The following is a 68,842-nucleotide window of genomic DNA, read 5'->3' as shown; positions in this document are numbered from 1 at the left end:
TCAGTAATGATTAAACAGTTTTGTATTTGAAGAATCTTGTCTAAAATTCAATTTTCATATATGGGGTATGTTCAGTAATGATTAAACAGTTTTGTATTTGAAGAATCTTGTCTAAAATTCAATTTTCATATATGGGGTATGTTCAGTAATGATTAAACAGTTTTGTATTTGAAGAATCTTATCTAAAATTCAATTTTCATATATGGGGTATGTTCAGTAATGATTAAATAGTTTTGTATTTGAAAAATCTTGGCTAAAATTCAATTTTCATATATGGAGTATGTTCAGTAATGATTAAACAGTTTTGTATTTGAAGAATCTTGTCTAAAATTCAATTTTTCATATATGGGGTATGTTCAGTAATGATTAAACAGTTTTGTATTTGAAGAATCTTGTCTAAAATTCAATTTTGATATATGGAGTATGTTCAGTAATGATTAAACAGTTTTGTATTTGAAGAATCTTGTCTAAAATTCAATTTTCATATATGGGGTATGTTGAGTAATGATTAAACAGTTTTGTATTTGAAGAATCTTGGCTAAAATTCAATTTTGATATATGGGGTATGTTCAGTAATGATTAAACAGTTTTGTATTTGAAGAATCTTGTCTAAAATTCAATTTTGATATATGGGGTATGTTCAGTAATGATTAAACAGTTTTGTATTTGAAGAATCTTGTCTAAAATTCAATTTTCATATATGGGGTATGTTCAGTAATGATTAAACAGTTCTGTATTTGAAGAATCTTGTCTAAAATTCAATTTTCATATATGGGGTATGTTCAGAAATGATTAAACAGTTTTGTATTTGAAGAATCTTGGCTAAAATTCAATTTTCATATATGGGGTATGTTCAGTAATGATTAAACAGTTTTGTATTTGAAGAATCTTGGCTAAAATTCAATTTTCATATATGGGGTATGTTCAGTAATGATTAAACAGTTTTGTATTTGAAGAATCTTGGCTAAAATTCAATTTTCATATATGGGGTATGTTCAGTAATGATTAAACAGTTTTGTATTTGAAGAATCTTGGCTAAAATTCAATTTTCATATATGGGGTATGTTCAGTAATGATTAAACAGTTTTGTATTTCAAGAATCTTGGCTAAAATTCAATTTTCATATATGGGGTATGTTCAGTAATGATTAAACAGTTTTGTATTTGAAGAATCTTGGCTAAAATTCAATTTTCATATATGGGGTATGTTCAGTAATGATTAAACAGTTTTGTATTTGAAGAATCTTGGCTAAAATTCAATTTTCATATATGGGGTATGTTCAGTAATGATTAAACAGTTTTGTATTTGAAGAATCTTGGCTAAAATTCAATTTTCATATATGGGGTATGTTCAGTAATGATTAAACAGTTTTGTATTTGAAGAATCTTGGCTAAAATTCAATTTTCATATATGGGGTATGTTCAGTAATGATTAAACAGTTTTGTATTTGAAGAATCTTGGCAAAATTCAATTTTCATATATGGGGTATGTTCAGTAATGATTAAACAGTTTTGTATTTGAAGAATCTTGTCTAAAATTCAATTTTCATATATGGGGTATGTTCAGTAATGATTAAACAGTTTTGTATTTGAAGAATCTTGTCTAAAATTCAATTTTGATATATGGGGTATGTTCTGTAATGATTAAACACTTTTGTATTTGAAGAATCTTGGCTAAAATTCAATTTTCATATATGGGGTATGTTCAGTAATGATTAAACAGTTTTGTATTTGAGGAATCTTGGCTAAAATTCAATTTTCATATATGGGGTATGTTCAGTAATGATTAAACAGTTTTGTATTTGAGGAATCTTGGCTAAAATTCAATTTTCATATATGGGGTATGTTCAGTAATGATTAAACAGTTTTGTATTTGAAGAATCTTGTCTAAAATTCAATTTTCATATATGGGGTATGTTCAGTAATGATTAAACAGTTTTGTATTTGAAGAATCTTGTCTAAAATTCAATTTTCATATATGGGGTATGTTCAGTAATGATTAAACAGTTTTGTATTTGAAGAATCTTGTCTAAAATTCAATTTTCATATATGGGGTATGTTCAGTAATGATTAAACAGTTTTGTATTTGAAGAATCTTGTCTAAAATTCAATTTTCATATATGGGGTATGTTCAGTAATGATTAAACAGTTTTGTATTTGAAGAATCTTGTCTAAAATTCAATTTTCATATATGGGGTATGTTCAGTAATGATTAAACAGTTTTGTATTTGAAGAATCTTGTCTAAAATTCAATTTTCATATATGGGGTATGTTCAGTAATGATTAAACAGTTTTGTATTTGAAGAATCTTGTCTAAAATTCAATTTTCATATTTGGGGTATGTTCAGTAATGATTAAACAGTTTTGTATTTGAAGAATCTTGGCTAAAATTCAATTTTCATATATGGGGTATGTTCAGTAATGATTAAACAGTTTTGTATTTGAAGAATCTTGGCTAAAATTCAATTTTCATATATGGGGTATGTTCAGTAATGATTAAACAGTTTTGTATTTGAAGAATCTTGGCTAAAATTCAATTTTGATATATGGAGTATGTTCAGTAATGATTAAACAGTTTTGTATTTGAAGAATCTTGTCTAAAATTCAATTTTCATATATGGGGTATGTTCAGTAATGATTAAATAGTTTTGTATTTGAAGAATCTTGTCTAAAATTCAATTTTCATATATGGGGTATGTTCAGTAATGATTAAACAGTTTTGTATTTGAAGAATCTTGTCTAAAATTCAATTTTGATATATGGGGTATGTTCTGTAATGATTAAACACTTTTGTATTTGAAGAATCTTGTCTAAAATTCAATTTTGATATATGGGGTATGTTCAGTAATGATTAAACAGTTTTGTATTTGAAGAATCTTGGCTAAAATTCAATTTTCATATATGGGGTATGTTCAGTAATGATTAAACAGTTTTGTATTTGAAGAATCTTGGCTAAAATTCAATTTTGATATATGGAGTATGTTCAGTAATGATTAAACAGTTTTGTATTTGAAGAATCTTGTCTAAAATTCAATTTTCATATATGGGGTATGTTCAGTAATGATTAAACAGTTTTGTATTTGAAGAATCTTGTCTAAAATTCAATTTTCATATATGGGGTATGTTCAGTAATGATTAAACAGTTTTGTATTTGAAGAATCTTGTCTAAAATTCAATTTTCATATATGGGGTATGTTCAGTAATGATTAAACAGTTTTGTATTTGAAGAATCTTGTCTAAAATTCAATTTTCATATATGGGGTATGTTCAGTAATGATTAAACAGTTTTGTATTTGAAGAATCTTGTCTAAAATTCAATTTTCATATATGGGGTATGTTCAGTAATGATTAAACAGTTTTGTATTTGAAGAATCTTGTCTAAAATTCAATTTTCATATATGGGGTATGTTCAGTAATGATTAAACAGTTTTGTATTTGAAGAATCTTGTCTAAAATTCAATTTTCATATATGGGGTATGTTCAGTAATGATTAAACAGTTTTGTATTTGAAGAATCTTGGCTAAAATTCAATTTTCATATATGGGGTATGTTCAGTAATGATTAAACAGTTTTGTATTTGAAGAATCTTGGCTAAAATTCAATTTTGATATATGGAGTATGTTCAGTAATGATTAAACAGTTTTGTATTTGAAGAATCTTGTCTAAAATTCAATTTTCATATATGGGGTATGTTCAGTAATGATTAAACAGTTTTGTATTTGAAGAATCTTGTCTAAAATTCAATTTTCATATATGGGGTATGTTCAGTAATGATTAAACAGTTTTGTATTTGAAGAATCTTGTCTAAAATTCAATTTTCATATATGGGGTATGTTCAGTAATGATTAAACAGTTTTGTATTTGAAGAATCTTGTCTAAAATTCAATTTTCATATATGGGGTATGTTCAGTAATGATTAAACAGTTTTGTATTTGAAGAATCTTGTCTAAAATTCAATTTTCATATATGGGGTATGTTCAGTAATGATTAAACAGTTTTGTATTTGAAGAATCTTATCTAAAATTCAATTTTCATATATGGGGTATGTTCAGTAATGATTAAATAGTTTTGTATTTGAAGAATCTTGGCTAAAATTCAATTTTCATATATGGAGTATGTTCAGTAATGATTAAACAGTTTTGTATTTGAAGAATCTTGTCTAAAATTCAATTTTTCATATATGGGGTATGTTCAGTAATGATTAAACAGTTTTGTATTTGAAGAATCTTGTCTAAAATTCAATTTTGATATATGGAGTATGTTCAGTAATGATTAAACAGTTTTGTATTTGAAGAATCTTGTCTAAAATTCAATTTTCATATATGGGGTATGTTCAGTAATGATTAAACAGTTTTGTATTTGAAGAATCTTGGCTAAAATTCAATTTTGATATATGGGGTATGTTCAGTAATGATTAAACAGTTCTGTATTTGAAGAATCTTGTCTAAAATTCAATTTTCATATATGGGGTATGTTCAGTAATGATTAAACAGTTCTGTATTTGAAGAATCTTGTCTAAAATTCAATTTTCATATATGGGGTATGTTCAGTAATGATTAAACAGTTTTGTATTTGAAGAATCTTGTCTAAAATTCAATTTTCATATATGGGGTATGTTCAGTAATGATTAAACAGTTTTGTATTTGAAGAATCTTGGCTAAAATTCAATTTTCATATATGGGGTATGTTCAGTAATGATTAAACAGTTTTGTATTTGAAGAATCTTGGCTAAAATTCAATTTTCATATATGGGGTATGTTCAGTAATGATTAAACAGTTTTGTATTTGAAGAATCTTGGCTAAAATTCAATTTTCATATATGGGGTATGTTCAGTAATGATTAAACAGTTTTGTATTTCAAGAATCTTGGCTAAAATTCAATTTTCATATATGGGGTATGTTCAGTAATGATTAAACAGTTTTGTATTTCAAGAATCTTGGCTAAAATTCAATTTTCATATATGGGGTATGTTCAGTAATGATTAAACAGTTTTGTATTTGAAGAATCTTGGCTAAAATTCAATTTTCATATATGGGGTATGTTCAGTAATGATTAAACAGTTTTGTATTTGAAGAATCTTGGCTAAAATTCAATTTTCATATATGGGGTATGTTCAGTAATGATTAAACAGTTTTGTATTTGAAGAATCTTGGCTAAAATTCAATTTTCATATATGGGGTATGTTCAGTAATGATTAAACAGTTTTGTATTTGAAGAATCTTGGCTAAAATTCAATTTTCATATATGGGGTATGTTCAGTAATGATTAAACAGTTTTGTATTTGAAGAATCTTGGCAAAATTCAATTTTCATATATAGGGTATGTTCAGTAATGATTAAACAGTTTTGTATTTGAAGAATCTTGTCTAAAATTCAATTTTGATATATGGGGTATGTTCTGTAATGATTAAACAGTTTTGTATTTGAAGAATCTTGGCTAAAATTCAATTTTCATATATGGGGTATGTTCAGTAATGATTAAACAGTTTTGTATTTGAAGAATCTTGGCAAAATTCAATTTTCATATATAGGGTATGTTCAGTAATGATTAAACAGTTTTGTATTTGAAGAATCTTGTCTAAAATTCAATTTTCATATATGGGGTATGTTCAGTAATGATTAAACAGTTTTGTATTTGAAGAATCTTGGCTAAAATTCAATTTTGATATATGGGGTATGTTCAGTAATGATTAAACAGTTCTGTATTTGAAGAATCTTGTCTAAAATTCAATTTTCATATATGGGGTATGTTCAGTAATGATTAAACAGTTCTGTATTTGAAGAATCTTGTCTAAAATTCAATTTTCATATATGGGGTATGTTCAGTAATGATTAAACAGTTTTGTATTTGAAGAATCTTGTCTAAAATTCAATTTTCATATATGGGGTATGTTCAGTAATGATTAAACAGTTTTGTATTTGAAGAATCTTGGCTAAAATTCAATTTTCATATATGGGGTATGTTCAGTAATGATTAAACAGTTTTGTATTTGAAGAATCTTGGCTAAAATTCAATTTTCATATATGGGGTATGTTCAGTAATGATTAAACAGTTTTGTATTTGAAGAATCTTGGCTAAAATTCAATTTTCATATATGGGGTATGTTCAGTAATGATTAAACAGTTTTGTATTTCAAGAATCTTGGCTAAAATTCAATTTTCATATATGGGGTATGTTCAGTAATGATTAAACAGTTTTGTATTTCAAGAATCTTGGCTAAAATTCAATTTTCATATATGGGGTATGTTCAGTAATGATTAAACAGTTTTGTATTTGAAGAATCTTGGCTAAAATTCAATTTTCATATATGGGGTATGTTCAGTAATGATTAAACAGTTTTGTATTTGAAGAATCTTGGCTAAAATTCAATTTTCATATATGGGGTATGTTCAGTAATGATTAAACAGTTTTGTATTTGAAGAATCTTGGCTAAAATTCAATTTTCATATATGGGGTATGTTCAGTAATGATTAAACAGTTTTGTATTTGAAGAATCTTGGCTAAAATTCAATTTTCATATATGGGGTATGTTCAGTAATGATTAAACAGTTTTGTATTTGAAGAATCTTGGCAAAATTCAATTTTCATATATAGGGTATGTTCAGTAATGATTAAACAGTTTTGTATTTGAAGAATCTTGTCTAAAATTCAATTTTGATATATGGGGTATGTTCTGTAATGATTAAACAGTTTTGTATTTGAAGAATCTTGGCTAAAATTCAATTTTGATATATGGGGTATGTTCTGTAATGATTAAACACTTTTGTATTTGAAGAATCTTGGCTAAAATTCAATTTTCATATATGGGGTATGTTCAGTAATGATTAAACAGTTTTGTATTTGAAGAATCTTGGCTAAAATTCAATTTTCATATATGGGGTATGTTCAGTAATGATTAAACAGTTTTGTATTTGAAGAATCTTGGCTAAAATTCAATTTTCATATATGGGGTATGTTCAGTAATGATTAAACAGTTTTGTATTTGAAGAATCTTGTCTAAAATTCAATTTTCATATATGGGGTATGTTCAGTAATGATTAAACAGTTTTGTATTTGAAGAATCTTGTCTAAAATTCAATTTTCATATATGGGGTATGTTCAGTAATGATTAAACAGTTTTGTATTTGAAGAATCTTGTCTAAAATTCAATTTTCATATATGGGGTATGTTCAGTAATGATTAAACAGTTTTGTATTTGAAGAATCTTGTCTAAAATTCAATTTTCATATATGGGGTATGTTCAGTAATGATTAAACAGTTTTGTATTTGAAGAATCTTGTCTAAAATTCAATTTTCATATATGGGGTATGTTCAGTAATGATTAAACAGTTTTGTATTTGAAGAATCTTGTCTAAAATTCAATTTTCATATATGGGGTATGTTCAGTAATGATTAAACAGTTTTGTATTTGAAGAATCTTGGTTAAAATTCAATTTTCATATATGGGGTATGTTCAGTAATGATTAAACAGTTTTGTATTTGAAGAATCTTGGCTAAAATTCAATTTTGATATATGGAGTATGTTCAGTAATGATTAAACAGTTTTGTATTTGAAGAATCTTGTCTAAAATTCAATTTTCATATATGGGGTATGTTCAGTAATGATTAAACAGTTTTGTATTTGAAGAATCTTGTCTAAAATTCAATTTTCATATATGGGGTATGTTCAGTAATGATTAAACAGTTTTGTATTTGAAGAATCTTGTCTAAAATTCAATTTTCATATATGGGGTATGTTCAGTAATGATTAAACAGTTTTGTATTTGAAGAATCTTGTCTAAAATTCAATTTTCATATATGGGGTATGTTCAGTAATGATTAAACAGTTTTGTATTTGAAGAATCTTGTCTAAAATTCAATTTTCATATATGGGGTATGTTCAGTAATGATTAAACAGTTTTGTATTTGAAGAATCTTATCTAAAATTCAATTTTCATATATGGGGTATGTTCAGTAATGATTAAACAGTTTTGTATTTGAAGAATCTTGGCTAAAATTCAATTTTCATATATGGAGTATGTTCAGTAATGATTAAACAGTTTTGTATTTGAAGAATCTTGTCTAAAATTCAATTTTTCATATATGGGGTATGTTCAGTAATGATTAAACAGTTTTGTATTTGAAGAATCTTGTCTAAAATTCAATTTTGATATATGGGGTATGTTCAGTAATGATTAAACAGTTTTGTATTTGAAGAATCTTGTCTAAAATTCAATTTTCATATATGGGGTATGTTCAGTAATGATTAAACAGTTTTGTATTTGAAGAATCTTGTCTAAAATTCAATTTTCATATATGGGGTATGTTCAGTAATGATTAAACAGTTTTGTATTTGAAGAATCTTGTCTAAAATTCAATTTTCATATATGGGGTATGTTCAGTAATGATTAAACAGTTTTGTATTTGAAGAATCTTGTCTAAAATTCAATTTTCATATATGGGGTATGTTCAGTAATGATTAAACAGTTTTGTATTTGAAGAATCTTGTCTAAAATTCAATTTTCATATATGGGGTATGTTCAGTAATGATTAAACAGTTTTGTATTTGAAGAATCTTGTCTAAAATTCAATTTTCATATATGGGGTATGTTCAGTAATGATTAAACAGTTTTGTATTTGAAGAATCTTGTCTAAAATTCAATTTTCATATATGGGGTATGTTCAGTAATGATTAAACAGTTTTGTATTTGAAGAATCTTGTCTAAAATTCAATTTTCATATATGGGGTATGTTCAGTAATGATTAAACAGTTTTGTATTTGAAGAATCTTGTCTAAAATTCAATTTTCATATATGGGGTATGTTCAGTAATGATTAAACAGTTTTGTATTTGAAGAATCTTGGCTAAAATTCAATTTTCATATATGGGGTATGTTCAGTAATGATTAAACAGTTTTGTATTTGAAGAATCTTGGTTAAAATTCAATTTTCATATATGGGGTATGTTCAGTAATGATTAAACAGTTTTGTATTTGAAGAATCTTGGCTAAAATTCAATTTTGATATATGGAGTATGTTCAGTAATGATTAAACAGTTTTGTATTTGAAGAATCTTGTCTAAAATTCAATTTTCATATATGGGGTATGTTCAGTAATGATTAAACAGTTTTGTATTTGAAGAATCTTGTCTAAAATTCAATTTTCATATATGGGGTATGTTCAGTAATGATTAAACAGTTTTGTATTTGAAGAATCTTGTCTAAAATTCAATTTTCATATATGGGGTATGTTCAGTAATGATTAAACAGTTTTGTATTTGAAGAATCTTGTCTAAAATTCAATTTTCATATATGGGGTATGTTCAGTAATGATTAAACAGTTTTGTATTTGAAGAATCTTGTCTAAAATTCAATTTTCATATATGGGGTATGTTCAGTAATGATTAAACAGTTTTGTATTTGAAGAATCTTGTCTAAAATTCAATTTTCATATATGGGGTATGTTCAGTAATGATTAAATAGTTTTGTATTTGAAGAATCTTGGCTAAAATTCAATTTTCATATATGGAGTATGTTCAGTAATGATTAAACAGTTTTGTATTTGAAGAATCTTGTCTAAAATTCAATTTTTCATATATGGGGTATGTTCAGTAATGATTAAACAGTTTTGTATTTGAAGAATCTTGTCTAAAATTCAATTTTGATATATGGGGTATGTTCAGTAATGATTAAACAGTTTTGTATTTGAAGAATCTTGGCTAAAATTCAATTTTCATATATGGGGTATGTTCAGTAATGATTAAACAGTTTTGTATTTGAAGAATCTTGTCTAAAATTCAATTTTCATATATGGGGTATGTTCAGTAATGATTAAACAGTTTTGTATTTGAAGAATCTTGTCTAAAATTCAATTTTCATATATGGGGTATGTTCAGTAATGATTAAACAGTTCTGTATTTGAAGAATCTTGTCTAAAATTCAATTTTGATATATGGGGTATGTTCAGTAATGATTAAACAGTTTTGTATTTGAAGAATCTTGTCTAAAATTCAATTTTCATATATGGGGTATGTTCAGTAATGATTAAACAGTTTTGTATTTGAAGAATCTTGTCTAAAATTCAATTTTCATATATGGGGTATGTTCAGTAATGATTAAACAGTTTTGTATTTGAAGAATCTTGGCTAAAATTCAATTTTCATATATGGGGTATGTTCAGTAATGATTAAACAGTTTTGTATTTGAAGAATCTTGGCTAAAATTCAATTTTCATATATGGGGTATGTTCAGTAATGATTAAACAGTTTTGTATTTCAAGAATCTTGGCTAAAATTCAATTTTCATATATGGGGTATGTTCAGTAATGATTAAACAGTTTTGTATTTGAAGAATCTTGTCTAAAATTCAATTTTCATATATGGGGTATGTTCAGTAATGATTAAACAGTTTTGTATTTGAAGAATCTTGTCTAAAATTCAATTTTCATATATGGGGTATGTTCAGTAATGATTAAACAGTTTTGTATTTGAAGAATCTTGGCTAAAATTCAATTTTCATATATGGGGTATGTTCAGTAATGATTAAACAGTTTTGTATTTGAAGAATCTTGGCAAAATTCAATTTTCATATATGGAGTATGTTCAGTAATGATTAAACAGTTTTGTATTTGAAGAATCTTGGCAAAATTCAATTTTCATATATGGGGTATGTTCTGTAATGATTAAACACTTTTGTATTTGAAGAATCTTGTCTAAAATTCAATTTTGATATATGGGGTATGTTCTGTAATGATTAAACACTTTTGTATTTGAAGAATCTTGGCTAAAATTCAATTTTGATATATGGGGTATGTTCAGTAATGATTAAACACTTTTGTATTTGAAGAATCTTGGCTAAAATTCAATTTTGATATATGGAGTATGTTCAGTAATGATTAAACAGTTTTGTATTTGAAGAATCTTGTCTAAAATTCAATTTTCATATATGGGGTATGTTCAGTAATGATTAAACAGTTTTGTATTTGAAGAATCTTGTCTAAAATTCAATTTTCATATATGGGGTATGTTCAGTAATGATTAAACAGTTTTGTATTTGAAGAATCTTGTCTAAAATTCAATTTTCATATATGGGGTATGTTCAGTAATGATTAAACAGTTTTGTATTTGAAGAATCTTGTCTAAAATTCAATTTTCATATATGGGGTATGTTCAGTAATGATTAAACAGTTTTGTATTTGAAGAATCTTGGCTAAAATTCAATTTTCATATATGGGGTATGTTCAGTAATGATTAAACAGTTTTGTATTTGAAGAATCTTGGCAAAATTCAATTTTCATATATGGAGTATGTTCAGTAATGATTAAACAGTTTTGTATTTGAAGAATCTTGGCAAAATTCAATTTTCATATATGGGGTATGTTCTGTAATGATTAAACACTTTTGTATTTGAAGAATCTTGTCTAAAATTCAATTTTGATATATGGGGTATGTTCTGTAATGATTAAACACTTTTGTATTTGAAGAATCTTGGCTAAAATTCAATTTTGATATATGGGGTATGTTCAGTAATGATTAAACACTTTTGTATTTGAAGAATCTTGGCTAAAATTCAATTTTGATATATGGAGTATGTTCAGTAATGATTAAACAGTTTTGTATTTGAAGAATCTTGTCTAAAATTCAATTTTCATATATGGGGTATGTTCAGTAATGATTAAACAGTTTTGTATTTGAAGAATCTTGTCTAAAATTCAATTTTCATATATGGGGTATGTTCAGTAATGATTAAACAGTTTTGTATTTGAAGAATCTTGTCTAAAATTCAATTTTCATATATGGGGTATGTTCAGTAATGATTAAACAGTTTTGTATTTGAAGAATCTTGTCTAAAATTCAATTTTCATATATGGGGTATGTTCAGTAATGATTAAACAGTTTTGTATTTGAAGAATCTTGTCTAAAATTCAATTTTCATATATGGGGTATGTTCAGTAATGATTAAACAGTTTTGTATTTGAAGAATCTTGTCTAAAATTCAATTTTCATATATGGGGTATGTTCAGTAATGATTAAACAGTTTTGTATTTGAAGAATCTTGTCTAAAATTCAATTTTCATATATGGGGTATGTTCAGTAATGATTAAACAGTTTTGTATTTGAAGAATCTTGTCTAAAATTCAATTTTCATATATGGGGTATGTTCAGTAATGATTAAACAGTTTTGTATTTGAAGAATCTTGGCTAAAATTCAATTTTCATATATGGGGTATGTTCAGTAATGATTAAACAGTTTTGTATTTGAAGAATCTTGGCTAAAATTCAATTTTCATATATGGGGTATGTTCAGTAATGATTAAACAGTTTTGTATTTCAAGAATCTTGGCTAAAATTCAATTTTCATATATGGGGTATGTTCAGTAATGATTAAACAGTTTTGTATTTGAAGAATCTTGTCTAAAATTCAATTTTCATATATGGGGTATGTTCAGTAATGATTAAACAGTTTTGTATTTGAAGAATCTTGTCTAAAATTCAATTTTCATATATGGGGTATGTTCAGTAATGATTAAACAGTTTTGTATTTGAAGAATCTTGGCTAAAATTCAATTTTCATATATGGGGTATGTTCAGTAATGATTAAACAGTTTTGTATTTGAAGAATCTTGGCTAAAATTCAATTTTCATATATGGAGTATGTTCAGTAATGATTAAACAGTTTTGTATTTGAAGAATCTTGGCAAAATTCAATTTTCATATATGGGGTATGTTCAGTAATGATTAAACAGTTTTGTATTTGAAGAATCTTGTCTAAAATTCAATTTTGATATATGGGGTATGTTCTGTAATGATTAAACACTTTTGTATTTGAAGAATCTTGTCTAAAATTCAATTTTGATATATGGGGTATGTTCAGTAATGATTAAACACTTTTGTATTTGAAGAATCTTGGCTAAAATTCAATTTTCATATATGGGGTATGTTCAGTAATGATTAAACAGTTTTGTATTTGAAGAATCTTGGCTAAAATTCAATTTTGATATATGGAGTATGTTCAGTAATGATTAAACAGTTTTGTATTTGAAGAATCTTGTCTAAAATTCAATTTTCATATATGGGGTATGTTCAGTAATGATTAAACAGTTTTGTATTTGAAGAATCTTGTCTAAAATTCAATTTTCATATATGGGGTATGTTCAGTAATGATTAAACAGTTTTGTATTTGAAGAATCTTGTCTAAAATTCAATTTTCATATATGGGGTATGTTCAGTAATGATTAAACAGTTTTGTATTTGAAGAATCTTGTCTAAAATTCAATTTTCATATATGGGGTATGTTCAGTAATGATTAAACAGTTTTGTATTTGAAGAATCTTGTCTAAAATTCAATTTTCATATATGGGGTATGTTCAGTAATGATTAAACAGTTTTGTATTTGAAGAATCTTGTCTAAAATTCAATTTTCATATATGGGGTATGTTCAGTAATGATTAAACAGTTTTGTATTTGAAGAATCTTGTCTAAAATTCAAATTTCATATATGGGGTATGTTCAGTAATGATTAAACAGTTTTGTATTTGAAGAATCTTGTCTAAAATTCAATTTTCATATATGGGGTATGTTCAGTAATGATTAAACAGTTTTGTATTTGAAGAATCTTGGCTAAAATTCAATTTTCATATATGGGGTATGTTCAGTAATGATTAAACAGTTTTGTATTTGAAGAATCTTGGCTAAAATTCAATTTTGATATATGGAGTATGTTCAGTAATGATTAAACAGTTTTGTATTTGAAGAATCTTGTCTAAAATTCAATTTTCATATATGGGGTATGTTCAGTAATGATTAAACAGTTTTGTATTTGAAGAATCTTGTCTAAAATTCAATTTTCATATATGGGGTATGTTCAGTAATGATTAAACAGTTTTGTATTTGAAGAATCTTGTCTAAAATTCAATTTTCATATATGGGGTATGTTCAGTAATGATTAAACAGTTTTGTATTTGAAGAATCTTGTCTAAAATTCAATTTTCATATATGGGGTATGTTCAGTAATGATTAAACAGTTTTGTATTTGAAGAATCTTGTCTAAAATTCAATTTTCATATATGGGGTATGTTCAGTAATGATTAAACAGTTTTGTATTTGAAGAATCTTATCTAAAATTCAATTTTCATATATGGGGTATGTTCAGTAATGATTAAATAGTTTTGTATTTGAAGAATCTTGGCTAAAATTCAATTTTCATATATGGAGTATGTTCAGTAATGATTAAACAGTTTTGTATTTGAAGAATCTTGTCTAAAATTCAATTTTTCATATATGGGGTATGTTCAGTAATGATTAAACAGTTTTGTATTTGAAGAATCTTGTCTAAAATTCAATTTTGATATATGGAGTATGTTCAGTAATGATTAAACAGTTTTGTATTTGAAGAATCTTGTCTAAAATTCAATTTTCATATATGGGGTATGTTCAGTAATGATTAAACAGTTTTGTATTTGAAGAATCTTGGCTAAAATTCAATTTTGATATATGGGGTATGTTCAGTAATGATTAAACAGTTTTGTATTTGAAGAATCTTGTCTAAAATTCAATTTTCATATATGGGGTATGTTCAGTAATGATTAAACAGTTCTGTATTTGAAGAATCTTGTCTAAAATTCAATTTTGATATATGGGGTATGTTCAGTAATGATTAAACAGTTTTGTATTTGAAGAATCTTGTCTAAAATTCAATTTTCATATATGGGGTATGTTCAGTAATGATTAAACAGTTTTGTATTTGAAGAATCTTGGCTAAAATTCAATTTTCATATATGGGGTATGTTCAGTAATGATTAAACAGTTTTGTATTTGAAGAATCTTGGCTAAAATTCAATTTTGATATATGGGGTATGTTCAGTAATGATTAAACAGTTTTGTATTTGAAGAATCTTGTCTAAAATTCAATTTTGATATATGGTGTATGTTCAGTAATGATTGAACAGTTTTGTATTTGAAGAATCTTGTCTAAAATTCAATTTTGATATATGGTGTATGTTCTGTAATGATTGAACAGTTTTGTATTTGAAGAATCTTGTCTAAAATTCACTTTTGATATATGGTGTGTGTTCAGTAATGATTAAACAGTTTTGTATTTGAAGAATCTTGGTTAAAATTCAATTTTGATATATGGAGTATGTTCAGTAATGATTAAACAGTTTTGTATTTGAAGAATCTTGTCTAAAATTCAATTTTGATATATGGTGTATGTTCTGTAATGATTGAACAGTTTTGTATTTGAAGAATCTTGTCTAAAATTCACTTTTGATATATGGTGTGTGTTCAGTAATGATTAAACAGTTTTGTATTTGAAGAATCTTGTCTAAAATTCAATTTTGATATATGGGGTATGTTCTGTAATGATTGAACAGTTTTGTATTTGAATTTTGTCTATGTTTTTTTGAAGATCTCGGCTAAGGGGAAGGTCTCGGCTAAGGGGGCTAAAGGCAAGATAGTGGCCAAAGGAAAAATTGTCACTAAGGGAAGACTTGTTACATTGAAGAATGATCTTCTCAGAAAATTGTCAAAGATTCTTAAAAAAGCTAAGATACACAAGAAGGTAAAGATTCTGTCAAAGCGAATTCGAAAATTGCAGAAACTTTTTCTTGCAAAGTTGAAGAAGGCTTTATGCAATGGGAGGAGGGGTCCCAGAAATCGTAATTTTCTGTTTCAAAAGTTGAAGAATATTTTGTTTCATAAATTGAAGAGCTTTATGAGTAAAAGTAAGATTCGGTTTTCTTCTTCATCTTCTTCATCACCAGTTTAGGTAAAGCTAATCAAATTTGTAATTTTGTAATCTAAGACTTATTTTTAATTAACACTATTGAATCTTTTGTTTTTTTTCCAGAGCTTTGTTGCAGTTGCGGGAAAGAATTCAATTCATCCTCACTCAAAAACTTTATTGGTATGTGGTGTGCAATCATATATATATATATATATATATATATATATATATATATATATATATATATATATATATATATATATATATATATATATATATATATTTCAATCATTTCAATCATTTCACCCTAAACATCCAGCAAAGAGAAACTATTATTTCCCATTTATCCTTTCCTGCTGAAACTGTTAACAGGGAATGTATATTTTGCCACAAATTTACAAACTCTGAGAAATCAAAGATACTTCAGAAAACTCCCGGTGTTGTTATTGCTCACTTCAATAGATTTTTGTGGAGTCACGGTGCAGAAAAGATTACATGCCATGTTGATTTTGAGACCGACTTCATTATGCCTGTTTTTAAAGAGCTTTACAAGCTTTATGCCATTATCGTGCATATAGGCCCTGAATTATCTAAGGGCCATTACATTGCATTCATTTGTTCTGATAATCAATGGTACATGATGAATGACGACTTGGTAATTACAAAATTTCACTTTACATTTTTTAAACCAATCATCAACAATTTTTATTAGTTTGTTATAGACTGATTTTGTTTTTTTTTTATTCTTCAGGTTGAACGAGTTTCACAGGATTTTGTTATGAAGCAGGAGGCGTACATGTTATTCTATTACAGAGAAACATCCGCTTAATGAATATATTCAGTCTATTTTTGTGCCGCACTTATTGTAAACAACCTTGATACTCCTAGGACAGTGTGATTTTTTAGGCATTTGAACAATTTGTATAATGACATGGCAGGAGTGAAAATATTTTGTTTTCCTTGTTCATTTTGCATATTGTTTTGATATTTTGTCATTCGATTTTGACAATGTTATGTGCGATAATTTGTTTTTATTTGTTATTCTGAACATTTTATGAAAATAAGCTGAAAACAACTTATGTTTTAATAAGTTCTCTCAGATACTGTCACAAGTGTTTATGAGCAATCTTCTGTCCAAGAATCTCTCCTTTGTAGACAGAACCAATTCCACCTTCTGATAAAAAATTCTTTAAGGAAAAGCATTGAGCAAATGGATTTCTCAAGTTGTTCAACTAATTGATTATGAGAATGAGGCATTTTTGTGAGAATGCACTATTCACTTTTGGTGGTGGTGTTCATTTTGAAGGCCTTTATTAGAGCCTTGAAATTAGAGCCTGGAATTTTGGAGTTTGGAAGATACAATGTTGGTACTAGGATTCCAAAAGATGCTTAGTAGATGATTCAAGAACTTAAGAATAATATTTACTAGTTGAGATGGAATTTAGTATATTGATTCTTTTTTATGGAGTTTTTTCTTATAGTTGTCAATTTTTAGTTTTGTTTATGTTTTAAAAATCAAACCAATTGAATTGGTTAAACTTTTTTTGGGTAAAAATCAGGGAAATGGTTTTGTATAATCAACTAGTAACTGCAGTAAAGTTACATTGATCTGTCAAAATAACTTTTATATATTTATTTGGTATTAAATTTATACCATTTGATTTCAATCGTATGACCTATATCGGACTGAGTGCCCGAACGTATGGTTTGTTGATCGCATAGAATCATGGCCCATAGACCGGGTTTTTCTTGCGCACAGCTATATAGATTGATTCTTCAAGCAGGTTCAATTGGTTAAACTTTGAATAAATTTTTATTAATATTTCAATTATGTTGGTCAATAAGTTAAAATTTATTTTTGATATGACTCGTATGGTTTAAGGTAGTTGAACTACACTCTAAAAATGTTGTGAGTTTTGATGTTTGGTTTAATCTTTATAATAAGGAGAATTAGATTCTTTTAGACTTAATCATAGACTTAATCAAAAATTTATTTTATCAATTAATTATTCTGATGTTAAATATAAGAGACATTTGAATTAACAAAAATTAAAATATTTTATCAAAAATTTAAATTAACTACATCAATTTAATATTGTTAATCTAAACATATACTCTAGATCATTAAATGTCACACTTAATTCTCTCAATATTGTTTTCTTAAATGGTTCAAATAAATCCAACCAGCTTGATTCAAATTATTTTAGATCAAATATAACTTTTATATTTCAAGGAAAAAAAACATAATTGTATTTGGTTGGAATATAGTTGTTTACAAGATTTATTTTCGGAGCTGTATGAGTTATCGAAATTTAAGTCCGTGGCGGTGGCGGGAATGGGTGGTCGGGTGAATGGTTTGTGGGAGTGGGGGATTTCGATATTTCGGTCGGGCGCACATTCAGGGCTGCTTCTATTGTACAGCGCCTTAGGCTCCTTGTGCAGCCCATATATTTGGTAAATTCGACTCGTGATATGGTCTCTTGGTCGGCAATAAGTGGTGGCGTTTTTTCTGTTGGGAGTTGTTATGCACTTTCAAATTGTTATTATGTTTCCTTTGGTCCGTAGAATAAATTTAATAAAGTGTTATTATTAGTTTGGAAGATGAGGTACCTCTTAAGGTTAAGGCTTTTGGTTGGAGATGCTTTCTTAATAGAATTTCGACAAGAGATTTGCTCATTTTAGAGGTATGTCTTTCTCTCCCTCTAATCTTGATTGTATTCTTTGTGGTTCGAGGAGGGAAACGGTGAATCATGTTATGCTTTTTTATGGTGTCTCCGATCTTATATGGAAGGAGGTGGCTTGTTGGGTTGATTTTGTGGATTATGAGTCGGAGTGCTTAATGAATAGCTTTTTGAGATGGAGTCTTTTTTGTAAATTCAACAAGGTAAAATCCGGTAGGGAAGGTTGCATTTAGTTGGCTACTTGTTAGGGTATTTGGATGCTTAGGAACGGTATTGTCTTTCAGAATGATCATTGAAATGTTATTGATACCCACTGACGGAGCCACGTAGGGGCCGAGGAAGGCCACGACCACCCCATTGCATTTAAAAAAAAAAATACAAATTCATATGATAGAAATACTATGTTAACCGAGAAATATAAATGATTCTAGGCCAATACTTTTATAATATACGATGAAATGTCATGGCCCCACAAAATTACAGACCATATGTTCTACTTCCTCCGGTCTCAAATATAAACAAATTTGCAAAGAAACTCACCTTTTAAGGGGAATGTCTCAATGCATTTAATTCTTACACTCTTTCTAATTTTACCCCTATTTTTTGCTTTGGAAATTGTTGTAAACATTAAAATATAAAAAAAATATAGGGGTATATTTGAAATAGTGATATTGACTATAATAATTATAGATTTTGTCTGTTTATATTTAAGACCATTTTTTTTTATTGTTTATATTTGAGACTCGAGGGAGTACTACCTAAACTATCACATCCCATACTCAAATAGATAACCTAGTTTGAAAATTAATATTTATAATCATGTTATTTTCTTTTTCTATAATTCGTAACACAAAAATTTATAAAATATTATTAATTTTCTTCTTAAAAATAAATTTATAAAATTTAGATTAACTATCAACAAATTTAATACACATAAATTTTTAATTTTTGTAATGTATTCAAACAGTATTATTTTTAAAGACAAATGTGGTAGTTTATAAATAAAAATAATACACATAAATTAATTAGATCCATTTTAATTAATAAGTTAATACTAATAGTAGAATCTTTTCATAAACAATTTATTTGAGTATTTCAAAAATAATAATTAGATTTAATATTGTTTTTAGTCTTGTATGTTAATATTAAAGTTTATTTTGGACTTTAACTTAAAAAGAAGTTGCATATTATTTTTTGAATTCTTCAAAACATAAACGTAACATGTTAGTCTTTCTTGTTTAATAACCGACGAATTAGGCGATTGATTTTTGAATTTTTTTATGTTAATTAAAAAAATATTAATATGATATGTTTTGAAGAGTTAAAGGATTAATATAATTTTTTTTTTAAAATTAAGGGATCAACATAAACTTCAAAATTAACATACGAGACCAAAAAGAATATTAAACTTAAAAATCATAAAATTACTTCAATTAAGTATTCATTTATTCATCATTGGTAAGATATTAACTTTAAAATGATACAATTATATAAAAATATTGAATTTTTTAAATTTTAAAACAACTTTTTTAATAATTAAATCACTCTTTCAAAAACAAATGAATAATATTTTGGTCCCTTCCATTGCAACAACACTACGGCTATCTCTATTTTTTTTACTTTCATTTTGAAGTTTATCTCATTTGCATGTGCATTTTTAAATTTTTAAATTTTTATTTTGTTGATGAAAATATATATTTTCTAACTTTTGAGTTTTTATTTTAAAGTTAAAATCATATATATATATATATATATATATATATATATATATATATATATATATATATATATATATATATATATATATATATATATATATATATATATATATATATATATATATATATATATATATATATATATATAATATGTTGTTATCTTTATCATTTTCATTACGATAGAAGACAAAAAAATCGATATTGTTGTCAAAATTGTTATAGGTATATAATTATGTTTTGTTTATATTATGCTATATTATTATTATTTAAGTTTTTTTTATACAAGCATAATTTACTTATTGATATACAATCAAGTTGTAGTTCTTATCTAAAGTATTTAGTTCCAAACAAGTTGTATCTTTATATGATAAGGGTTAAAAAAAACATTAGAATTAAAAAACATAAATCTAAAAGGGAATACAACCAATCTGTCCAAGACTATACTTAATAATATAATTTAGTAATACATTTATGTAATGATTGTCGTTCTAATACAATTCGTCAGATGTTAATGTATTCAACATAAGGAACCTCTGTCAAAAAAAAAAAACATAAGGAACCAATATACACTATTATTGACCTCATGTATATTTTAAGAACTAAAACATTTTCAATTTCTTTAATGGTTAAAGTAATTCAATTGAATTTAATCAATAAATAAATTATAAAATAATTAAAGTCTTTTAATGGGCTACATGATGAATTACCTATGCGCTATCTTTAATGTTGAAAATCTGACTTGAATATACGGGACTATCTTTAATGTTGAAAATGTGACTTGAATATACGGGACACAAACAGTTAGATTCAGATAAGAAAACAAGTACAAATATTACTATCAAACGTTTGAAATTTGATTATTATTTATTTCAATTTTTTCATGGTTATTATTTATTTCAATTTTTTCACTGAATTCAAAGTATTTCGTTTTGAATCAAGAAAGACACGTGGAACTCCAGGGATTCGAAGCGCATGCAGGCAAGCAACATGGCGTCTCATTAGAGTAAGACCGTTATGGTCGAATTAGTATAAATAAGGGTCTTAGTGGTAGGATCCAGGGGTGTTCATTTTGTAGAAATTACTCACAAAATCACTCAAGTATCAAGCGTAAGAGAAAGAGTTTCGTTGAGAAATGTACGTGTAACACCATTATTTTAAATATTTATCCTTTACTTTGTAGACACAAGTCATTTACATTTTTTTACCTTTCCAGTCGAATCATTTACGTTTACAGTTGTTTACCAGTGGTTTCTGACAAAAAACCGCTAATCCTCCAAACAATATATCTTTGGTAACTCGCAGGATCGACTAGACTGATCCTAGAATATGTGTCTCGAATGCTAGGGATTTTATGATCTGACTCATTGTTTTGACCTTTCTCTTAAATGATTAAGTTTTTGTATGATCACAAATGATTTTATAATGATTAGGATTTGACTATAAACCATAAAATAAAGAAATATAAAGACTTGACAGAATCTATAAATGTCCTACAGCAGTAAAGGACTTTGAAAATAAAAATGACGAAACGAAATGTAAATTCGACTGGAAATTAAAGTAAGATAAAATAAAGTAAAATAACTTCTGTTTATGTAAAGGCAATAAATTGACTTCAAATAAACAAGGTGTTCTTTCACATACATTTGTTCAGCAAAGACTCGTTTCTCTAACGCTGGTACTTTGAGTAATTTTGTAAATTTTTGTATATTAATTCGAACACACCAAATCTAGAAACTAAGACTTCTATTTATACTAATTCGACCCTAACGGTCTCTATACGGATGAATGCCATGTTCGCTGTTTCAAACGTTGTGTTCTTCAGATGCTTCCACGCGTTCGCCTGTCGAGGCATATTCATTTGAATTTCAAATCTTTCCCGCTCGAAGCTTCAAATTTAGTAAACGCTTCTGTCGAAGTGTACTTGTAAATATTCCAAGAATTCTGCTAAGTCCATACTTCGACATAGATACTATTTTCTTTCGAAGACTAAGTGTATAAATAGCTTTTACAAAGCCATTTTCCATTGTAAGGTCTTTAAATCATTTCGTCTCAAATAATCGAAATCTCCAGCTAACAACAGTCAAATCTTCTCTAATTATTTCCTGCAATTTCTTTCGTTGCATTGTATTTTAAATTGTTTTTACATCAAGTCATATATTAGGATATCTTTTTAAAACCTAGAAATATGAACTTCAACTATCATAAAAGACATACTTTGGCACATGTCCTAGGATCAATCTAGTCGATCCTGCAAATAACCAAAGCACATTTAATAAATTGGAAGACTAGCGGTTGTTTACTGGAAATCACCGTAAACAGGTTCATAAATGACATAATCAATCATTAGTTACGGTCGAGTTGTGCATAACAGCCGGATGTTACGTCCGAGTTGTAGGATGACCCTTCATATGCTATTAGTACGCGTCTTATGCTGGTACTCGATCATGCACACATGCCGGCTAGGGTAACCGTCCCAGACCATGGATAATACTCCGATGAACTGTGCCATGTGTTCTCTAATCATGCCTATTCTCAGAACGCGGCCTTGGAATCCCGAACCCGGAACAATAATTAAATTAACTTTTCATATTTAAAATAATATAAACTTTAAGAGAATCTTACTATATATTATTATAATATATTATAAACTTAAATATTTGTAAAAATAATATAAATTAATAAATTTAATACTCAATTAATAAATCAATTAGCTAATTTATTAACGTTAAAAATATTACTTATATATTAAATCAGAGTAAAAAAACCTATTCATAAATGAATCGACAACGTTTGTGACAACGTTTGTAATTTGCAGGATGATATTACGTTTCCATCCTCGTACTCTGTTGTTATATAAATATTGTTGCTTTCCCTTGACACCATACGCGCTTAGATATGGTGATGATATCGAAAAACCCTAACATTCCCAATCTCGGTCGATGCGTGTGCAAGTTCTGGAAATCTATTCAAAAACAATTTAAGCGGTCAAGAAAAGCCACCACGAGGTCAGATACTTCATCATCAACAAACCCTAATGATTCACTTCCGACTCTTCCTTTTGATATCATAACAGAAATACTCTCTAGGCTACCCGTCAAACTTGTTCTCCAACTCCGATGTGTCTCCAAATCATGGAATTCTCTAATATCTCATGATCCCAACTTCGCCAAAAAACAACTTATCCATTCAACCAGGCACTCCGTCTACTCTTTAGGCTTCAATGATCCATGCATTCTCACTATTTATCCACCTAACTTCTTTTTCGACACCACTTTATCCACCAAACGCCTCTTTTGTCCTGCAAAAAATCGTAACAATCCTAGTTGGGAAAAGTAAATTGTTGGCTCTTGCAATGGCATCCTCTGTCTTGCATATAAGGAATTCATTCTATTATGGAACCCTTCCATTCAAAAACAAAAAATAAAAGAATTGCCCCTTTTACCAATTCCACCTTATCTTAACATGATGTCATATGGCTTTGGCTATCACTCTGTTGCTGCTGATCATTATTATAAAGTGGTTGTTGTTTTATGGAAAGGTTGTTGCGGGGCTCCGAAAACTCAAGTCAAGCTCAATACTCTGGGTACCAACATTTGGAAAAACATTGACGAGTTCCCTTTTGGTACTGTCCCCCATCCGAAGAAATCCGGAAAATATGTGAGTGGCACAATCAATTGGTTGGCTTCTTCTCGACATCGCTCAAGTCCACACTTTATTGTATCTCTTGATTTGGGCAATGAATCTTATCAGAAACTTTTGCTGCCGCCGGATTATGCAGAGGTCAACACCAATTCCTTCTTGGCCTTGACTTTGGACGTCTTCAGGGATTGCTTGTGCATCATTTCTGGTCATGATCATGATGTTTGGCTTATGAAGGAATATGGAAAAAAAGAGTCTTGGACCAAATTGTTCACTATTTCATACAAACAAGATCCTAGTTTGTCATTTTTCTTGGAGAAGGTGATATATGTTTTTGAGGATGGCCAAGTGTTGCTTCAAATTAAAATGCCTTTTTTTCGTCCGCAGTTGATTGTATATCATCCAAGGATTGCTACTTTTAAGTTCGTTACATTTCCAAAGAGTTTTTGTGATTCAAGGTCTGGTGTCCTAGATGTCTCAAAGTATGGTGGCCTAGTAGTCTGCATTGACAGTTTGATATCACCCTGTTCTTAGTTCTAGGATTTGGATATGGTGCTATGGCACTTGAGCATAAGAGCACCTGTAGATTTATTTAATTTATGTTATTCATTTTCTACTACTTTTATTTAATTTATGTTATTCATTTTCTACTACTTTATGGATCATTGTTTACTAATGGTTAATTGAATCTATATGAATATGGTTGATATAATTTTATTATTCAGGTGCAACCTAGATTTTTTTTCTTATTCGTGAACTTTGATATTTGACAAGGTCTTGTATTTTTCGTATTCATGAACTTTATACTTTTTCACAAAATATATTTTAATGGTACTGTTTGATCTCACAAGTTGATCTCAACAGCCTAGAAATTTTCATGTATATGATTTAGTTAGCTTGTTGTATTATTTACATATGCCTTTAGTGGTGACTAGCAAGGTATGCACACAGTCACATTTGTTTTTATACATGCTGATGCTAGCAAAAATGTCTAGTTTAGATGTAATTTTTATGGCAGCCATTTGTTTTTATGAAGAAACATCATTCGAATTGCATGACAATGCTATTAGTTAGTGCTCTTATCTTTAGATCACTGTCTTGTTTTATTCATGTATGACAATGCACACAGTCACTGAAGGGTGGACTAAGGAACAAGAGTTGGCTCTGCAAACAGCTTACTTTACTGCAAAACCTAGTCCCAGTTTTTGGAAGAATGTTTCTAGATTGGTATGCTTCCTCTCTTTATCTCTATGTAAAGATTGCACTTTTAGCAGAATAATTGATCTTAAGTAACAGCAAAATTAACAATCCATGTATGAATATTTTATAGAATTATGTGTCCAATTGAGGTTCTGGATAGAACATTATGACGAAAGATGATCCATGTAGTCGGCCTCTGGTGGGGTATGGCTTGTTTGTTGATTGTTTATGTGTCCAAATGAATTATGCTAGCTGAATGATGTTTCCTAGGTTCAAACTAGTTGGTGTGTTTAGAAAGGTCTTGTTAGGAGAGTAAAACCCCGGATGATGCCTAAATTCTGGGCGGATTAGTCTCCAATTGTGAGATTTGAAATTTCTGGATGATTCACCATTTACCCAAACAAGCCGAGAGAGCAAGTGTCAAAATGAGTGGAGAAAAAAAAGTTGAATCGCGCCAGGTAGGGGTCGAACCTACGACTTTCTGCTTAGGAAACAGACGCTCTATCCACTGAGCTACAGGCGCTGCTTACTGTCTAGAATATCAGCTTAAGCTAAATAAAGCGTAAATATGATGACTTTGGTTTATCACTACATTATATTATGCCTTGGTTTTGATGTTAAAACGAATGCATTGCTTGAAATGTCACTTGAAAACTACACAACTGTTGCAATGCTTCCCACAATGTTAAACAAGGCATTGGAGCAGGGCTTACAGCCGTATGCATCTGATTGCATTGCATAATCCATGTATTTTATAGATGATGGTCACCATGTAATGTGTAATCCGGTAGAAGTTCCAGTATGAGGATGGTGCAGATAAGGACTGTAATTTTCTTGGCCAAACATGTATGGCTATTGGCTTGAAGTATTGGCTGCCATAATTTTGGGATGTAAACTATTTTTAGTATGGCGTTGTTGGAAATAGTTTTTTTTGCTGTATATTTGCTAAATCTTTCACATCTCTCTAATATCTTCTTTAGAACTGTTTATTTATGATGTGATATTAGAAATTCCATGAGCAAGTGATCGCGGTGAGCATTTGTATTATTCAGGCATCAAGCTTGCATGTAACCATTCACACATCTTAGTTTAATAGCTTTTACCCATGCCTCTGCGATATCTGGTTCATGATTGTTATTTGAAACCATTACAAAGAAAAATGTAAAATTATTATTTGTTCATGGTTAATTGATTGCCCGATAAGTACGCCTGCTGAATAATTTTGGTAACTGAAATTGTTGTACAAAATCTGTTGCAGGTACCTGGGAAGTCTAAACAAGATTGTTTCGACATGGTTCACCATGACTTCCAAACACCACCTCAATGTCCGCCTAGATCAAGGACAAAGACAATTAACTCTTCACCTCTTCATCAATTCTCAATATCTGCAAGTAAACTTCTCAAACCTACTGAAAAGAAGGTTGCTAAATCAAATATTCTCGAACCAAAAAGCATTGTTACCCAGAAGTCTATTGAGAATCTGTTACAGCGCCATCTTAAAGTGGATCAAGTGCATAAAGGAGACATATTTTCTGCTCTAGAACCCAACATTGATTTTTCTACGAATGATTTTCAGCACAGTCAAGCACTTTGTACACCAATGCAGCAAAAGGAAAATCAAGGGTTTTTACAAAATTTCACTGATTGATCATCATCATCGTCATCATTTTCACGTCACAAGAAGTGTCTTTCTAGATTTAGTGGCTCATCATGTGTTCAAGATCTTGCTAGTCCACCTGTGCTAAAGAAAGTAAAGAACAAGGCGCAGCATGAAAAATTCGTCAATCAGTTAAGGTTTAGGGAACTTAAGAGAAGAGCAGCATCTAAACGGACAAAAATTTCCCTAGTCGGAGAAGGAAACAACATTCAGAAAAAGGATATTGTTAAAGCTGCAAAAGTTGCATTGATGTCTGAAGCTAGAGATGCTATCAACAAGTTTTAACAATCGCAGGTCAATATCATGGACAACACTTGTAGTTCTGATGGGGACAATGATGATGACGTTGGAGGTGAATGTGATAGTCAATAGGTTTTCTCGGGCTAATTGACCAAAACTAACCAAAAAAAATTGCATGTATAGTTTTTTCATATAAAATTTTAGAGACCATATCTTAGTCAAAATCTATTTTTCGAAAATCCCAAGTTTTGTAGCATTTACTTTTTAGTTGATAAAAAAGAGCAATGCACATTTTCCTTGCTCCAAGCTTCCACTGTAATATGGCAACCATAATTTTCCTGGATGTAATGCATTTAGATTAGGCTTTAAAGCAACAACAATTGTGTTGTATCTGTCTAGCCTAAACTTTCTGAGATCAATCAATTGGATGATATACCTATACTGTTGTTGTTGTGACTAGGAAAAATCTCCAATCTCTTTATGAACTGTAGTTATGCATGACCCTCCTTAAGTTTAAGCAACAGAGTAAATCATAATTAGAAGAAAAAGTTTAAGCTTTTGGCTTCTAGCTACCTTTAGATTAGGACCTTAATTCCAGCATTTATAAGTGATCCAACAACAGAAAGTGTTGGAACTTCCAAGTTAAGCACATCATAGTCCAAAACACTTTTATTACCAACACAACAAAAATTAGTCATTACATAGATTGGTTAAAGTGAAATCTTGGAAGGCAGATACTGATTTTTAATTTTCAAAAATCAATGAAACCAAACCATTAGCCTAATAAAAATACCATGATTCCGGCTTAGTGAGAAGGATCAAGGTATTAAAAACATGTCTCAAGCGGTGATCTCGACCGTGGCATCAAGATTTGGATGCCTATAGGATTGCGAATGAGGCTGCAACAACCACATTTGATTGTGATTCTATGCAGTGCAACTTGATTGTTCCTTAGAGGTATAGTTTGTTTAAGCTACCTGCTACTATTTGTTGCTATCAATAGTTTGTTTAAGCACTGCTTTCTGTCACAAGTTCATGTGCTTCTGAATTAGGGAATGCTGACAGTAATTGTTATGCTTATGATCATGACTTTTGTTTGAAATAAAGATTGCTATTTTTCTCAGCGTTGAAATGAGAATCATCTTAGGTTAGGTAGAGCATTAAATAGTATTTGAAAAAGGATTATCTTATAATGGCAAAGCACTACTATTTCCTTGTGTTTAGGTTGGTTACATTTTGAGGAATAAGCATAGCCAATTAACGTTTTGGCAATAAATAATAAATAATGCCTATACAAATGGACCATGGAACTGAATGTTACTTAAATGGTGATACTGATTGTTGGACAATTTCACCCGACACTTACTGTTATATTTGGCACCTCCAATTTTTTCATATTTGCAAAAATATCTTTTCATTATTTACCCCTTCACAAATAAACGGTAGGTTAAAAAAATCACCCAAATGGAATTAGATAGTTCAAATCAACATGTTTTTTTAATAAAATCGAGGAAAAAAAATTAGGACACACTTTGTTCACTCTGAAAAATTCGATAGTTCAAATCAACATGTTTTTCTTTTTCACGCTTGAGTGAAAAATAAATCAGGACACACTTTGAATCCCAGCTATTGCAGTTTATGCTTTTATTTGTTTATAAGTGTATTAAACGAGCTATCTCTTTGGTTTCTATAAAAATTTGGGGATAATATAATCAGATTTTACTATAAAAACACTCGTTAAACATATTTTACCATAATCCTAACTTATATGTTGTCGTCCCAAACTAGTATGCATCATTCTTTGGGATGAATTGCAAGACAGAAAAATCTTCAATGTTCTTGTCTCTTTGAACAAAATATTTTTTCTTCCCTTGCAATCTATCTCACATAATGGTGTTGATTTTGTTGTTGTATTTTTGGAACAACATTTAGTTAAAGAATGGAGTTCAACCTTTGAAAAGTAGTCAGTTGATAGATTACAAGTGCGCAAAATCATTCTTGCTTCAACATAATCAAAGAAGGGGATCTGCTCAACCTTTGAAAAGTTAAACAAAAAAGGGAGCTTAACCTTTGAAAATATATATGCAACAAAATCTAACATTGCAGCGATGAATCTGTTTTTTTAAAATATTTTGTGTAAAAAATGTAATGTTTTTTTTTTAAAAATAGATATGTTTCACCTTGATTTTATTCTAAAACCGATGAGCTTACTTATTTTATTTTTCTATTGAAAAATATAGAATACGTTTCCTCTCGGTTACTTTTAAAAACTAAGGGAATATATTACACCTCTACAACAACGAATCTACCACTTTATATCTTTCTTGTAAAAACATTTGTCTTGATAACATTTTCTTAAGATGATGAAATTTTGGAACTTAAAAAATCTTGAAAAAGTTCTCATTTATGAATTGCAAGTGTAGAAAATCATTTTTGCTTCAAGTTAAATAAAGAAGAGATATCAACCTTTGAATAACTTATTAAAAATATTATGCAGTCAAACTATTGAACTTCAAAAGAATGCGCACAAAAGGCATGCAGACTCTTTTCCAATAGAATCAGGATTAGAGCGAAATGTATTATACTCCAAGAAAGACAACTACTATGATAACATTGTATTTGTTGTAATAATATAATTTAATATTCTATGTAAACAATGTAATGTTAAAAAAAACTTCTGCACCTTTTACCTTGGTTTTTGTCAGAAACCAAGAGAATAATTTTAACGTGATAATTAAGAATATTGATCATTATCCTTAAACAAATTCGTGTCATCCATTTCATGAGTATAAACGCTCAAGACACTTTCATTAGTGATCCACGTGAAACCTAAGCGACATCTATTATAAAAGCATGATGAATATTAACATTTCTAACCTAAAAGAAACATGAAGCACTTGAAACCTAAAGACGCTTGAAATTTTTTTCCTATGATGAATTTCAAGAGCAGAAAATTATCTGGGTTTAAGGTTTGTTTTGTTAAATATTTATTTGACCCGAAAATCATATATTTGAATATTGATTTTAATTATCCTACCCATTTTTTCATCAGAAACAAATGCAGGCAAGATCCGTATAGAATAATGTTGCATCCAACATTTGATATTCCCCAAGATTCAATACTTCGAAGGTCTAAAATCTAGATCATCAAGAAATTTGATTTTTTTTATCTAGATTCCTAAGAAATTTGATTTTTATTTTAATTTTAATATTTATTTTAATATTCAGTGTAAACAATTTAATATTCTGGTAAATAATGTAACCATTGTTATAAAAAAAAATCTTACCCCTCGATTTTCTAAATAAACTGAGATATTATATACGTTAGTTTTGAAAATAATAAAAGTGTTGTTGTTGGGGTTCGAACCCATGTGCATATAACTTTACCCCTAAGTTTTCAAATCACAGAGGTGTTAAGTTACAACTTTTCATGAGATTGTTGTTACCTCGCTTCTGTAGCTGAGGTTAAATGCATTTCGCGTTTGAGGTGTTATGTGTTTTTTGTAGTAGTGTATGGAACAGAGTCATGTATCAAACAGTAAGTCTGAGTTTGAGCAACACTTGCAGCTTTTTGAGGTAGTATGTGTTTATATCCATTCATTTATTGAGTATGTGCACCAAACATGGTTGACACTATATAAAGAAAAGTTTGTTGTTGCATGGACTAATCGATTCACTCATTTAAGGAATACGATAACAACCAGGTACATCCTTGTGAGTTTGAATTTATTATGAAATTAGTTATCAAATTATTTATGACATATTTTTTTATTATATATTTTATAGGATTGAGTCTGTTCATTGGATATGGGTTACCATATTACTTTTAAATACAATATGATATTGGTCTCGTTGTCCAGTAACCTTAACATCACTTTTTTCCATTAGTGGTTTCTTCATTTATGTATGCGAGTAGACAAAATGATTACGGTTGATTTTGTTAACAATAATCATTGGATTCATGTGAAGTTGAAACTTAATTCTCCATGGCCTCCTATCACTAAGACACTGAGAAGACGAAATTAGGGAGTTAACATAATTTGTTTTATTTTGTTTTGATATTATTCTATGCTTGCGATTATATTCATATATTTTGTCAGATTGATATTGTACTGACAATTTTAAATATTAAGTTATGTTATAAAACTTGGGTTAGTTATAAGTTATGTTTATAAAATAAAAAAACATAGTTAAAAAATATTTAAAAATAATTAAAAATTCTACTGTCAACCGGATTTTTAAAAATTTTGAAAAAAAATGAACATACCGGAATTAATATATCTAGTACCTAATGTGTTACTAAATTTCTTAAATATCACGTATATCATTTATCGGACTTCTTAAAAATCCGAAATAATTGTCCAAAATAATTGGTTTAAATTATATTTTTCTAAAAATACAATAAAAACACATAATTTTGATATTGACATTTTAGTAAATCTGATAAATCTTTATGAATGTACTAAAGAAAAATTGAAATATTACACATAAATCCGATATAAACTCAAATAAAATTCCAGAAAACGAGAATTATATAAAAAATTTGATATACTGATCCACATGTCAAAAAAAGCACAATTTTTTTAAAAAATCGAAAAAATTGATTTTATTTGTATAAGAATTTTGTTAAAATTGTATATGGTGGGGGTGTTAGGAAATAAGAACAAGGGTACCAGATAATTTTTTTTTATTGTTGTTGACTTCCATTAGATTCTTTGTGGTTGCTTGTACAATATTTTTTTTTAAGCAAGATGAAATTAAAAAGAGAACTATGGTTCCTCAAAATCTGAATACACAAGAAAGTCGGTATATAAAAAAATTCGACTGCAAAAAACAACCAAAATTACAAGCCAACTTTCGGAGGCTATGTGGGGCAGTAATGCTCTCGGGTGGATTAGTCGGTACGGAATGAAGGAGACCACTCTATAAAAAAAAACAAGCCAATTAGAGCTTACGAAAGATAAAACAAATGAGCTTTGTTAAACTCATAGAAATTACAAATGAGATGAGTAATTTCGCCTATGATCAACCATTTCCAAACCAAAGACTTGATATTCCACACCGTATTATCCACATTCCAACCTTTATTTCGGAAACAAATCCCATATTCCTAGATAACCAAAATATCCACAAAATTGTTAACCAAACCAAACCACATGTCCCCTCTTTAACTTTCTTCTTTTACAAAAAAAAAAAATACCACTCCATGAAAGACGGTAAACAATCTTCCTCCAAACCGCCTAACTATTTCTCAATCCAAATTGCAATCTCTCTCCAAACAACCTTCACTATCGGCTACAAGAAGAAATAATTTCTTTGTGATGAGAGTTAAATGTGCTTCAAAATTAAATTTAACTTCTTTGTGCATATGTTAAGTTTTAATTTTATTTTATAGAAATAATACCTTTGTGCATATGCTAAGTTTTAAATTTCCATAAAATTTGACTTCTTTGTGATGAGAGTTAAATGTGCTTCAAATTCAAATTTCACTTCTTTGTGCATATGCTAAGTTTTAATTTTATTTTATAAAAATAACATCTCTAATATGTACTAATCTCGATGAAGGAGAAGACTTTACAAATTAAAAGAGTTTTAAAACATCTTATTTTAATTTTGAAAATTTCTTTGGCCACCTTCCTATGGGGGGTCACCCCCAGCGAAAATTCCAAAATACCCCTGCTTCGGAAGTTCATTTTCGAAAGCGTCTTTTTTGAAAAAATTGACTTATTTCGGAAGTTCATTTCCGAAAACATTATTTCGGAAGTTCACTTCCGAAATACTGCGATTTCTGCAGATTTATCAAAACACTCCCCCTCCCCCAATCATTTACCCTAAATCAAAACCAAAAGTGGCAAAGGCGAAAATTTGTGCAAACAGAATTCCAAAGCTGCATCAAGGCTCCAATCACACTGCTAAACAACATTCAAAAGCCCTCAATCCTAACACTTTGTAAGTTTTGAAATTTTTAGATCTATTATTCAAATGCATGTTATTTAGGGTTTTAATTGCATAAATGATATATGGTTAGGTTGTTAGTAGTATTTAGGTTGTTTAGAAGCATTTTGATTTGGTTTGAAGTTTGGTTTAGGGGTCTGCCATGGAAGTTGCAGAAAACTCCATCGCAGGGGTGTTTCGGAAGTTCATTTCTGAAAACACCTCCATCCCAGTTTTCGGAAATGAACTTCCGAAATGTATCAGAAGTTCAAATTTTTTTGTTTTTTATTTTGTCTATGCATATTAATCGTTTTCAATTGTTTACAGGAACATGTCAGGCAACCAACCAGCACGCAGGACTGCGTCTTCTAAAGAGGGCGCTAAGGAAAGAAAGGGTTCTTCAAACAAGGAGGTGAAAGAGGTGAAGGAGGTGAAGGAGGTGAAGGAGGTGAAGGAGGTGAAGGAGAAGAAGAAGCTTTTGACTGGTTCTGCTTCTCGTCCCCTGGGGGTCCATGGCTCGGACGTGCAGGCTCAGCCTTCAGGCGTGATCAACGCTGATGGTTCTGATACTGAGTGGGATGAGGATTGGTATAATTATCTTCATTCGGAGGAGTTCGCTCGTCGGGAAGAATAACGTGTTTTTATTTTGTTTGATGTGTATTTTGTAACGCTCGTCGGGCAGAATAACATGTTTTTGTTTTGTTTGACGTGTTTTGTTTTGTTTTGTTCTGATTTCGGATTGTATCGCAGTGTTTTTGTATTGGATTTATGATGTTAGTTTTTGGAAGTGGTAACCGGGGTCGGAACATATGACGGAGGAGGTGGATGTTCGGAGGAAGAAGAACCGGAGGTACGTCCACCGCGAGACAAAGGAGCCAATCAATGTAAGCTATAGTTTATCATTATCATCTGGGGACGTCATTTCTAAAAAATCAAGATTAAAAATAATAAGATTTTTTTCCCAATTTTTTGTAATGACGTCCCCTGATGATAATGATAAACTATAGCTTACATTGATTGGCTCCTTTGTGTCGCAGTGGACGTACCGCCGGCTCTTCTTCCTCCGGACATCCACCTCCTCCGTCATATGTTCCGGCCCCGGTTACACCTCCTCCGTCATTTGTTACTTACAGTAGTACGTATTTTTATTAAAAGAATAAAAAAACCTTTTGAAATTTGGAAGCCTTTTTTTCTCCCCACCACTCTATCATCCCCACCTACCCGTGTTCAACAATATGTAACTTTAATTTTATGTAATATTATCGTTGTAATCTCCACCCGATTAAATAAAGCGAATTGTTGCTGTTTTTCATTTTATTCTGTCCAGACATATTTTCGGAGGTTCATTTCCGAATTCTCCAAGGGGGGTGCGTTCGGAGATGAACTTCCGAAACACCACATTTTCTGAAAAGTAACTTTATTTCGGAGATGCATCTCCGAAATCAATATTTTATATTAAAAAAAACACGTTTTCGGAGATACATTTCCGAAAACACCTTTTTTAAGAAAAAAAGTACAGTTTCGGAAATGAACTTCCGAACAAGGGGTATTGTGGTAAATTCACCAGGGGTGGGCAAGAAGGTTAGGAGGTGGGTGAAGAAATTTTCTTAATTTTATGCCTCTCTAGTTTGATTTTAGTTATTTTTAGTATAATAAATGGTTCAGTTGAATCTGATTGTGATTTTGATTTTCAACATAAATAAAAAATTGTTTGATTTTAAGTTTTTGAATAGATTTGTGATTTTGATTTGAACCGATCTGAATTTAAATATTTTTATATTTTTATATTTAAATGATAAAAAATTATATTAAAAAAACATAAAAAAAGAAAAAAATTTAATATTTTATTAACGGTTCGGTAATCATAACAAACCGTTCAATTTTAACGGTTCGAAACCGTTTAAAATTTAGACGATATACCAAACCAATAATATATAGTTCAGTTTTAGATACATTTAAACAGTTCTATTCAAATGTTCTTTTATAATGGTTCAATTCAATTTAGTTTTCTATATTGTTGGAGAATAGTTAGTTAGAGTTAGTTACACTAACTATAACTAAGAAAGTTAGTTTAACTATAACTAAGAAAGTTAGTCAGGGAGAGGAACTATCAATGCTACTACTATATATACGAAGCATTCACTCTTGTAAATACAACAATGAAATACAATGCAATGCATGAAGTATATATCTAACTATACCATGAACAATCCTTCATCATTTAGTTACTAAACTTGAAATATAGATCATAATAGGCAACTCAGTTACAGAATATCTGGTTAGTACTACACATGATAAGATATGCTATGTGTTTATGTAAAAGTGATGGATGGGATATATTGAATAACTGGCCAGCAATTGATAACAAGGGTACATTGGATCGGAATGGCTCTCAATTTGCCCAATTCTACAGGTTAGTCCGGTTGGGGTCCGACAACTATGTTAAATGGCATGGTAACCAATGACATAAGAACGTGAGTGTTTGAATATGCCAAACCATACTTATGTCCTTTTATTTTTACCATATGTCATCACACACTATTACAAAAACTAAACAATTACCAAAACTTTGGGGCCGGGCCACCAGCCTTACTGACCCAGCATTTAGCCCGTTTAACAATGATACCTTGTTATATAAATATATTAATGGTGAGTGAATGATATCCGACCGTCCGAGTATATGGGTGGCAAACAAGCATATCCGTCTTACAAAATTTCGCAAAAAATAGAATGAAGTAAAACGAATATAGTTGAGGGTGTGGAACTAAAACCTTGGTTCATCTCACAAAAAATGAGGGCGAAACAGAGAAGACATGTCGACACTCTGCATCTTTTAAGGTAAAAATATAAAAATTTATAGTAATGTAAGCGTCTCCAAAATAATAAGACAGGATGGAGCAGACATGTTAGAGAGTACATATCTAAATCTTTGGACCGTCTCACACTAAAGTGTCGGTAAAACGGACATATCCAGCCAACCGAATCTGTTTTTGCCACCCGAAAATATAAAAATTTATAGTAATGTAAGCGTCTCCAAAATAATAAGACAGGATGGAGCAGACATGTTAGAGAGTACATATCTAAATCTTTGGACCGTCTCACACTAAAGTGTCGGTAAAACGGACATATCCAGCCAACCGAATCTGTTTTTGCCACCCGTATTCTTCCTGATACACAAGACTTTAAGATTCAACTAGAAATAAATTTACATTTGCCTTCATACTCTCTAATGCCATAATAAATCGATTATTCCAAAAGTTTAAGTTGTTGGACAAAAGGAAAGAAATTGTTTCCTACTTTTATATTACCATAAACATTTTTTGACAGGTCATATATAAACGTATCCTTCTATCTTATTAAATCATCTATGACAAGTTGGAACCTGTATCCATTTCACGTCTTTTCCCTTGTCCATATTCCACGTGTATATCTTGAATACCCCATTTGATACCTGAAGTCGTTGATGCTAACAAAATCTTCAATATATATATTATCCTTTCTTACAGCATGTCTTGAAGTATGTTCAAAGGAACAATATTTGCATTTTGAACATTATATTTACTCAATTATTGTATCAAAGTTAGATATGTTGAAGTTTCTTTCCCCCTTCTTCATATTTTGATGATTTTATATGTTGAAGATGAAGGAATAGAGGGTCTATGTTGAAGCATATTCAGGAATTTATTAAAATCACTTCGATTCCTCTTAGGTTAGGCAACAACTTTGCATTATCAATTTGCAATTGAATTTTTATCGCAAAGAGAAAGTGATCAAACTAGCTCTAAAGATACCCTAGTGTATGTTAAATACAGGGTATAACCCTAAGAGAGTGATTGCATCAACAAAAGCCAATTTATTTGGAATATCATTACAACTTTTAACAACCTAATTACTTGGATTACATAAGAGGAAAATTTTGCTCTTTTTCACCATCTGCATATTTGTTATGTCAGCTTTCCTTCATTTTCCTAAAGACACCTCCCACCATAACCTGCGTTCCTGAATAGTGACTGTTTTATCTCTTCAGGGTTCATACAATTTCTCTGTCCAGCCACCTAATTTCATGAAAATAATGTAAGAAAAAAAATGTTTTATTTTCACGCGGGCGAACAATTATTGAGGCCACTAGTGTATTTTTGGTTCCGGCGGTAGCAAAAACAAATCTTGAATGAATTGATTCTGTAAAATTTATAAGGCGACCCAAAATCACAGTGACGGTAATGCAAACATGCACTGAAACAATTGACTAACCTCTGAGCAAGATGCTTGCAGTGAAAAATCATTGAAACTGCTTATAACACATTGGTGAATCTCGAGGCCTAATGCTTCCAATGTGTTCACTGTTGACAGCAATAAGCCCGGCTTTGTGGCACAGCATATGCTTATCCTTGTGTCTTGATCTCTCCTCTCAACATTAAACTAAAACACACATCAAAATCAAAAAACAACACATTAATTACATTTACTCATGAATTTGTTCTATGATTACGCGATAGTTCAAGGATTTGACTTAACCATACCTTAGGGGAATTTCTTACCATGACTTCATTCGGCTTTAACTCCTTAGAAATTCCCAAAACATTTATCTGATCCGTTCCTTCATCCATCTCTTCTTGCAACTTACCAATCCTTTCGAGAAGCTCTTTCATGTAATCAATTGTATCTCCGAGAATCGATGTCCTGTCCATCTAAATTTACATTTCAAATCACAAATTCAAGAGTTAGTCAAAGATTTCTATAAATTTAGATAGAACATGAACACCAAAACAATCACCAACACAGACACCAGACAAAACACAACACAGATAATGACATATCGAACACATTGTCAAACATTGACATGCATTCGATCTGAAGTGTCGATTCTACAATTCTACATAGCATACATATACATATAATAATACATATAAATATACAAATACGCATAGACATTACATCAATTGAATCATCACCTTACTGATCTTAGGGACAATTGACCTAAGCATGGAAAGCCTATCATTCAACCTCTTTCTTCTCCTTCTTTCCGCCATGAGATTCTTCGAAGGTTGTCCTTCAACCCTCTTCGATTTACCTTTCTTCTGACCATTACCACCACTACACAAACCCATGTTAAAAACAGGAATCTCACTCACTTGTTCCTCAACTTTACAGCTAATTTTCCTCTCTTCCAAACCCTTCTCCTCACTTCCAACAAAACCAAACTCTTCAACTTCAACACCCTCTTGTTGCAAAAGTGGAGTTGCATCATCAAGCTCTGGAACAGTGAACCCATCAACAAAAGGGTATGAAACAGCATCAGTTCCATAAGAGCATTCAAATCTATGGTCTAGTGGAGTTGAGAATGAAGCAAATGAAGGGTTTAGAGATGGATTTAGGAGAAGATTTTCATCAAATGAGTCGAAGTTCCAACCGTTTGGAAGAAGTAGGTCGTTTAAACCGGTGGATAAAGTGGTCCATGTATCTTTTCTTGGAGCTAGTAGTTCCTCAAGGAAACCAAGTTGAGAAAGCTCCATTTTTTTTTCTCTCTTTTGAGAGCAATGAGTAAAGTAAAGAAAAACAGAAGAGTACAGTGAGATGAAGGAGAAGAAAGTAAGAGGGGTTTCAAGTTTGTTTAAATAGAGAGTTCTGTTTTGGACCATCACAACTCACAAGTACTTAACCATAGATAGAGTACTTTGAAATCATGAGAAATTTTAACTATCAAGGGTACTCTTTGTTTTTAAGGATAAGATGGTAATTTGATTTAATACAAGAAACATATATTTTTTATTGAATTATTGCTAATTGAATTAATAAGTTACTATCCTAGTATCCAAATTGTAAAAATAAAAATAACCATTAATTTACACTTTTATGATAAGATATTTGTAATTTTGAATATTTCAAGAGACATTGCACAATATTTAGTCAAGGTAGAATTTAAATGCTATTAGATTTGATTTACACTATGATGACACTTTCGTTATGCGTCATAAAACTAAAGTTTAAATACACTTTTCATCCTCGAATTTTGATCAACTCACAGAATTTATCATGCTTTTTTTAAATTGCACAATGCAGTCTCTATACTAATATTTTTTATTTTTTTTGTATTTTTAGGCTTAACCATCATTTTCTCCTCCAGAAACTGAAACCCTGATGTGGCAAAAAAACCCATGGGTCAATGCTTATTTGGAAATCTTATTTATAAATTTAAGAGATTTATTATTTAAATATGGCAAAAACATTTTAACATTTTTTAGAAATTATAATTTTCAGAAAAACCTTAAAACATCCATAAGTTGCTTTTGCTCTACTTCACAAACACGGTCCTATATAACGTATAACCAACTTCTTCATTCCTTCTATCAAATCGTTTCCACCATGGCAGAGAAGGGCAATGAAAAAGCTGGAGATGGAATGACATGGTGGAACAAAGAGCAGAACCCGAAATACTGTTTCATGTATGTAACAAGTCTTAGAAATTAGGGTTTCATGGCTATTGTGTTGAAAAAAGTAGATGAATTGCGATTAAGGTTACATGGGTGTATTGAGTCTTTTTGCTGGATGGTAATTTTATTGTTGACAAAATATTGTGATATGCACAGGTCAAGTGAAGTCCAAATGTTGAAGCCACGTATTAACCATATGGGTAGATTTGTAAGTTTCCCTGTCAAATGTTATGTGGAGGGCATAGACTATGAGATGGATTACACGTTTGATGCTGAGTTCGTGAACTATAAGAACATTAAAAATCTGGTCCTTAGTGTTGGATATATGAAGTTCAAGTCTTTGTGGTGCCAACATCCAAAGTTGTCTTTTCAGCATGGACTTAAGCCTCTAAACACTGATGGTGACCTGTTGGAGCTTGTTCCAGACTATAAAGGGTATAATATAGTAGATATTTTTGTTGAACATGAAGTGGATATACCAGATGTAGTTGAATTTAGTGATGAAAGTCCTTTGGATGATGAGGTTAAGAATGGTGAAGAAGTTGCTATTGAAGAGGTTATAGGTGAGAAAGAATATGTCAATAATGAAGGTGTCATGGAAGATGTTGAGAATGAAGGTACTAATAAAGTAAGAAATGATGACCAAGGTGGTGAGGATGGTTATATTAGTGGAGAAGCTGGAGCCAATTCTGATGTTGAAGAAGTTGTTATGGAGGAGGTCATAGGCGAGAAAGAAGTTGTCAACAATGAAGGAGTTATGGAAGATGTTGAGAATGAAGATACTAATAAGGTAAGAAATGATGACCAAGGTGCTGAAGATGGTTATATTAGTGGAGAAGATGAAGACTATGTCCTAACTGAAGGTGAAAGTGAAACTGACTTTGATATACTTGTTGAAGAAGAAGAATGAGATTGGACACGTGAATTACCTACTGAGACATTTTCTTGCAATAATCGAGAGGGTGGTAAATTGAATGAAACACAAGCTGCCTATGAAAAGTCTAACCAAGATGAAAGTGATGATGAAGTTGTTCACAAAAGGAAATTCCCTACTTTTAAAGTTCTTGATAGTGGTGATCATGTTAGGTTTGAGTTGCGTATGCAGTTTTTCTCAAAGGAACTCATCCTGGATGTTTTCAAGGATAATGCTATGGAAACATTGATTAACTTATGGTTCAAGAAAAATAATGCAGTCAAGGTGGTTGTGAAATTTCAACCAAATTGCCCATTTCATACGTTAGTTGCTAAAAGGGGTGGAAGTCGATATTGGCAACTTAGAAGTTTGAAACCAAATCATGAATGTGTTAGGTTTGCTGGCAATAAATAAGCTAGAACTAAATGTCTAGGAAAGAAATTTATTCCATTGATTAGGCACACTCCTCATATCAAACCAATTGGATTGACTAATGAGGCATTTCTTAGGTGGAATGTTAAGCTCAACTATTTTCAAGCATATAGGACAAAGAAGAGATCAATGGAGTTGATAGAAGGTGTTGGAAGTGAGAAATAAGCACCCTTAAGAAGTTATGCTGAAGAGCTTAGAAGGTCAAATCCTAATAGCACAAAGATAATCAAATGTGAGGTCAGAATTAGATTACACTTAAATTGGTTTTTTTGGTTTAAGTGGATGCAATTTATAGGTTTAATGTACTGTCAATGTATGCTCCACAAACATATATTTTTTTGCTAAATTTATGGTACTATTTTGGTGATGTAATAACAATTATGCTTGATTATAATGCCTTGATCAACATTGGCTGTAATGAAAATTATTTTGGTGATGTAATGACAATTATGCTTGATTGTAATGACAATTACTAGTTTCAATTAATCCATGTTTGGTTCAATTTTCATCGATTCAATTGATTGATTCAACACAATTCATTGATTCAATTTTTATTTTCATTCAAACATCATTGAAGTTCAATTGAAAATTACAACAACTAAATAAGAATAAGTACACAAGCCTTACTAAACATAATCAGCCTTATTTCCCTAATAAAGAACACCTAAACAATCCTTACTAAACACCTAAACAAGCCTTCCTAGACATAACACCTAAACAAGCCTTACAAGACATAATCAGCAGAAGTAAATAGCAGCCTTCAAGCCTTCAATTCTTCAAGGTAACAATACAAAGCAATCCCATAATGACCACAACAGATGCAACAGCCAATCCTTGGCAAAACTTTAGCTTCTTTTTCAAATTCTCATCTTGTGTCAGCTTTATATTATCCTTCTTCTGAAGTTCATCAATTCTCTTGGTTAGTGACAAAATTACCTCCTTTGAACGCACAAAAAAATTCTTCATCATACCAATTGAAGAAATTACATCCCGTCCGTCCCTGCAACTGCATTCATAAACAAGCAATACAATGTTAAACCTATGCCTATGATTCCCAAACAACACATTCACAAACAAACTATCAACTGCATTTACCTTGTATAACCTACAACCATTAAACCTACGCCCATGATTCCCACTTGTCCATGAAATAGTGAGAGGTGAATCAAGGTTACAGAAGCAACGAACATGTCTTTTTTGTGATGCACAACTGTTACTCGACACAGTATATGATTCTGACATTAACGAGGAAGAAGATGGTTTCTGAAGGAGACGAAGAGGGAGAAATCAAGGATGGAGAAATAGAGGGAGGAGTATGTTTCTGAAGAAGACGACCTAGGGAACCAATTTAGGGATTAGGGTTTTAAAATTTTCAAGAAAATGAGTTTTATTCTTTGATTAAATTTATGAAATGTTACATTTGTTTTATTTTATTAAATTTTTCAATTGTATTTTAAAATGTGATTTTCTAGATTGGCACTGCCACATATGCGTTCATTTGCCATCTGTGCATTTCTTGAGAGGAAAATGGGGGTTAGGACTAATAATGCAAAAAATGTTAGTATAGGGACTGCTTTGTTCGGTTTGAAAAAGACATGACCAATTTCGTGAATTGATCAAAACCCGAGGACAAAAAGTGTAATTAAGCCTAAAATTAAATATGAGCTATAATATTAATTGTTGAAGAGTCCGGGAACTTCCCAAACGTCCAAAATTCATAAGAGATTTTGATACTACATTTTTATCTGAAATGTTATAGCATCAAATATATGTGTCAGCTTTATTATATATTCAATATTTCTTTTATTGCTAATTGACAAGCTCACACTATAAGTCTCAGTCACTATGAGTAACATCGATTCATACTAAAATTTTATTCCAGATTTTCCACCAAGCCTAATTATCATCGTGTCACCGTTGTTGGAGAGTCTGTGGAGCATCAAGATAGACAATCAAATAAATGTCGAAGAACCATAAATTTTAATGGTTTTCTAATAAATATTCAAATTGTTCTTTAAAATTATTAGTTTGTATCGATCATGTATTTCATTTTTAAAATGTTCTCTAAAATTATTATGTTTGGATTGATGAAACATAATATAGCAGAGCAGAATGAAAAGGTATAAACATACCTTCTATTGTTTGAATTAATTAAAAAATAGATGCAATGAAGTAAAAATTGATGAAATACATTTCATCTCATTCCATTACTTTTTTAATCACCCGATTTATGCAGAATAAAAAAATTGTTATATTCATTCGTGAAATATCCAAAACAATAAAATAATATATTTATTTCATTCCGTTCTGCTATGCTTCATTTCACTTCAGTTCGCTCTATTTCACTCGTGTCATTGTAGTGTATTCATATTCTAAATTTGCTAATACTTAGTTTCAAGAGGACTAAAATAAAACTATCAAGTTGGCAATATTTATGATGCATTTGAAAAAAAAATTAACAAATAGATGAACTTGATTAGTATTTTGTAATTTTAGAGATTGTTTAGAAATATTGGTAATGTAGATTATAGAATATTAACTTGATACAATCTATTCAATACTAGTTTTTATTGACAATCCTTTTAAATGGAGTTGGGTCTCTCTGAATAGCTTTATTCTTTCAACTACTTTTTAATCAAAATCAATTTAACATAATCAATTCATTTTAAACTAATTACTTTCATCTTTTTCTTGATGAAGCAGACATCAATCATTAAATTATTTTAGAATGTATTACAGTGAAAAGTCTATAGAAGTAGCACCTAGATGTAGCCACAGATTAAAATGGAATCTCTTTTTCTCTCTCTCACACACACAATTTCTTACTCTTTTCTCACTCTCAAGGTGAATTAATGTCCTTTTCACCAAAATAATAACCCAGACAGAATTTGTATTTAATTCCAATTCCTTGAAAACTTTGACCCACATTTCTGTCTTTAACGAAATTGGGTGGAATTAGCGTCATAGACTGTCAGGTACTTCTTCCATTTTTTAATGCAAAAAAACCTCTTTCATTTTCTCAATCAAATAATTCATCTCTCTATACACATTTGTCAATTTTTTTTCATTATTGTAACAAACTTTTAAAAAATAATTATGTACTTAGAAACATGACAATTTGGAAAACTGTTTAGTTTCATTTAACAACCAAATTAATGCTCTTTTTAATTAAACCAATTAACATGTTAATTATAGTTTAATTTCTTGCCAGCCTGTTGTATCTTCAATTGCAAACAATTGTTTGTTTGAAAATCTTCTACTCCATTAAAAGTGGTCCAGTTTTTCAACAGATTAATGCTTGTTAAGGAAACTAGTTTATATTTTAAGTCCTTGTTTTGTGTTGCTTTCATTTTTTTCTTATATATTTTAAGCATGATTCATTTGGAAAGATGTTTGATAAAAGAAATGATTGGCTTTTCTTCTTGTTCTTCTACTATATTTAGTACCTTCTTTAATGAGCTAAAATTCATCTTAGTAGTTTGTTATATGTGTCACAAGGATCAACAACAACTAGTCAATCTTCCAAAATCTAATTCTATCACAATGGTGCATGTTTGAAATTATGATAAATTTGACAAAATCACAACAACTTTGTAATTTTGTTAAAATCATATTTGACATTTTATGATTTTGTTAAATTTACCGAATTAGAGTGATCTTAAAATATTAAAAGCTATAAGTTAATTATGGTTCATCTGTAATAAAATAAAATAATATTTTACTATCATGGTTTAACTATGATAAATATATTATAAAATTTAACGTGTAAAATTAAATGTGTAAAATTATTGTATATGTCAATACATATAAGTTAAATTATTAAATATCACCACATTATATATGTGGAAAAATATTATAATTAAATCATAAAAATACTATTACAATTAAATTACATGTTTAATAAATTTTTCATCCAACATCTAATTATTTTTTGAATTCATATATGAATATATTAACATATAAATTATTTATATTTAAATTATTTTTTATTAATTATTTTTTATAAATTTAATTTTATAATTTGATTTAATAATTTAATAATCAAAATGTCACCTTTTAAAAATTATTCAATGAGATGTTGATCAATGTAACCCGGACTTCGTAATTAACTGAGATGAATTAACTAAATTTTATAAAATTAATTCTTATTATCATTAAATTAAATAATTATTTAAAAAATTTACACGATGAACCAATCATAACCCATAAGTAAAAGTAATTTTTTTTAATCATAATTACCTTTAAAATCAAACTTATAATTTGTTTAAATTTTTTATTACAGTGTAGAACTTTTTACTCCAACTCAACAATCAATCTATAAAATAAAATACATAATTTCAATCACTCATTGTTGTATCATTGCATCCTAAAAGCTTCTTTCATCAGAAAAATAGTCTTCTAAAAAGTTTATATCCATTACAAGACTAAAAATATTTCACATTATAAAATCTCAAAATTACATCTAATTTTCACATCACTCCCAACGCAGAGAGAGAGATCAAATTGTGTATGATCACGTTAAGTACTGCTACATACAAAAAGCTAGACGACAATTTATACACACAATGTGTATGCATGGGTCTGAATCTGGTGAAATCACTATATCTACAACACTTCAGTGTTGGAACATGTCAATGAGCAAAACCATGTTCACAAAATCATATGAAACATTTTTTTTTATATAATTATTCACATGTCTTTGTATTGTAACAGTGTAACAACTCAGTAAAATGTGCCAAACATACAGTGAATCATCGTGTGACCAAATCTGATTTATTAACTATTAATTTGCACGTTCATTTATACATTAGGTAACCAAATTACAATAAATTTTGGGTCCATGCTATATAGATTGTGTCATATATAAAGTTAAAATTGTTCATGTGTCAAAATCAAGATCCACTAGTGATTTTTTGTCTATAGTTGAAATTTTATTGTTTATTATTTAGGGTGTAACATATGTTAGAAAAAAAGAATGGTGGAAATTATAGGGTTTGTGATTATCATTGACGAGCATTTAATGTGCTCAGTGATCACATTATTTTTGGCTCTGCTGCATGCTTGACTGAAAGGTAGTATTCATCAGTTCTGAATTGTTTTTCTGATCACATTATGGACTTGGTTTGTAAGGACTGTATTATTGTATTGTAGGTTCTGTTTTCGTTGAGTTATCATGTGAAGGTTATAGCACATTTATATTTATTCTTTTTGTTATATATGAAATATGAATGCATTGATTAGTTTATTTAGTTTTTAAGTGTTTGAGTCAAAGGATAATAGTAGTAATGTTTTTGACTTAGTTTTGGGGAGGGAAATGTAGCTCTTGTTTGATTTGTAAGTTTGTTTCATCTTTCGTGTTTTCTCTAAAATAAGTGATTGCAAAAATAGAGCCAAAAATATAAATATGTATTTATCTAAAATTTGGAGAATTAACCAGTGAAATTTAATAGAGTTAAGTATTACATATGGTGTTTTACAGTTTTGAAAAAATGTCACTAAAAAAATTATTAGATGAAGTCGTGGATTATGTTGCTTTCTTTAAAATGTTTTGCAACACTGTTTAAAATTATGTACATCACTCACTCAACCATGACTCCTTCAAGATAAAACAATTCAATTATATATTATACGATTATTATTTGTAAATTGTACGGTAGATAATCGGTGTAGAAATACTCTTTAATGATACTAAGACTATTTAAATATGGTATAAATATCACTCTTAATATCTGCTATAAATATCAGTCGTAATAATTTCTCAAACGAGAAGAAATTCAAATAATTCTCCAAAGAGAATTTAAAAAAAAAATACTCAACAATTTCTCTACTCAAAATGAGCAGAATTTAAAATAATCCTCTAAAAAAATTCAAAAAAAATTTTTCAGAAAATTCAACTAGTAAAAATAAAGGGGTAGAAGTTGGCGTTTCGACAATTCGAAAAATGCAAAGTAGAGTGGAGAAAGAAAATCTCAAAAGAAATTTTTGGTGTGTTTTGAAATGAAACAAGTGATTTCCTTATATAATGAAATAAGTTAGCCAAGATATCTACTATAAGCAATGTGAGACTAAGAAATTTTTTTTCAACTAACACACAAACACTTATTTTTTCTAAGAATGTCGGACTTAAGAATTTGTTTCAAATTCATCTCCATATTGAAATATTGACATGTTCCAACAATCCTCCACTTGAATTTAAAAAAGTTTTTTTTTTTATAAATAACGTCAATCGTTTCTAAGATTATGCATTAACATAGGTGTGCGGGACTTGAACCTTTACATAATAAATAGGATTCTGATTCAACAATGAAGGTTGAGAAAACACTTAGAGGGGGGGGTTGAATAAGTGATTCTTTATAATTTGAAGGAAGGATAGACAGAACACAGTTATTTTTATCCTGGTTCACCTTCTCAATAAGGCTAGCTCCAGTCCACCCTCAACAAGGTGATTTGCCTCTCTCAACGAGGACTTAATCCACCATAATCAGAACCTGATTACACTTGCACGACCAACTGTCGTGACTCACAATACAGTGCACGAGCCAAACTACTGGTGACTAACAATCCTGCACAAACCAACTATTTGTGACTAACTAACTTCTAAGACTCAACTAGTCCTAGACTTCTAGAGACTTTTGACCCAACCGGTCTCTCAAGGACTCAGTTACTACGTAACTTCTGATGACAGTGTATAGTGTTGCTTCTAAAAAGCTGTAATCACCACTATGATATTTCACTAGATTTAAGTACAAAACTATGAACTCAGAGTATGAATATGAGAGTTTTTGCTAAAGATATTTTTTCTTCACACTTGCTGATTTTTCAAAGTAATAATGTTCTCGTGTGTGATTGTTATTTTTTGATTCAAGAGATCATGAATATATAGCTTCAAGATTTTTGCCTGTTAACTTCAACTCTTGTAGGCAGCATTAAATGGTTTTCGTGTTACCTTAGCTTTTGTTTTCTCCAAAGATTTGCATGTGGATAGCTTTTTCAATCAACCTTGGGAATTACACTTTTGGAGTGTTGCAGCCGTTTTACTAATGATTATGTCTTTAACGGTATTATTTTGAATCAGTCTTCGTGATCTTCTGTTCAGCCTTGCATTTCAACTTCTGTTATAGAAGTGTTCGCAGCGGTTTGGTGAAGTATCAAAAGTTGTCTTAAGACTTGAGTAGCTCTTGCATTTATCCAGCTTTGCATATTTTCCAAGTTCTGATTGTGCTGGTACTGGTACATCTTCTAAGATCAGAAATATATAATTAGAGTACCATGTTTGCTTATACAAAATTTATTTGCATGTTATCATGAAAACACTAAAATATGATTAGAACCAAACTATGTTCTAACAAACAAGAGTGGCACAATTATCTTGAACTCTGTCTCAGACATTAAACCAACACACAATCTTTTTTTAAAGTATATTCTAATAAGCTCATGTTTTAATTGACCCGCATGTCTATCCTAGTTTAATGAAAGCTCTAGGAATTTTGCCTCGAAATTTCATAGGAACTGACGTAAATTCTATAATCACATAAGTGATTCTATCAAGAGTACTCTTGTAACTAGGTACTCCCTCATACATATATAGATTTCATTAAGAGTTTATATTATATCATCCTCTTTTCTCTTCAAGATTCATGCTCCTCTAATTTATACTAGCATAATCACCTCATATTATTTGAAACTTGTTATTACCCATTGAGCCTATTTATTGGGATCTCCGGTCTATTAGCCCAAGTTACCATCATGAGCAATTCATTTCTCTATAGGCATTAGTCCCATCTTCTTTGATGTATTATGTATTTTCTCTCTACCTAACCTTTCGTCAAAGAATCTGCTAAATTTTCATCAGTGCGTACATGATTCACTCTTAAAGCTCATTTGGAGACAAAGTCTCTGACAGTATTGTGCTTCCGTCTTACTTGACGTATCTTACCATTATAATAAAGATATTTTTTTCATTTTTTTCAATAGTCGTAGTATTATCGTAGTGAATCAACACACATGGCATAGGTTTTCCCATGAAGGGGTCTCTGTTAGCAAGCATTTTAACCAACTTGCTTCTTCACAAGCAATCACTGATGCTCTCATTTTAGACTACATCATGGACTGAGCCAAGTTAATATGTTTCTATGATTTCTAAGATATAATTCCTTTATCTATATTGAATATATAACCACTAGTTTCTTTGAAATTATTTGAGAAGGTGTTCTGATGTGGTGTAAATCGCAAAAGTACGAATCACGTCAAAGTAATACAAAAGATTATCGTTTCCACAGAGACCACGTGTCAATCTATCGATTTCTATTGTTACGATGTTTATATAAGGCGGATCAAATCAAAGTTCAAGTGCACAGTGAAAGGAATAGTAAAAGTATATGTAAATTCAGATAAATAGATAGGCTCGAATGTAATTCACATCACTTAGACAATACTCCAATTGTTTCTAAATAGAACTACTTATGGGGCAATATTTTCTACTCTTAAAAAGAATCAATTTAACAGGAACTTGTCGTTTTCCTGTACTAAGAACCGAGCTTACTCTCTAATTAATGTCTTCTATTGTCACTTATAGAAGGTGCTTATTGCATTAAAGTAGTAAACTTATTTTTAAGAAATTGGTTTCTTGACTTAGCTGAAAAGCAGTTTTGACTTAGAGTATTTAATTAAAAAGAGATTCATGGCCTTCGCTCAAAGAATCAGATTTTAAACCCATGAACGCGTCCGAAAATAGTTTCAAAATCGTTTTCTAAAAGTGTTCAGGATTCCAAATTAACTGGACAAAACGCTTTTGCACTCTTTGAACAGTTAAAACTAACAAAGTTTAACTTTGAAAGTTGGACGACTTTCAGTCTTACCCAACAACATTAAATACTGAAAACTTGTGTTAAAAATCAAAACAACCCTTAAAGTATTTCTACAGATTCAATATATGGAATACTATCATAACAAAGATCCTTACATTCTAACCATTAAAGTTTTAGCCAGACATGGAAACGAGAACAAGCATATTAGAATTGATCATGTTAAAATAGTTCTAATGAAAAGCTTAAGAAATAGAGACAAAGCAAGAAGATAAATAAAGTAAAGCAAGCGCAAGATAAACAATAAGTAAATGCGAAGACTTGAAATAAGAAACCTACTCCAAATTGGAGGCTTTAATCTGGTACAACTGGGAAATAAACTTGACTTGAAAAGAAAATGGATGCAAGATTAAAGTAGAGTGATCCAACCTAATCACAACTACAATGCAATAATCCCTCGATGTGACGAATTATTGCGTTTACAAATGGTAAGTATAGGCTTAGTGTTGCAAACTAAGTTTGATGCCACAAATGAAACTGAAAACTCCTTATTATAGAAGAACTACAAAGCATGGAGTTACAATACTACCCTCCAATTCCTTTTGGGCGGGAGAAGAATCAACAAAGATGGCGCCTGCCACCTTGCTCAAGGCGCCCGCCACTTTTGGAAAGTGGAAGATCATGGTAACATGGCAGTTAACTCCTGGGTGCAAGCACACACGTCATGGTGTCTCCTATGGCGGCCGCCATGTGAAAAATTTGCTTAAAAACTTGATTTCTTGGGCTTTTGGATTAGTTTCTTCAAGAAGGGCTCTAGATAAGCAAAGTACCTAAAAGCAAGGCAAAAACAAACATAACACAAGAAAATAAAACTAAAAACTCTAAGAAACATGTGCAATCCAAGTCAAGTACGCATTGTGTTTTAGTGTTATCAAATTCTACCACATTTAAACATTTGCTTTTCCCCAGGAAAAACTCTTAGTAGTACATGAAAGGAAAACAACATTTACAAGATTTGAACTAAAAGGGCTTCTAAGTTTGATAAAGGATGTGTTGATAGGTACTAACTAATCGAACCAAGGATATCATGGTGACACTCTCCGTGAATGCGGTCATAAACTTCATTCCTATACAAACCAATCCACATCAGTCCACTATACCTAGGCTTTTCTTAAGTCCTTTTTCATTCAGGCGCAATCACATTAAGCCTGTTATCCGTAAATACTCATAGTAAAGTGACCGGTTAGTGACTCTGATCCCAAACATGGGGATCTGGTATATAAATTGGTGTAACCCCTTTATCAAGAGCATTGTTTTAAGATAATATTTTGAAAGCAAATATATTAATTATTTTGTCCACAAGTCAATTCAAGAGGAATTCAAATTCATTGGTTCAAATGCAAATGTCAACAAAAATGTCTAGAAGTTAAAGGTTGGCTTTAGGGTATTTTGGTCAAAGATGGTATTCAAAGTCAAAATATCAAGAAAACATGGCACATGGATGGGTTTGATCAAGAAAAATCATGAAATTCAAGTTAACTTGTAAAAGGGGAAATGTTGAAGATTTTGGAAATTTTTCTAAGTGTTGAAAAGCATGTTCATTTGGGTGACTTTTCATGATTATAGCTCTCTTCTCAAGGATCCAAAAATTGCAACCAAGGGTTATAATTGAAGATAATGTGTGATACTACATCATAGGGCAAAATTTGAGGTCAAAGGATGTTCACAAGTTGCCCAAAACTCATGCTAAAGTGGGATGCTCAAATTGTCAAAATTGTCCAACACTTAGAAATTTTTTCTAAGTGTTAGTCAATTGAGATATTTCATTTTTTCAAGACATGTAACTTTGTACCAAGGAATTATTTCAAGAATTTTCCAACATGAAAGTTGCTCTTTGACATGAAATCTACAAGTTGAAATCAAATTTAGAGCCATTGGAATACTAGGTAGGGAGTTATGATGTTTTGAAGATGCATGTACAAAACTATGCCCAAACTTGGTCCAGACCAGGTTTTGAACCTCCATTTCAACCTTTTTGCCAAAATGACCATAACCAATTCTCTTCATTTTCTTTCCCTCTACATCTTTCATTCATACAACAAATGCACTGCCTCATTCATTCATCGACAAAAACACATTTGAAGTTGCTTGGAAAATAAGAAATCTGTTGTTGCAACATTGCAACTTGAAAAATTAATTTGTATAACTTGTTCTAGATCTTTCCCCCACGTGCTAGTTTACATCCCTACACCATAACAAACTTGTGCAAACCTCTAAAACCTCATTCCATGAAAAAATTCCTTGGATCCGAAGCTAGCTCAAAACCACCCTTTAATATTCAAATTTGTTTCTAACTAACTCCATACCTCATTCCCCACCTTAAGTTAGGATCCATCCCTCATCAATCCTCTCCAATTAGCTTCTTCATCAACTTTATAAATAACCTTTCCCTCTAAAACTTGAGAACCACCATCTCACCAAATTTCACTAAAATCTCTCTCTCTCTCTCTCTCTCTCTCTCTCTCTCTCTCTTTGATTCTTAACTCTCATTCACTCTATTTCAATTCTCTTCACTTCATCATCAGCAATATCACCTATTGAAGCTTCTGAAATAGATTTTCAAGCTCAATTCATCATATTTTCATATTTGCGACTTGGAGCTTCATCCATGGAGTGATTTTTGGATTCTTCAATTCAGCAAGATTTTTTTTCAATCTCTTGCATATATCATCATCTCATTATAAAGCTAGTGTATGTATAGAATTGGCTCTAGAATCACTGAATCGAGCATATCATCTTTATCATTTTCATCAACAATTTGGACTTGGACTGAATAATCTGGCAACATTTGAAGCAAAGTAAGCATTGATTCTTCTTCCTCGCATCTCTATGAAGATTAATTGATCAATCTCTTGGCTTGATTCATCTTGAGAAGGCGCATCGGACATGTCTCCGATAGTTAAATCTTTATCACTTCAAACTCCATTATTTCTTCATCATTTACTAAATTTCTTGATACAGTTGTATTTGCGCTAATGTAATGATCATTAACCCTAAGATAGTATTCATTTATCTTTGATCATAAGAATTTAGTTTCAATTTTTTCAAATTAGGGATCATATTGTTTTATATTCTTATATTAAAAATCAGTTTGATTTAGTGTAATTAATTGGCATTTTTGAGATCATGAGGAAAATTCGATCAAGATTCGTGTACAACTTTTGATGATTTGAGGCATTGCACCACCGTGTGTGGTGGTGCGGTTGTGGTCGGAGATAGGAAGGAGATGAACCAGGGAGGCACATCATTTTTGAATCAATTTGAATTTGAATTTTTGAGGTGACATTCTCTCATTGGCCCACCTCATATTTTGTTTTTTTAAACAAAAATTTAATTAGTGAAAATCAGAAATAATAGGACATGGGTTGGACCCTGCGCAGATGTTATCCACCACTCCAATTTCAATTTCTCAACCCAGTCCAATTAATTTTTAATTTACTTTTTTTAATTGTTTTTGCTTTTAATTTTTCTCTTATCATTTTTTTTTGAATCAATAAAATTTTATTATAATTCAAAAACAAGTTTAAGTACAAATGGTGATCTCAATGAACCAACCAAAACTAAAGAAACAATTACATCAAAAGCTTAGCTATAAGATCTCTATACTTCCTATAATTCCATCCTCTATGTATAATAGCCTCCTGTATATTATGCACAACTTTATCAACAATTTGCGGATTTCCAAAGCATGTATCATTCCGGAATTTCCAACAACAATACAAGGTTTCAGCCGCAGCCATCTTCAACAGATTCACTTTCATTCCTTTGCCTTTAGCAATCTGAATAAGCCAGCATATCTCCTGATTCCATTCCAAAGGCACATGATCAACATTGATCCATTTCAAAATGTCAGACCAAATAAACTTCATCACATTGCAGCTATAGAATAGGTGATCTATAGTCTCTACTTCACTGCAGAAACAATATTGAGTTTCTCTTATGATCCCAAACTTTGCTAGTCTATCCTTTGTGGCCAAACGTCTATGAAACGCGAGCCACAGGAAGAACAGGGCCCTCGGTCTAGCTATATTACCTGCAAAGACAACATACCAATCAACATTATTGTAGTTTTGCATCAGCTCTTTATAGAAAATTTCCATCTTGAACTTGTCTGCCATCATCATCTGTTGCCAACTGTTGCGGCAGTCATCAAAACTCAGCCTAGCCTTCAGAATCCCTTTTTCTCTTGTCATTTTTAATACCTAAAAATATTAAAAAATACTTTTAATTGTCAATAATTTTTTAGGATTTTATTTTTAATATTTTGGATATTATTTTAATATTTTTAGAATATTATCTTAATTGTTTTAGCCTTAAATAATTCAAAAATGAATAAATTATTAATGAGTTTGTTTTAATTTTAGAAGTTAATTTTGATGATATTTTCATGATGATAAAAATCCAAAATGTCATTTCACATTTACTTTGATATTTTTAGGGGTTTTAGAATATTATTTTGATTAATTTTCTTAATTAAAAAAATCTCAAAATACCCTTGTTCTTGTGGTAATTTCTTGATGAATTCTTGAGTGATGTTTCTTGATGATCTCTTCATGATGCCTTATTTGATTGATTACTTTGATCTTTATTTGATTGGTTGGTTGCTCATATGTCCCATTAGGATTATTAATTCAATTTTAATCTCCTGATTAATTTGAATTAATTAGACCATAAAATTTTGATCCAAGTATGATAGCAATTAGGGTTTTAGTTCCTTATCCCAACTTTAGGTCCATGATGCATGATGACTTTAGGGTAGGTCTGACCCCTTTGTTTTTTCCTTTGCATTCATATTTCTTTTCCCTTTCAAAGAAAAAGTTCTCTTTTCTTGATCAAATGCGAAAATACGTAATAAATATGATACATATAAATACGTCATGAGCCCTAAGTACATGAGAAAATATGGGTGAGAGTTATTCCTTATCTCTTCTTAGTGTGTTTTGTGCATGAGGTGTTTTCCTCACTCGTACAAAATACCTTTTCTCATGTCATAGACTTTAGTATAATATATATCTCAAACTTTTTTCAATACTAAGGGACAAATACTCAAATACCTTCAGCCTTTGAGAGACCATTTGATGTATTCCCCACGAAAATACTTCAACCAATCCAAATCATTTTACCTCTTGGCTTTTCTCTTTAACCTTTTCATAAAAGAGCATGTTATTTTCATTCTACCTCATCGAAGACAGTGCCTAATGCTTGAGTGCGAACAACAACACTTTCCATAAAAAACACAAACAAACAAACATTTTCGAGATGAACTACGGAGCTTTGATTTTTCTATTGCACATTTGGGATACGTAGGCACAGGGTTCAGGAAATTCTGGCAAGCTCGATAATAAAAAACCTTTTGTTTCCCCCTTAATAATCCATTCATGCATTTACTTAGCAAGTAAGCATTAGACATACACCCCATTTAATTAGAACAACAAGAGTGGATCCCTTGGAATACCATGGATGTGAGGGGTGCTAATACCTTTCCCTTTGTTTAAATTTATTAAATAAAAAGTATATTTTTATTTAATATATTCTAATTTCTAAATCTATTTCATTCAAAATTCTTTGCATGTGAAAATCTGATTTTCAATTTTTTTTATTTTTAATGGTTTGCGACGTGATTTTTGTGTGGAAATATCACGCCGATGGAGACCGTTTTTCTTGTAGTGATGATTGCTACTTGCATTATAGATAATCGGTCTAGAAATACACTCTCTAATGATACAAAGACTACTTGAATATGATATGAATATCATTTGTAATATCAGGTATAAAGACTCAGTCGTAATATTTTTTCAAACGAGGAGAAATTCAAATAATTAACCAATGAGAATTTAATAATGGTCATTTGACCACTCAGTGATTTCTCAAAGAAAGAGAAATTCAATTATTTCTCCAAAAGAGAATCCAAAAAAGTAATACACAATAATTTATTAACCCAAACGAGGAGAAATTAAAATAATTATTTAAAGAGAATTAAAAAATACTCAAAAATTCAACAAGTAAAAAGAAATGAGGAGAAGTTGGCACTTCGACAATTCAAAAAATGTAGAGTATAATGTGTGAGGAAGGAAAATCTCAAAAGAAGATTTTGGTGTGTGTTGAAATGAAACAAGTGATTTCCTTATATAATGAAGTAAGTTATCTAAGCAATGTGAGACTAAAGAATTTTTTTTGTTAAATTTTTATTTTGGTCCCCCAATTTTGCTTGATTTACAAAATTAGTGCACCTATTTTAAATTCCAGCCGTTCTAGTCTTACTCTCACATTTAAATTTAAAAGTGTTTAAATTCAAAATAGATGAACCAAAACTGTTTAAATTTAAAATAGGAGAATCAATTTTGTAAATCAGATAAAATAAAGAGACTAAAACTGTAATTAAATTATTCTTTTTAAACTAACACAAACACACATAATTTTTCTTCCAATGTGGGATTTAAATTTTTTTCCAAATTCATCTCTATATTAAAATATGTGTTTAATTGCTATGTACTATCAGTGTAAAAAGTATTACACCATCACTATATCATTACCAATCAATTATATTATTTTTTAAAAAATTAAAATAAAAATCAAATATTACTAACTTATCAACGGTTGTGTTTAACTAATAATGTAAAACTTCTTTAAACTGTCAGTGCATTTCAATTAAATTATTAAAATATTAAAATATTGACCTGCTCCAACACTTTATTAGAGTTAAAACACTATTTTATGTTCTTTAAAGGGTGTTTGTAATGCAATTTGTATCAATTTTAAGATAAAAATTCAACTAGATTTAAAAGTAAAATTAAACATGGTTTGATTTTAGATATTCAAATTAAAAAATTCAGTTTGATAGGAGTATAATATAACGGAAGAAAGTGTGATGATAGAAACTAATAAACTCTCCTTCAATTCCCTTGCTCTTTTGACGTGGTCAATGCATGCTTGAACTTATAGTTTATATTCTTATAGAGAATTTCTTTACCCACCTCCCTATCTTCTTGGTCACCTCGGGTGAAAAATCCAAAATACCCTCACTTCGGAAATGCACTTCCGAAACGTTTTTTTTTTTAAATTTGTCTTATTTCGGAAATGCACTTCCGAAAACACGAAAAAAATGTGTTTTCGGAGATGCATTTCCGAAAACACCCCATTTTTTGAGTTTTCGGAGATGCATTTTCGAAAACACATTTTTTTTTGGGAGAGGGGTGTCTTCGAAGATGCATATCCGAAATATTCCAAGACCAAATTGGTCTTGGAATATTTCGGATATACACTTCGGAAACACTACAACACGCTCGGGCTTTAAAAGCGCTTTTTATGGGCTTTAAAAGCGCTTAAAAGCGCTGTGAAAGCCAGCGCTGGCGTAGGTAACAAAAGCGCTTCAGAAAGCGCTCTGGCAGGCCCCCCTATAAGAGCGCTTTTCTAGAGAAAGCGCTCTGGTAGGCCCCCCTATAAGAGCGCTTTCCTGGAAAAAGCGCTCTGATAGCCCCCCCTATAAGAGCGCTTTTCCAAAAGGGCTTTCGTATGTTGCGTTTTTTTTTTTATGCTTTTTTATTAATCTTTGGCAGCGCTTTTACTAAGAAGCGCTTTTGTAGGTGGACCTTTAAGAGCGCTTTTTAAAAGCGCTGTCGTTGCTAAATGAGGTATTTTAATGTGCAGCCTGTAATTTAATCCTCCCAGTCGACCTGTAATATTTTCGACATGTAATATGTTTTCAACCTGTAATATTTTCGACCTGTAATATATTTTCGACGATATAATTTCAGCCATCAGTAAGACAATATATATACTAATATAATACCATTATAATATCCAAAATTATATATATACATCATTACAACATCAATAATATTATAGTTCAAATCGACACAAATCCTACATGAAAAATTGCTTAATATAAAATTGACACAAATCCTCTTTGATTTCTTCCAACTTAAGTCTCGGGTACCCAGCAGCACGGAATTCGTCAAGGTACTACAAAACAAAAACATAATATGAATGATATATTTAGTTAAATGTAATAAATTATATGAAATTATCTTAAGTTATAAATTCATACCGTGAGCGGAGACTCTAATTGATTCGCCTGAAGGATTTCTTTCATAAACCTCAAAACAAAGTATCCGCAATCTGAACTGTTTCGCTGTTGTGGACACTACATAGAAAAACAAATAAGATTTTATAGTTGTCTTGTTTTATCAAGTAGCATAAATATTATAAGCAAAATTGTGAAAAATAATGTACCTGCACTTTGATCCAAGTAATGTTGTTTGATTTAGTACGGGATACCTGTGCGTCCTGTTGACTTCGGAACACTTGTATTGATCTAATTAACAAATATATAAAAGCATATGTTTAGATCAATCCCACAAATAAGTAAATATATAAATATACACGAATATTTAGAACGATCCCACTTACAAATCAACGATTTCCTTCATAGCCGGATAATTGGTCCAGTCACCATTTACCGAATTCAGATAATACACGACTTCTCTTATAGGGTTGATAGCAAGCAACAACCAGTGTGCTCTATAAATTAAAACAATAGGTTATATGAAAATTTTGCTATACACAAAAGAAACAGAGATTAGATGAACCAATAATGAGAAACTAACCCTACTGGTCGGGTATTATACGCCCAAAGATGCAGACTTTCTGAATTGCCGGTGGACATGAATCTATCGACTAAGAGCTGTCTAACTGATTCCGGTTCCGAAGCAATTACCATTCCGCTGCAATGGGCGGAAGACACGAAACGGAATCTGTTAGACAATGCAGTCCCGCGCAACACTCTGTCATACAACAACCTTAAATAAAAACATAATAAACATTAGATTATTTTCATTGAAATGTGTAAATAAATTATATTGTGGGACTAATTAAATAATATATCAGATGAGTGAATATTACCGGATGTATGAGTGCATATTACCGACGCCTAGTTGTTCATGCGTAAAAATCTCTTCCAAGTCATCAATTGCAATATGTGACTTGAATTCAATACCGAAGACACTTTCATCCATATTGATTTCACGTAAAGCACCATCCTTCAAATCGGACATATCAACCATTGTTGCGAGCGTCGTCCGGTATCGAGGCACAAAAGCACCGCCTTTTTTTGCCGCTATCTTCGGAGGACCAGTGGGTGGTACGCTACGAACTTGCTGCGTCACTTGTTGTGACTCCCGAGCGGATGCCTAAAAATCATATAAGTTAGGTAAAATATAAAATCATGCAGATTTAGATTCAGATTATATATTAACACTTTAAATGTACCTCTTTTAGTGATGCAACAGACTCCTCCTCCTGTAAAATCGCTTTACCCTTAATTGCGGGTTTTATAGGAGCAGTCTAAAATTAAAATGTAAAAAATAATTAATAAACGGTTTAGAATTGACATTCGAAAACTAAATGATTCATAATCGTTTTCAATATACCTCATCACTAATGGTAATGAGCTCTGAGGGCCATGCAACAAATGATCCTATTGCATCTCGCAGCAATGTCGTCTCTGAGACCATGTCAGGTACTGGTAGCATCGCATCATGATCTAATACAACATCCACCGATACTTTCAGGTGTCCATCCGGGAGCGGTCTATGGTGAAGTAAATCTCCCAAACTCAGCCCAATCTTTTTCATCAATGAAGATCTCATACTTTTTTGGCCGTCCCGGTGCCTCTTCAAGAAAGTTTCCATCTTTATCCTTAAGATAGGTGTTTGTCAAAAAAGCTTTCCACCCTCTATATCTTTTGCCGGCCAAACTAAGTATTTAGCGTCTACGATCATCTGGTATCTCAAAAGTCCTCTGCAAAAAAACATACGCATAGTGTGTTAGTATAAGTAATTTAAACAATTTATCGTCAAGATAATAACAACAATTAACCATATATGATATATACCTGAAGCTCGTCCCAAATCGCTTTTTTTTTCGCATCCAACTCTTCGCTTTTCAGATTCCATTTAGCTACGGAGATCGGAATATGCATACGAACAAGTGTACCAATATAGCTTGTCAACTTTGCAGAATTAGGACCAATTGCTTGGTTTTCAGAATTCCAATCCAAATGGTATACTAATCCTTGGTCTCTATGTCGAATGATTCCCTTCATAATGGTGATGCCTCGTGCAACTTCTTTTGCTTCAGTATCAGCTCCAATCGTGTCGTATCGGTTTCATCTTCACAAACAGGACACGCCTTTTGACCTTTATTGTTGTACCCGGATAGATTTCCGTATGCTGGAAAATCATTAATTGTTCCAAACAACATCGCCCTCAAGTTGAAACTTTCCTTCCTATACCCATCGTAAACCTCCACACCGTTCTCCCACAAAAACTTTAAATCTTCGATTAACGGTGCCAAGTATACGTCTATGTCATTCCCTGGTTGTTTAGGCCCAGAAATTAGCATAGATAACATCATGTACTTACGCTTCATACATAGCCACGAAGGTAGGTTATAAATCATAAGAATCACAGGCCATGTGCTATGCGAGATACTTTGAATACCATGCGGGTTCATTCCATCAGTAGACAATGACAACCGAAGGTTTCTTGCTTCTTTTCCAAATTCAGGATAATCAGTATCTACTTTCATCCATTGTGGTGAGTCTGCCGGATGTCGCAACTTTCCATCAATAATTCTTTCATCTGCATGCCAAGTCAAGTGTCTTGAATCGGTCTCACTACGATACATGCGTCTAAATCTCGGAATTATAGGAAAATACCATAAGACTTTAGCAGGAGACAACTTTTTCTTATATCGAGGGGCACCACATTTAGGACACTCATTCAACGCTGCATACTCGTTTCGAAACAAAACGCAATCGTTTGGACATGCATGTATCTTATCATAGCTCATGCCAATAGAGGACAACATCTTTTTGGCTTCATACGTTCGATTGGGAAGAACATTATCCTTTGGTAGCATATCTTTCATAAGGGCTAATAACTCTGTGAAACTTTTATCCGACCATCCATTGTCCGCCTTTAAGTTGTACAACTTTAACACCGCAGACAATCTTGTGAATTTTGAACAACCATCATACAACGGTTTCTCGCATCGCTTACCAACCTCTCAAACATTTTGGGACAATCCGCAAGATCTTCTTCAAGCGCTTCTGCAATCTCTTCGACTCGATCGCAATCGTATGTGTCTGTGCAATCGTCGTTTGAAGCATACTTCCTATTACAACTCGACTCAGCATTCCCATTACTTTTCTCACTATGCATTGTCCAACATGTATAACTTCTATCAATTCCAAACCGTAGTAAATGGGATGCCAACTTATTCCCGTCAACCTTACCCCCATAACAGCAACCCAGGCAAGGACACAGCATTCGAAGCGGGTCTTCGGAGTGCGCAACCGCAAACTCAACGAATTCCCATACCCCTTTCTCGTACTCTTTCGACAATCGGTTTGAATTCATCCATGTCTTATCCATGTCTTAATTAAGCTAAACAAATGCTTCTTGGTTTCTCTATCAGGTACTAAGGAATTCTGTCAAGATAATAAATAGCTATCATCATAATAGAATACCTAATCAGAATACCCGATTTCTTAAAGAAGACATTACCTTATTTCAAGGTTATATAAGTCCACAAACCAAAAAACTGGTTGAGAGACACTAAATTGATATTAAATAGAACCATAAACAATAAACTATAAGCAGAAAATAACAAACTATAAGCAAGAAGAAAGGGATAGTAACCTGAGTTAGACTTGATGTGGGAGATGGGTAGGTTTGAATCGGCGTTGTACAAGTAGAAACCAGAGACTTCAAAGTAACTGTAAAATTAAACACACACACACGATGCAGTTAAATACAAATATCCAGTGTACCAAACAAAACTCATGTAACTAATGCATGCTAACATAAACTACAAGATATTTAACCTTGACATATAAGGTTCATCCTTTCCAAGTTTAACCTTGACATATAAGGTTTAAGGAATTATCACTAGAAACAAGATATACATCTATACCTCTATCATTTTTATTCGCATTGTCTTCCTATCTTTCCTCATAATAATACCTTTTGAGGAACATGTAATTTATTTTTATGTACCCCACCTTGCCATAATTATAAGACATAATTTCTTTTCTAATTCGTGACTTGTCGGAATTCTCAAACTCGTAACACTTATGTAAATTCTTAGTTTGGCCTCTCTCTTATGACTCTATAACTATAGCTTCATACTAATTATGATTGACAATTAAACAACACTCCTTTCATCTAAAATCTTCATTAAATATTATATCTTCAACAGTTGACATTACTAGCTTTTCATTTAGATACTACGTTAAAATAATGCTTTAAGAACACTCCTTTAAGAGTGTTCTTTTTTACATTACTGTTATACCCCAAAATTTGCCCGCATCTTTTTTCAAGAAAACTCCAATCTGGAAATTAAGAGTCTCATATAATCATGGATTTTTATTTCAACAAATATCCTGACATATGAAATACTTAGTTTTTAGAATTTTTCTTATACAGTAATTTGGCTTGCAGTTGAATTTATTCTTACGCAAACGCCAAATACTGTTTATTACTTCACACATGCTATTTATTTATTTACAGATAAATAGTACTGACACAATTGGTACAAAGTTAAATCTTTTTGCAGGCGCAGAATCAGGAAACTCAGACTGTACTGGTAATAAGTAGATTATTATTATCTTTTGTTTCCCACTAATTGTTGTACTATATTCCATTATTTTCAAAAATCTTTTCAAATCTCTTTTTCACAAATCAAATCTCTCTTTTTCCCAACACTATCATACACTTTCTTTCAAATCTTATTTCCACTCAAATTTTCCTTTTGTACGGAATCACATCATTCCCCAACGTCTCTATCCTTCTTTCCACTCTATAAATACCTCTCATTTTTTCATAAAAATCTCACATCAAATTCTAATTCATCTCTCAAATTTCTACTTCATAAATCCATCCTTTCTTCTTCCCCGACAAAATGGCGAAGCGGTGGGAAACGTGTTTCCTTATGGTCATCACCATTGCTACGGTGATCATGTCTTTCTTCTGTCTACATAGCCCGGAACACTGTGGACCTGGGATGCTTATGCTCCCAATCATCTACATGTTACTATTTGTAGCATGGGTTATCAATCGTCATTCTTAAAATTTGCCGTATTTCTTATTTCTTAAATGTACCGTTTATTCGTACTGTTCAATATAGTATGTAATATTTGTACTGTCAGTATTAAATGTTGTACTATTTGTCATAATATTGCTTAATTACTCAGATAATATTTTGTGTGTTTTCTGCCAGTCAAATATTCATTTTTCTGTGCATTAAATGGTTTTCAGGGTTATTATCGGTAATTTTGCCCGCATACAGTAAATATTAGTTATTTATTATGTCTGTTTTTTTTTAACAAGTCATGTAAATAAACTTTCATTTTTCACATAAAACAAAAACAACAAAAAAAAGAAAATTAACTTTGACTGTTGATTTTTCACTCTAACTGCTACGTCAATACCTGAACAGTCAGTTGACAGCCAAACTGCTGGCAATACAATTCTCAGTGTTTTGTACCATCAATCAAATCAATATTTCACAATTCAAAATTCCAAGATTTTTGTTCTAGAAGTCTTCTGAATATCACGCGATTAGCAGAGACTCAACACTGCACAAAAATCAGGTACGCTTAACTGTCTCCTACACAAACAGTCCCTGACTAGGGTTTTCTTGTTTTACAGGAGAAACAAGCTTTTGAGACCTCAAATGGATTTCATGCACATCCATATATCTCAAAGTACCATCATACAAATTTTCAAACTTCAATTCACTCAGACGCACCGTCAGCAGCTCAAACAGTCAACAGACGACCCGTTTGACCAAAAAAGTCAACAGACAGTCAAAAATGAATTTTTTTTGTCAAAGTCCATATTTTGTCAAAGGATTCATCATTTGATCATTGGATGATCATAATTCATCAAGGAAAGATCAAAAATCAACAAAACCCTAAGATTCAAAATTAGGGTTTTTGCCTGAAAAGTCAACTCAACTTTGACTGGTCATAACTCTCTCATCCTTCATCCAAAAAATTCAAACCAAAGCTCATTTTGAAGGTAATTCAATTATATTTAAAATGCAATTGATCCCATGGTCATTGCATTCACCATTTGAAAAATATGACCAAAGACATTACAGGTCATTTTCAAAGTCAACAAAAAGATACTTTTTTCAAAAGGACACACAAGGAGCATCAAAAATAATTTTGACATGAGACCAAAGACATTGGTTAGAGGACTCTTTGAGGTTTCCAAAAAGTGCAAGATCTCCTTCATATGACAAAAATTGAGGGATTTACACCTTGTTGAAGTTGGCTAAATTTTGGGAAAATGCATGAAATCAACATTGCTCAAAAATGTATTTTTTCCAAATGGGGCCAAGTTTTCATGATTCAAACATCATTTCCATAATATTATGGGCCTCCCACGACCAAGACAAGGCCCATACCATTTTTATCCATTTTTGGCATAATTTTATCTTATTTTAAGATTAAATTAAAAGGAAAAATGAATGGATAATGGTTAGCTTACAATCTAAGCATGACTCACCCAAGGAATCTCTGATTTTCTGCAGAGAATTGAAGAGCAAGGCAAGAGCATTGAAGAGAAGAAGACTTGGTCAACAATTCAAAGGTTTTTTATATAAAAAATCAAGAATTCCACAAAGGCAACTAAAGGCTTCTTAGCTTCAATTCTAAGCACTTCAATGCCTATATATAGGCTACAATACTTCAGCAATGAAGGGAGAACGAATTCAGAATCAAACTCTTGCTTGTAATACATTTGTAACCTCTTAAAATATTCAAAGAATTTTGAAATTCGAATTCTAAGTTTAAGTTAGTTTCAATACAAAATAAACACTCAAACACGTTCATTGAACTTCACTGAACCTATCCAGATCATTTGCAAGCTTTGAAACTCATTGAATCAAACACTACAGGTCACGATTTGTCCAAACTAAAACTGACTTGTATCTCATAACATAAGCATATCTAGCACGATGTAGACGTATATTTGAACTTGGTGTGGTGTGTAGATCATTTCTGGAACTTTAATTGAGTTTTAGACGCTTACACACGAAGTTACCATTATAGGGTTCATAATCTCAAAATTAGGGCTTTCTGAAATAGGCAAAATTAGAGGATCTAAGTGGTACCATTGAGTTCGTATGGATCAGACGAGTTGAATGGATGGGTCGCGCCAAATTTATTTTTACGTTTGACCCTATTCGCTATTTTGCAGGTTTAAGCATCATGTATTATAGCGCTTTTTTTACAAAAGCGCTGTTATAAGTGTTGTCTGGAGGTTGAAGACGAAGACGTGTCTTCCCCCCATTGGTTCAGACGCGCGCGTGTTTTTTTGAATTTGTCTCTGATTCTGTGCTTTGCAGGTGTAACTTTTACCACGTGCCTCAATGTCTGGACCATCTGATCTCATTTAATGAACCATCCAACGCCTCAGAATGAATCCTCATACCATGGACTCTCAGATTAATCACACATGATCATGTATCCTTTTATTTTCTATTTTATTTTAATTTTCTTTGCAAAATTAATTAAAAATAGTTTTAAAAATCCAAAAAATGCACAAAAAATATTTTTAGACTTCTAAAATAATATATTATTTTCTGAAATAAAAATATTTTATTTTTCTTCAAAATTTCAATATTTTGCATAATTAATTAGTATATATTTATATATTTGCTTTTTAATTATTCTAACCAATCAAAAAATCATAAAAAAAATTGTTCTTTATATAAAATATTGTTTATATATTATAAACTAATTTTGTACATATTTTTAATAATTTTCTCTCTAAGTTTTAATTATTTGTATAATTATTTGCATAATTATGTTTTAATTAGCTTAATCAATTTCAAATCAATTTCAAAAAATTCCAAAAAAATTAGTTTTGTTTTAAAATTAATTGACAAATATTTTGTACATATTTTAAACTTAATTTCTAGGTTTAAATCTATTTTCATCTTTTTTCTTCATTTTAATTTAATTAATCATGCATTAATTATAATTAAAATCAATCATAAAAAAATCCAAAAACATGCCTTTTATTTTTCTTGCAATTTAAATTCCTAGATAAATGTATAGGATGTCAAATTCATGTAAATAGGCTAGTTTACATTTCCTGCACAATCGATGTAATAGCGTAGATTTACTTTCCGCACTTTACATTTACGCATTTTAATTTCCAGCAAATATAAACTGCGTGTATGTCAAAGATAAAATTGAACCGTTAGATCACTAACTTTAAAGATAAAATATCTGAATCCAATCACAATCACATTTGCACCTCTTAAGGTAATCCCTTCTCATTCTTTTCAAAATCAAAGTCAAAATTCTACTGTTTCGAGTACAAAATCGAACCTTTTGTTTGTATCCGGTGTAAGGATAGATTTTTAAAGGAAATAGGATAAAGACCTTACAACTCAGGGTAGACCTCCTAGTTTGCTTGCTCAAATCAAAACAAACAAAATTCTCATACACTGTTGTTTTTTCAAAACTTTCCAAAAAGACAATACTTTGTATACATCCAAACACGGATCATTACAAAGTTAACGTTCTTTTCAAAACATCTTTCGAAAGATAAACAAACATTTTGTATACATCCCCACAAGGATCATTACAAAATTCAGTTTACAAAGGTATTTGAAACCACATATGAGCATTCTAAAGCAATTGAAAAGTAATCGAAAAACAAGTGAACTAAGCAAACTTAAGAGCCCATGGATAACCATGGATACAAAGGGTGCTAACACCTTCCCTTTGTATAACCTACCCCCTTACCCAGAATTTCTTAAAGGTCTTTTTTCTGTTTCTTTTATAAACCTTTCCTTAATTGGATAAAATAAAAGGTCGGTGGCGACTCTGTGAATTTTCAAAAAATGCGAAAGCATAAGCGATAAAAAAGAGTCAGTTCACGTATCTCTCCCGCTCAGAGGTATGGCCCGAAAAAAACGGAGGTCCACAATTACCATCTTCTCATTCTAGATTAATAGATTTACTATTTGAATCTTTAGATGATGGACTAATGATGGTTTAAGCTTCTATTCAAATTTAATTTTAGAAAACTACTATTTTGCGAAGACAAGAGTTAACAACATATCAGTGTCAGCCTTAGAAGTTAGAACAAAATTATCCATACAATTAGTAGAAGTTATGAAATGAAGAAAAATATCCATACAATTATACAACATATCAGTGTCAGCCTTAGAATTTAGAACAAAAAACTACTTGGAAGACTAAATTCAAATATATAATTATAACACTGCAATTCATATGGAAGACCAACCCAGAAACATTGATTACAGTTATACAATTTAGAATCGATGAAAGAAACTCATAGGTAGTGTGTATCGGAAAGCAAAGAGTGAGCAACATGTTTCTATTTACAAACCAGAAATGTTTCTATTTACAAAGACTGGGCAACATAGTGGGAAGACTTTACCTGAACAGAAGCAGCAAGAAGATGTTGATTTTGACCAAGAAAACCCTAAAATCCCACAGAACGGCATAGCAGCGGCGGCGGCGGCAGCGGCTAGTTGGTTTGGGAGTGAGAGTGAGACGACGACGGAGGGACGGAGGAGTGGCTGAGACCACGGCGGAGGGAGTGAGAGCGAGGAAGCAGAGAGTACGTGAGCGAGGAAGAAGAAGACGATGTACGGATATGTTTTGTGTTTCTGAATAAAATAGCGTGTTTTAGTTTTATGAAAATTTTAAAAAGGGCTACCAGAGCGCTTTTCAGAAGCGCTTTCATATGCCCCTTTATACCAGCGCTTTATTACTAAAAGCGCTTTCGTACCCACCCCCTATAAGAGCGCTTTCAAAAGCGCTTTCATACCCACCCCCTATAAGAGTGCTTTTAGAAAGCGCTTTCATACCCACCCCCCTATAAGAGCGCTTTAAGAAAGCGCTTTCATACCCACCCCCTATAAGAGCGCTTTTAGAAAGCGTTTTCATTACCCCCCTATAAGAGCGCTTTTCTAGCGTGATTTTTAATTTTTTTTTTAGCCAAACCTACCAAAGCGCTTTTGGGCAAAAGCGCTTTCGTAGGTGTGCTGTTAAAAGCCAAATTTGGCGTAGTGAAAGAATTCAATAATTATTAAAAAATTAAAATCAAGGTGAATCAATACAATTAATAGGTATAAAATCAAGGTGAATCAATAAAATGAAGGTGAATCAATAAAATCAAGTTGAATCAAAATTTCCTAAACAATTTTAAAGTTAAAAATTATTTTACTAACTTATATAAATCAAAAACATTTTAATTTCATAAGTAAAATTTGAATTATATAGAATTAAATATAAAATTTATTCATTAAATAAAATTAAGACAAAATCTTTTTTTAATTTTTTTAAACTAAACAAAAAATTATAACTCATTTTTAATTATGAATCAGAATAGAAATATATAAATATATAATAATAATTATTAATTTTGTAAGTGAAATATATAAATATATAATATATAAATATATAACAATTAATATATAAATATATAAATATATAATAATTATTATAAATTAAAACACTCATTTTTTTAATTTTTATAATTATTATATAAATATATAAATATATTTATAATTAATATATAATAATTATTATATAAATATATAAATATATAAATATATAAATATATAAATATATAAATATATAAATATACAATAATTTTTATAAATATATAATAATTATTATAATTATTATATAAATATATAAATATATAAATATATAAATATATAATTATATAATTTAAAACACTCATTTTTTTAATTTTTTTTGTAAATACATAATAATTATTATAAATATATAAATAAAAAATTATAACTCATTTTGTAAGTGAAATTATTTTAGTTTTTTTAATTAAAATTATTTTAAATTTTAAAATATGAATCAGAATAGAAATATATAATAATTATTATTCATAACTCATAAATTATATTAAAATATATAATTATTATTATTCATTACTCATAAATTATATCAAATTTATGATATATGAATTAATTAATATCCTAAAATTAATTTTTGGGATTTTTAGATTTTTTTTTGTTTTTTCGGAGATGCATCTCCGAATTATTCAAAATTTCAATTTTTGGGATTTTTTCGGAAATGCACCTCCGAAATCTGGAAAAATTTAAAACAAAAAATATAAATGCATTTCTGAAGCAGGAGTAAAATGAGATTTTCGCTGGGGATGACCCCATAGGGAGGTGGGTAAAGAAATTTTCTTCTTATATCATTGACATATTGCAATTTTGTTCTTCCTTTGCTTATGTAGTACTTTGTCTCTTTTAAAGCACCTGAGTTTGAATCTAAATTCCACTTTGCTTACTATCATTCTCGAGTTCAATATATTTTTAATTTCAATAAAATATTTATTTTTCGTTCA

At 30.5% G+C, this 68,842-nt stretch overlaps 4 protein-coding genes, 1 non-coding gene and 1 pseudogene across 6 annotated transcripts; 2 read left to right on the top strand and 4 right to left on the bottom strand.

The window, feature by feature from the left end:
• The first annotated feature begins 23,567 nt into the window (after positions 1-23,567).
• LOC131649771 (F-box/kelch-repeat protein At3g23880-like) lies at positions 23,568-24,275 on the top strand. Its single transcript, XM_058919528.1, has one exon. It carries the CDS (start codon positions 23,568-23,570, stop codon positions 24,273-24,275), a length of 708 nt encoding a protein of 235 aa, XP_058775511.1.
• A 273-nt stretch (positions 24,276-24,548) lies between these two features.
• LOC131646594 (uncharacterized) lies at positions 24,549-27,196 on the top strand (annotated as a pseudogene).
• TRNAR-CCU (transfer RNA arginine (anticodon CCU)) lies at positions 25,392-25,464 on the bottom strand. The gene has a single exon. It is a non-coding gene; the product is annotated as a tRNA-Arg (tRNA).
• Positions 27,197-36,500: 9,304 nt separating the features above from the next.
• LOC131646593 (transcription factor bHLH93-like) lies at positions 36,501-38,432 on the bottom strand. 2 transcript variants are annotated; one of them, XM_058916598.1, is made up of 4 exons: positions 37,725-38,432; positions 37,311-37,460; positions 37,024-37,191; positions 36,501-36,827 (listed from the first exon to the last, which is right to left on the bottom strand). In XM_058916598.1, exons 1-4 carry the CDS (start codon positions 38,409-38,411, stop codon positions 36,741-36,743), a joined length of 1,092 nt encoding a protein of 363 aa, XP_058772581.1. In that variant the 5' UTR covers positions 38,412-38,432; the 3' UTR covers positions 36,501-36,740. The 2 variants fall into 2 exon arrangements, with proteins under 2 accessions (XP_058772581.1, XP_058772580.1); XM_058916597.1 differs by having other exon boundaries at positions 37,293-37,460; positions 37,725-38,431.
• Positions 38,433-52,984: 14,552 nt separating this feature from the next.
• Positions 52,985-53,605, bottom strand: LOC131649770 (uncharacterized). The gene has a single exon (XM_058919527.1). The coding sequence runs from the start codon at positions 53,603-53,605 to the stop codon at positions 52,985-52,987; it is 621 nt and encodes a 206-aa protein (XP_058775510.1).
• A 4,212-nt stretch (positions 53,606-57,817) lies between these two features.
• On the bottom strand, positions 57,818-58,704 carry LOC131646592 (uncharacterized). Its single transcript, XM_058916596.1, has 4 exons — positions 58,680-58,704; positions 58,314-58,600; positions 58,019-58,210; positions 57,818-57,932 (listed from the first exon to the last, which is right to left on the bottom strand). Exons 2-4 carry the CDS (start codon positions 58,472-58,474, stop codon positions 57,818-57,820), a joined length of 468 nt encoding a protein of 155 aa, XP_058772579.1. The 5' UTR covers positions 58,475-58,600; positions 58,680-58,704.
• Positions 58,705-68,842: the final 10,138 nt, after the last annotated feature.

This window comes from Vicia villosa, linkage group LG2 (genome assembly GCF_029867415.1).
Source record: "Vicia villosa cultivar HV-30 ecotype Madison, WI linkage group LG2, Vvil1.0, whole genome shotgun sequence".
NCBI lineage: Eukaryota > Viridiplantae > Streptophyta > Magnoliopsida > Fabales > Fabaceae > Vicia > Vicia villosa.
This window is presented reverse-complemented; position numbering and strand designations above follow the sequence as displayed.

What these genes read in the sequence shown, in the direction of transcription:
- LOC131649771 (XM_058919528.1), top strand. Translation starts at nt 23,568, where the DNA reads ATGTCATATGGCTTTGGCTATCACTCTGTTGCTGCTGATCATTATTAT.
- LOC131646592 (XM_058916596.1), bottom strand. Translation starts at nt 58,474, where the DNA reads ATGGTTGATATGTCCGATTTGAAGGATGGTGCTTTACGTGAAATCAAT. An exon ending in AATATGCACTCATACATCCG is followed by an intron (nt 58,211 to 58,313) that starts GTAATATTCACT and finishes TTTTTATTTAAG; the next exon opens with GTTGTTGTATGACAGAGTGT. An exon ending in TATAATACCCGACCAGTAGG is followed by an intron (nt 57,933 to 58,018) that starts GTTAGTTTCTCA and finishes TTTAATTTATAG; the next exon opens with AGCACACTGGTTGTTGCTTG.
- LOC131649770 (XM_058919527.1), bottom strand. Translation starts at nt 53,605, where the DNA reads ATGACAAGAGAAAAAGGGATTCTGAAGGCTAGGCTGAGTTTTGATGAC.
- LOC131646593 (XM_058916597.1), bottom strand. Translation starts at nt 38,411, where the DNA reads ATGGTCCAAAACAGAACTCTCTATTTAAACAAACTTGAAACCCCTCTT. An exon ending in TGGTAAGAAATTCCCCTAAG is followed by an intron (nt 37,192 to 37,292) that starts GTATGGTTAAGT and finishes TGTGTGTTTTAG; the next exon opens with TTTAATGTTGAGAGGAGAGA. An exon ending in TGCAAGCATCTTGCTCAGAG is followed by an intron (nt 36,828 to 37,023) that starts GTTAGTCAATTG and finishes TCATGAAATTAG; the next exon opens with GTGGCTGGACAGAGAAATTG.